We start from the raw sequence: 72,089 nt of genomic DNA on the forward strand, positions 1-72,089 counted from the left end.
ATAAGTTTAAATTTGAAATTCAAAATTTAAAATTCAAAATTTAAAAATTTTGAAATTTAAAATTTGAAATTTGAAATTTGTTAGAAGTTTCAAATTTGAAATTCAAAATTTGAAATTTGGTTGAAATCTCAAATTTGAAATTTGAAATTTAAAATTCAAAATTTGAAATTTGAAATTCAAAATTCAAAATTTAAAATTCAAAGATTGAAAATTCAAAATTTAAAATTTGGTTGAAATCTCAAATTTGAAATTTAAAATTTGAAATTTGAAATTTGAAATTCAAAATTTAAATTTTGAAATTGGTATATTTAGATATACTTGATCCAAGTAGCAAGTAATCTAATTGGGTTGGTTGCCATGGCCGTCCGGTCATAGGAGAAAAGTAGGGTTTAAAGGCCCTCTCTTCCCATTCGATGGGGTCTCCTATGGCGGTAGGGGTGCCGATGCAATTATATCCCATGCCGATGAAGCAGCGAAAGGACTTAATTATAAAATTTATCATGAATGTGTTAGATTAGATCTAAAAAAAAATTTATGATTTATTTTGAGTTATTTTCTGTTATGAAATGAGCAATAGGATTGCTGTTTATGAATTGTGCTGACCCATTTGTGAAATGAGTCAACACATTTGGTGAACAAAAAATAAAATCTTTCAAAATTTGAAAATTATTTTCGAAATGCCAAACCCTGACCCATCAGCCCAAGTACTTAATTAAAAAATTAAGTGTTGTCTAGTAGGTCTAGAATTGTGAATTAAGACCTAAGACAATTGCATAAACTTGTGGGTCAATGGGTTAGATGAATTAGGTCCATAATTGGGTTAGACCTAAGGTTAGCTTAAAAAATGGACTAAATGGAGTAATTGGTCAAATCTAATCAAAAGTTGAATTAGATTAGGTCAAGGATACTCTAGACTCAACTTCAATAGTTGTAGTTGAATGGGTCCATGTCTTTAACTAGACATATTGGACTTAATTCATGGCTACGCGGTGGAGCCCTATTTACTAAGTTGATCAAAATTAAAACTAATGAACCGGTTGGTGTCTAAGGTAAGTTCGGCAGTTTTGACCAGTGGTTCTTAAGCGGGAGCTACTCGCATTGATTCGATCATTGACGAGTTAATGGCAAATCCCCACCACTGATCTCACTTACCTGGCCAATCTGGTAAGTTTGATTTTGATTAGATCACTTGGTGATTAGAGCTCACCCATGTCATTAGGTAAATCAGTGTGACTGATTTAGGTGCTCCTAATGCCAGCTTTAATTAAATCTTTTTTTTAATCTGACTTGGTGAAGTCAGTGGGAGGATTGAAATTGGCTGGATGATATCTTCTCTACTATTCTTTAATAAAATCCTCAAAATTATTAGGTCCCTAAAATGATTAAGTTATAATGATAACTAAGTCATAGCCTCCCATTAAGTGAGTGATAATGAGTCCATTAGTTCAATGATCATTGGAGGCCCAAAGGCCTGGTGCTCATTGGCTAATGAAATTATTATTCATAAATGATAATTTGATTGAGTCTTTCTGATGGTGGTTAGGTTGGTCGGCCAAAGTCGGGCCTGATCATTTATTGGTCCGATTCACTAAATTAAGTCATGTTAATGGTTGGACCTAACCAGATCTTTTCAGTGAAGGCCAAAGCCTACTGATTAGGTTCTGGGGCAAAATCAATTACTAGAAGTTGTTTAGAGAAACAACTGGTTAAGAACCTACCCATAGATACACATGGGTTGACCAACCAAAGTTGGGCTCGTGTGTAGTCTGTGTGGATTCTAGTACCCATTAAAGAATTAAAGTAATTCTTCGAATTGGAGGATGAGGCTACTAGTTCGTAAAAATATTGAAAAAAACTTTAGACTAAAGTCTAAGTCTTTAGTATTAATTTATGTACTAATAGAGGTCTCATTTTCCTTTATGCAGCTATGGCCACTACCCTGTCGCTCCGGTCATTATTAGATAATGACAAGCTCATGGGACCCAATTTCGATAGCTGGTATCGAAAATTGAAAATCGTCCTTGAGCATGAGCGGATCCTTTATGTAGTAACGGATCCAGCATCTGAGGAGCCAGCTCCGAACGCTAGTAAGACGATCCGAGACACTTACTTGAAGTGGCTCAATGACCGCACCACCGTTCGATGTATTATGCTGCCAGCAATGAATGACGAGTTCAGCTGAAGGTTTGAGAATGCCCAGCCACAGGAGATGCTTCAAATATTGAATGACTCCTTTGGCACGCCTGACGACGTTGAAAGGCACAAAACTAGTTGTGCTATTTTCAATGCTCGGATGAGGGATGGGGCCTCAGTCACTGATCATGTACTGTACATGATCGAGATGATTGAGTGCCTAAGCAAATTGGGCTTTCCTCTGCACGAGCAGCTCGGTAAGGATGCGATTCTTAATTCCTTGTCCAAGTCCTTCCTCCCATTCCTTACTCATTTTTGAATGACAAAGCCTGCAGTAAACTACCACGGATTGTTGGGGTTGCTGCAGAACTTTGAGAAGGATCACCAACTCCATAAGGAGTCGGTGAATATAGTGGGAGGGTCTTCTTCTCGTCGTTAACCCTTTGGGAAGGGGAAGAAGAACAAGAAGAAGAAAAATAAGAAGGTGCAATCTTATGCTGGGACAGTAGCACAGGGTTAGACCAAGAAGTGCAAGCACGACCAGAGCCAGGTGGTGTGCTTCTTTTGCAAGAAGCAGGGGCATTGGAAGAGGAACTGTCCTCAATACATTGCCTCCCTGGACCCGAACAGGCTAAAGAAGAAGCAAGGTAATTATATGATAACTCCTTGCAACTTTTTGATTTGTGATACTACTGCCTGGGTATTGGATATCGGAAGCCCTTATCATATTTGTAATTTGATGCAGGATCTGCAGGTCAGTAGGAGATTTGATGAAGGCGAGAGGTTCCTGAACGTTGGAGATGGAAGCAAAGTTCCAGTTCTAGCTTTAGGAATCATGAGTCTTGTAATCAATTCTCGTAATGTAATTCTGAGTAAATGTCACTATTGTCCAAATTTTTTATTAAATATTATTTCTGTAGGCCTTTTGGTCATGTACGGTTATGATTTTTTAATAAAAGAAAATATTTGTAATATCATTTTGAATGGTGTTACAATATTTGTTGGATAATTAAATAATGGAATTTACTTACTATCACAGCCTGTTAATGTGGTTCAAAACTTCGGTAAACGCTCTAGAATAGATAATGTGTCAGAAGTCTACCTTTGGCACTGTAGGCTAGGTCATATCAATAAGAACAGGATAAACAGGTTGGCTCAAGAAGGAATTCTTGAAGTTAGTGATTGTGAATCACTTCCAACCTGTGAGTCCTGTCTTCTTGGGAAGATGACCAAGTCACCTTTTACTGAAAAAGGTGAGCGAGCCAGTGAACTCTTAGGTCTGGTACATTCTGATGTATGCGGACCCATGAGCTCAAGTGCAAGAGGTGGATTTTTCTACTTCATAACCTTCACAGACGACCTATCTAGGTATGGGTATTTAATGAAGCATAAGTCGGAATCATTTGAAATGTTCAAACTATTCCGAAATGAGGTAGAAAAATAAACTGGGAAGTGTATTAAAATTCTTCGATCTGATCGAGGAGGTGAATACCTTTTCAATGAGTTTCTGACGTATCTAGAAGAGAATAGGATTCTCTCTCAGTGGACTCCTCCTGGAACACCACAGCATAATGGTGTGTCTGAAAGGAGGAATCGGACCCTGTTAGACATGGTTCGATCCATGATGGGGTTTGCTGGTCTGCCGATCTTTCTCTGGGGATATGCGCTCGAATCGACTTGTTACCTTCTAAATAGAGTTCCGAGTATGTCTGTAGCCAAAACGCCATATGAGATATGGATAGGACGTAAGCCAGTACTCTCGCACCTTAGGGTTTGAGGGTGTCCGACTTATGTTAAACGTTTAATTACAGACAAGTTTGGACCTAGGTCTGACAAGTGTAATTTTATTGGGTACCCAAAAGAGACCAAAGGGTATTATTTCTACCTTGCTGATGAGCAAAAGGTGTTTGTCAGCCTTAAGACAATCTTTTTAGAAAAGGAGTTCCTTAGTGAAGGAACTGTTGCCTCTAAAGTCGAACTTGACAAAGTTCGACAGGTGAAAAAACTGACACATGTTACTGAACCTGAACCGGATTTGATTAGATCAGATCTGGAGCCCATTGATTATGCACCCTTAAGGCGGTCTGGTAGAGTACCACATCAACCGGACAGAGACTATGGTTTCTTGATCCGGGATGGTGATCCTGTCGAACTTGATGAAAATGATGAGGATCCGATCACCTACATGGATGCAATGCAGAGACCTGACTCTGAGAAATTGCTAGAGGCCATGAAATCCGAAATGGAGTCCATGAAGGTCAACGATGTGTGGACATTGGTTGACCCACCCGAAGGAGTAAAACCCATAGGGTGTAAATGGGTCTTCAAAAGGAAGAGGGGCGCAGACGGAAAGGTAGAGACCTATAAAGCCCATTTGGTTGCCAAGGGATATCGTCAACATTATGGTATAGACTATGACGAGATGTTTTCTCCTGTGGCAATGCTCAAATCCATTCGGATTATGCTTGCGATAGCTGCCCATCTGGACTATGAAATCTGGTAGATGGATGTGAAGACAGCTTTCCTAAACGGAGAGCTGGACGAAGAGGTGTATATGATACAACCTGAAGGGTTCACATCCACAGATGAGTCTAAGGTGTGCAAGCTACAGAGGTCCATTTATGGACTTAAGCAGGCATCTCGGAGTTGGAATATACGTTTTGATAGGACGATCAAAACGTATGGCTTCGTTAAGAACGGAGAAGAGCCCTACATTTATAAGTGGGCTAATGGTCCAGTAGTAGTATTTTTTGTATTGTATGTGGATGACATTCTCTTAATCGGGAATGATGTCCCTGCATTACAGGGAATAAAGATTTGGCTATCGTCACAATTCTCCATAAAGGATCTGGGAGAAGCTTCCTACATCCTAGGGATGAGGATCTATAGGGATAGATCTAAAAAGTTGCTTGGCTTATCCCAGTCCACGTACATTGATACTATGCTGAAAAGGTTCAGCATGAAAAATTCTAAGAAAGGCTATCTACCGATAGGCCATGGAATTTCTCTCTCAAAGAGGGATTGTCCGACAACACCTCAAGAGAGAGAGCGTATGGGTAGGATTTCATATGCTTCGGCAGTGGGATCTATCATGTACGCCATAACATGTACACGACTAGATGTGGCATACTCACTAGGGGTAGTGAGTAGATACTAATCTGATCCAGGAGAGAATCACTGGAAGGTTGTTAAAACCATCCTGAAGTATTTAAGAAATACTAAGGACCAGTGGCTTATATATGGTGATTCGGACTTGAGACTTATAGGGTTTACAGACTCTAGTTTCCAATCTGATCGCGATGATAGCAAGAGTGTGTCAGGATTTATTTTTACCCTTAATGGTGGGGCTGTCTGCTGGAAGAGTTCCAAGCAGCATACTGTGGCTGATTCAGTATGCGAGGTGGAGTATATTGCTGCATTAGATGCTGCCAAAGAAGCGGTGTGGCTGAAGAAATTCATCACCGAGCTCGGAGTAGCACCCTCCCTTGTTGGTCCAGTTCTGCTTTACTGCGACAGCTTTGGAGCCATTGCTCAGGCGATGGAACCAAAGGCACACCAGCGGACGAAGCATATTCTGCGCCGCTACCATCTCATCTGGGAGATCGTGGATCGAGGTGACGTCGACCTTCAGAAGATCGACGGGAAGGAGAACCTGACTGACCCATTCACTAAAGCCATTGCGGTGAAGGAGTTCAACGACTACAAGTCGAAGATGGGTATTAGATACTGCACCGATAGGCTTTAGGCCAAGTGGGAGATTATTGAGAATAGTGTTCCAAAGTCAATCGTCAGCCTGTTGATGGTTGTGCTCCTTTTATATTAGTACATGAATTATAAATAAATAAAAGTTATTTTGGTATTTTTTCATCACAAATGTTTCATCTTCTAATGAACTCCTATGTTGTGGTGAAGTCCTTAGGACCATTTAGACTCGACAAAGGAGGATTTGTCGCTTAGTCCTTAAACATGTTCGCGACCAAATGATACGTTGTTACCAAGGACGACAACGTTTATCGAGTATAGGTCGTTGTGTGCCATATGGGTTGGTTGTCCTCATAACCAAAGAGTGTGGAGACACTGGTATGGCATACAGGTGAGATGTAATGGTACATCTGCACTGAACGTGACCAACTCCGGAGCTATTTCTGCTGTCAAGATTTGCTCCGATGGGATATGGGTATAAATGTCCCTCCAACCTGAGACCGCCACGGTGACTTGCAAGCAACTCACTGCACTTAGGCACTGGACTACCTGAATTTCTAATTCAGTGACGGAAGGCTGTTGGGTGTAGTCAAGTACTTGACTTGTCGGTGCGTGTGTCAAGATGGGATTGACCACTCCAGTTTAGGAGCTGTGTACAGCCGTGTTTCAATTTAGCAAAACCTTGGCCAGGGTAGTCCTAGTGAGGAGTCACAGGACTAATTGAGTTGAACACGATTCGGATGATATCATCAGGGTTGACAGTTTAATCCTGAGTCATCCTAAACACAGGGGTCAAAAGGGATGAATTATACGGTAACCATATTCACGTAGGTTCTGAATATTGCGATTGCGATTATTCGACCTATCCGATCATCGGGTATCATTGCTAGATGGTCACTTCGATTAGTACAGGAATTGGTTCCTGTGCTATCGGCTTAGGTTCGAACCTGTGGGGTCACACACATTAGAGGTTCCTTTCTGATTTGATGGCTGATTATGAGTCTTATCTGTCTGAGACTCTATGATTGAGAATTAGGATTCTCTGATCATGAGTTCCACACATTTTGGGTACCGGGGTCAAAATTTTGAATTTCAAATTTTGAATTTGAAATTTGAATTCTTTGATCAGGGTTTCATATCGATGGTCTCTGATGCCTGATTGCCCATCGGATTTGGACTCAATATTTATGAGAGGTTTAATTAGTGATTTGATCGCTAATTAACTCAATTTGATTGAGTAATTATTTTTGGATCAAGTCCAATTGAATTGGATTCAGTTTGGATTGACCCGATTAGGTTAAATGTTGACCTAATCGCTAAGGTGGTTTAGTCCCTGATTTGATCAGGAGTTAGGCTTAGTTAATTCTTGATTTAATTAGAATTTTATTGAGCCTAATTAAGCCTAATTATGTTGGGTTTAATCTATTCTAATTGTGCTTAACCTATTTAGATTAGGTTGGCTCAATTTGAATCAAACCACCTTGTTTTAAATTCCCTGCGACACCCAACTTCCTTGCACCCATTTGAATTCACGAGAAGAAACTTCTCGTGAAAGTTTTCTCACGCAAAACCCTTCCCCACGCCCTCATTTGTGCGCCATATGGATGGATAAAATAATTAGTTAGCCATTCAAATTCAAAGCATGTTTGAATTTAAATGGATAACTTATCAGTTGCCCCTTCATCCTTATCCATTTTGTGCGCCACATTACTTACACGAGAAAAGGTTTCTCGTAAAACATTTTCCACGCACAAAGAGCCACGCCCCTTCTCTTCTCACGCCCAAAAGGATAGGGATAAGTTGATTTTTGTTTGAATTCAAATTTGATTTGAATTCAAATGTGTAACATCTTGTCTTTATCCTCTCACGCGGATAAGACACGTTCGACGTTGTTTTAAAAATGGAAGAAAGGTGGGGCGTGTGCAGAAAAATTAAGAGAAAGAAAGTGGGGCGTGAGGAAGGCTTGTGTGTAAGGTGAAGGTCCAAAACCTTCTGAGAGAAAAAGAAAGAAAAGAGAGAACATTGGGCGTAGGGTTTTTGGTGTGTACCCTAGGGTTTCTACCTAGGGATCGAGAAGTGAGATTGGTGTGCCACGAGTGTCGTGAGTCCACCAAATTTCAGAGAGAGATCCATCAGCCTCTCAAGCAACTGTGCAGATGATCCGGAGCATCCTAGAAGTCGGCACACATCGATCGAAGGAGTTCGATCAACATCTGCCATCAAAAGGGTGAAATCACGAACTAGCATTCGTGAGGAGCTGATCAGACGGGAGTTCGTGTGGACGATCCGCAGAGGTCAGACATTTGTGTGGCTGCGACGTGACGATCAGAGCCCTCCGACGGTGATCAGATTGCGGTGATCGATTACCCGCAAAAGATGATGTGTTCTAAACACAGTACTGTAAAAGGTTTACTGATTCAAATTTGAATTTCAAATTTAAATGCATGCTGTTGTATCATATTTAGATCCTAGTGTAGGGTTAATTAGTATTAATTAATAAGATTAATTAATAATTCTGCTGTAAAATAGTAATTTTGAAAAAGTTTTAAAATTATTATTTTGCCTCTGCACAAAATTTTCGCTACAATATCACCTCAGAATCGATGTCGGACATGTCTGCAGCAGACTAGATAAAAAGATCTACATTTTTCTGTAAAAGATTAATTAATCGACATTTGGTTATCTCATCTAGTCGCGAGCCAATTTTCATCATCTGGCTCAAATTCTCCTTCCTCAGCGGGACATCTAAAAGGTCCTTCCTAGCATCCAAGCCTATCGAAAGCTCGAGCTGGATTTCTATCGGAGCCGGTTGATTCTCTACTTCTTAGTTTGGCGACAAAGCATTCACGAGCCATGACTTGGTTGCCTCGAATCTGCCCCACTTCGTGCTTGGTTGGAAACTTCATCACCAGACGGTAGCTTAAGACGACAGCTTTCAAAGTCCATAGGCTAGGACGGTCGAGGATGGTGTTGTAAGTCGAGGGAACTTTCTGATCCAGATGACCCCCCAGTAATCGTATGAATTTTTCCTCAGATGGATAGTTTTTTTTCTACCATTTGCCCTCCGACCTGCTGCCGCTCCTGCTGCGCTGGGGCTTACTGCGCTTGAGGCAAAGAGAGAGGCTGCTGAGGCAAAGGAGGTGGCTACTGAACTCTCAGAGCTCGACGTTAAGGGGCCACTCTCCAAATAAAATGATTTAGCCACTCCTATCTGACAAGCCTCTCGATCTTGTCACGAAGCTGGTGGCAGTCTTCAATATCGTGATCATGGTCACGATGGTAAAAGTAGTATTTATTTGGATCTCGATGACGTTCCAGCTTTGTTCTCATCAGCCGAGGCTCAGATAACTTAGGCCTCACTTATAACAACACATCTCTCCGAAGAACATTCAAGGGCATGTAGTTATTATACTGTCCAAGAGGTGATGGTTACCAAATCCTTCTCGGATGATTACGGGATCGATGATTTTGACCCCGATTATTCCACCTCGGGGGCAAAGACCGAGAGTGCTAGTGTCTTTTCTCCTCTCACCTTGGATGACGCTCCTTACTGGATCCCACTACGGCTGAACTGACATAAGTATCATCGGCAAAGGCCTCTTCTATGTGGACATACTTCTCCGCACGGACAAGCACATTAGAGATATCCCAAGGATAAGTCTTAACTAATAATTTTTTCAAGTCGTTCTTCAGCAGATCGCTCATCATTGTGGCCATTACGATCGACTGGTCTAAGTTTTGGACCTCCAGAGTCACCACGTGGAATCTGTTCATAAAAGAGTGGATTGATTTATTCTCTTTTTACTTGATGGTATGGACGTAATCAGATCATTTCTAAGATCGTCGACTGCTGATGAAATGATCGATGAAAGACCGACATAAGTCCTCAAAGGAATAGATAGACACCGACCTCAAACTCGAATACCATTGCTGAGCGGTCCCCTTAAGGGTTGGAGAGAATGCTTGATAAAGGATTGCATCCGATGCTCCCTGAAGGAGTATGGTTGCCTTGAATGTCTCCACATGATCGACATGGTTGGTGGTCCCATCATAGACCTCCAGCTGAGGCAGTTTGAAGTGCAGAGGGGAGTGGTTCCTGCACAATCCTCAAGACGAAAGGTGGCTGGCTATTATACCCTTCATAGGATAGCACTGAGGAGCTATTATTATTGAGAGCCTTTTCTATTTTCTGGCCCAACTGCTGGTCGAGCTCTTGAAACTGCCTTTCAAAATCAACTTCATGGACGATACCAGCCTCAGAGTGCAGAGGATATTGATGTTCGAGGGTTGAGTCGTGGCTCGACTATGGGCTTGGAGATCATCGTCTAGCCGGCTGCTAGGCCCTAAGGCGATTTTGATGAGTCAACTTCCTCTTCGGACTTCAAAGAGATACCTGTGGCTCTGGTTGAGGTGATGGCTGTGGAGCCGCAGTCAAGATAGGATTCTATGGGGGCACCACTGCAAAAGGCACAGACGGCACCACCGAGGGAACTGTATGACGTACCATTGTATTAACTGTAGGGACAGTCTGGGCAGGCTGTGGTACCGTTTAAAAAGATGAGAGAAAAATCTGGATAGCTTGGATCGTGATCGTCAGATGTTGAATTTGCTGGAAGAGCTGACCGAATTGATCCGCCGTGACTGACGTCAGCTGTGTTAGATGTGTGCCCTAGATGTCAGATCGGCTGACACATTCCTGTACAGAACTAAGGGCAAATTTATAATTTTGACTATAAATGAATAAAAGGGTTATTCTTCTATCACATTGTGTACATTGTGTCTGTGATACATCCTTTGAGTTAGTGGGAATGTAAATTCATATTTTCAAGAGTTGAAAATTTAAGGCATGAATTTACATAACTAACTCATAAACTGCTCCTGACCATAGGATCATCATGAGGATGGTGATTGATCCGAAAAGTTAGTGTACGATCGCTTTCTTAAGATAGATGAGTCTTGAGTCTGTGGTGTAGAGATACCGGAGTGAGAATACAGATATTCATTGAGAATGAGAGTACTGAGCATGACCACCTCAAGCAGTCATAAGGAAGTCTACCTTCTCGTCGATGACTAGCTCGATGCTGCAGTTGTGTGTCTAGTTCTTTGACCTGAGGTGCATCAACGGTTCACATTGAGTATGTTATAGTTTGACTACACCATAACTCGATCTTCTAGCCATTTAGAATCCTGAGGTGTATGTTGGCTATAGCATATCCATTGTAGGAACTAGATCGCACCAAGATGGGATCTATCAACCTCGGTAGATGAGAGGAGTAGTCCTATGATGATCGAAAGATCGAGTCCTTAAGCCCATGGCCATGGTAGAGTGAAATAATGGAAAAAAATTTTTCATTGAGTTTCACATCGGACTCGGATTGATCGATTGATTCATATGACTGATGTTGGATTTGACGAGTTCATCTTAACCCTAATTCATTCGGGACTCATGATAGAGGAACTCAATCACACAGGTAGCTGCACCAAGAGGTTCGTTTTCAGTTCTGATGGGTTGCCACCATATACTGCAAGGTATCACTGGTGGATTTTGGGAGCAATTAGAATGATTTTGATGATCGATCATTCTAATTGTCTGAATCAGAAGAGTTCTGGTCTATCGAAAGGAGTTTCGATGATGTCGATGATGAGATCACGACATGTCTCATTACCATACAGAATTGAACCTAATTGGGTCACACAAATAAGGATTAGGGTCTGGATGTCATCAATTGGGCTACCCCAATTGATTTGGATAAGATCTAATTAGGTTCAAGAAAATCGTGCTAGCACTCGATTGAGCCTAACTTTCTCCTCGTATAATCTTTTCTATCTCTACTGAGCTAAATATGATCTGGCTCATCCAAAGAACCTTGAAAATATTTCTCTCAGTCTAATTGAAGCTTGTCCAGCTCAGAAAAGATTTGTCTTAATTCATGAGATGAATTTAAGACAACACCTGCTAATTTCTAGCACCTGCCAATTTCATTTTTGGACATCTGTCAAAAGTTGACATATGAGTCTTAAACTGAAGAGGATTCATTAGAGAATTTTTGTGGAGTGTCCACATGTCCAAACCACTTCAAATTGGGTGCCATCATCAGATTATGGCGTGAGCTCAATTGGATTTAAGTGGGTGCCCCAAATGGATAAGAACCAAAGAGTCCTGATAAACTTGGACTCTTTGGCGCCACCTTATTTGTGCTTATCCAATATTGGCGCCAACATAGGAGAGAGTATAGAGATTTTTATCTGATGTGATCAGATGACATCACTCTACCAATCAGAATTTTTTCAAAATTTATTGAAATTTTTTGATTGGTCGAATGATGTGGCACTGCGCAGCATACAGGATCTATATAAACCCTGCTGCACCTAGGGTTTCGAGATAGAACTTGTTTTATGCAAAAAACCCATTAGCTGCCGCCCCCTCCCCTCTTCTCCACATCCTCCCTGCTCTTCTTTAGGGATGGCAATGGGTAGGGTTTGGGTCGGGTAGTATACTACCCATCCCCAAATCCGAACTTAATACCCTATACCCAAACCCGACCCGATATCCAATCGGATAAGAAAAGAGATACCCATCCCCATACCCAACGGGTTCGGAGATATCCGTGGGTAACCCATTTTCCCATACCCAATCCATACCCGCCCCATATCCAACCCATACCCATCCATTCTATACCAAAAAAAAGTAAAATAATTTTATGCATATTATCAATCAAAAATAGAATTACCAATTATATATATATACATACATACATACGCACATACACACTTCTAACACACACACATACATACATGCATACATATATGCATGCATACATATACATGCATACATATATATAATTATATATATATATAGAGAGAGAGAGAGAAAGAGAGAGAGATCATATATATGTGTGTGTGTATGTGTGTGTGTGTGTGTATATATATATATATATATATGTATGTATGTATATGTATATGTATATATATATTCGGATATGTATATATATATATATATATTCGGATATGGGTTCAGATATTACCCATATCCATAGGTTCGGGTCGGGTTCGGGTAGAAAATAGCACTACCCATACCCTACCCATACCCGTACTATAGTTTTCGGGTTTTACCCAAACCCAGTCAAACCCTATTTTTTGGATTTGACCGGATTCGGGTAGGGTGTATACCCATCGGGTCGGATTAATTTTGCCATCCCTACTCTCCTTTCTCCCCTCTTCACATCCAAGAAGTTAGACGTTCATCTGGTAAAGGTACAAGGCGTGGTGACGTCTGAAACAGAAGGCTGTAGGACATCTTCGACAGGCTGTTGCTCCAACTTCAGAAGGAGTTCTGAAGTACTTCCAAATCAGATATTGATCTAATTTTTGGAGCGTAGAATCGCGAGGAGAAGACATTCCAGATCCTACCTGAGTGGATATTGGTAGAGGCCAAGCGCTTGCGTGGCTACATCAGAACCTCAGGCAGTGCTGCGATCATCTACAGGATAATTAGATTACCCTTGAGGTATGTCTATATTGCTCATACTTTTAGATTTAATTTTAAATTTTAAATATCAGATAATAAAATTAGATCTAATAGACATTAGATCTGAAATAGCGTAGAATAAAAATTTTTAATTTATTCCGCCCCAGATTTGATGAAATCTGGAAGATCCTACACAGAAAAAAGACAGTTTTTCCTTCAAGCTGGGCCGGTTGAACCAATGGAGGAACGACCGGTTGAACCGACAGAGGAATTTTCGATGCCAGTGGTTGAACTTGATTGTCAGCTTGGCTGGCCGCTTGTCGGAAAGCCATGATGTTGGAAAGCCGGGAAGATATTCATCTTGGAGCCATGAATGCGAAAGTAGGCTCTTCCTCTATCTGTTGCTGCTTAAATTGGACGAGGTCGAAAGACGAACACCTAGATACCTCATGCGGTGTTTTTGACACTGGAGTGATCTACAAAATAAGTTCCAAATCAGAGGTTGTGGCTTCGATGAGGATTCTCCGACGCTCAAGTCAGAAAAGCATAGAATAAAAGAGCAGTAACGGATTCTATGAGATGGATTTGATTAGACTTACCTGGATCTTCGAAGCTCTGATTGTTTATATAGAAAGATGTCGGACAACTGGATTGTTAGCTGTGAAATTGCACGATCCTGAGATCGTCGGACCGTTGGACATGCCAAACTGGGCGAGATAATTCAACCCTTAACCGCTCCAACAAGAATAAGGGCGACGGTTATGCCAAATCTTATTTATTCGGGATAGACAGCTATCGCACACGTTGAAGAGGTAAGTCGGTTGAGGAGCTCATACACAGATCATACCTCAGGGATGCTTCAGCTCAGCATGGAGATGGACTCCTCAGCTTATACAACGGTCAGCGATCGTGTTGATGACCCTAGGACTTGAAATATCTTGTGATATAGCGCTGATCTGAGGTGCTCGCAGTAACCACCGTAACAACTATCAATATATCGGATATGAAATCTAATTCGATGTACCGAATGTTGGTAAATCCTCCATACTAATATGGTACTAGTATGGTAGGTATGCATCGGTACCGTTCGATATGATAAATTTTGATTCAGGTCTTCAGATCTAATCAAATCAAATTGATTTCCTCAATTGACAATGATTGTTATGTAATTTAGGATATTTTTCTACAGTAACACAATCGTTAAATTAATGATTACTATATTAATCTCAATTTTCATCTTCAGTCATACAAGGTGTATATTCTTAGATTGAGTAACGATGGTATAGTATGTATCTTTTGAGCAAAAGAATGATTCACCTTCTTTCGTGCGACACATAAGGGAGGCAAATCCATCTTCCACATTGAAATATTTGGAGAAAAAAAAAATGGTCATGGTATTGTTTATGACTCAATTGTAGTTATGCAAATTAACGTAGGAAAGAGACAACGTCTAAGAAGAGTAATAGGATCTATAAGCAGGTAAAATAAAGGCCAGTTCACGCTAACTTGTGAACCAATCTGACTATTTTACCCATATCAATTGCTAAGCATTCAAGATTTATATGTTTGATATCGAAGAGAATCTCATTCATGATAACAATATCTTTGGAATGATAACATTAGGTAATTAAAACGGAAAATTGATCAAAAAGGTTCTTGAATATGCTGGACAAGCTTGAATAAACCAATACCTGCATCATGAAAAAACTGGTATACAGGATCGAAGAATTGCTTCATTCTTGGGACCTGTATGAAAGGAGCATACAGATTAAGTAGTTTATGTGTTCCATTTGGTTCATTACCACTTGATTGATGCTAATTCATTTATATCATTTGCTGTTGGCTGGTTTCTGACAATTTTGCATGAAAATATAGCTTGAGACCTTTGGCTCACTTCAGCACTTGAATGAATAATGTAAATGCTCGCAAGAAATCTAATGCCCTTTACGGTCAAGTATCTGCTTGATTGAGTGGTATGAACCAAAGCACGAGCAAACAATTCCCACCATGATAATTGAAATGCACACAAAAACCTGATACAAAAGGTAGGAAAAACTTAATAGCACCTTTGAATTATAGTGCTTGCAGCCAGCCACAGAATGAATGATCAACTGAAATCTAAAACTACTAGTTCTAGAATGGATAAACTTAACTATTCTTCGACTGTTTAAACTTAAAAACAGAAAGACTGGTTAACTGGAACACAAATCTTAAAAAACTTAGTTTGGTCGAAACCCTCATTTGAGTTAGAGTATTGGAATTGCAACTCCAATTTTATTCATTATACGACATCAAGTTCAAATTTCAAATCAGAACTCATTAGTCTTTAATTTTAAGTTAGCCATCACTCAAGAAATTACTAGTAAATCAAACATTCAGTTAGCACATGGAAAAATGTAACATTTTATAATTCAAATAAAACAAACTTGAAATATCACTTTCTATACCTAAATATTGAAAAATTTACCAGCAGAAGCAGTTTAACCTTTGGACCCTTCTCCTGCTTTGTCTTGTACACAGAGCTGCAAATGAACTGAGCTGCTCATAAGCAGCGTGGGCTTAGCTCACTAATTACTTGTTGAGCTCAGATCAGCTAAGAAACCAGCTGAGCTCAAACATTTTTTCCTTTTTTGAGTTCAACTCCATAAATGAGCTGAACCAGAATACCAGCTTGGCTCAAAAACAATGGAAAAACTCGGCTTGACTAAAACTTGTCTCAGAGCCTAGCCGAGTTGAGCCTGAGTACTTTATGTGAAGCTTAGCTCGAACTTAAGCAGATGTTCTGATATACCAAGCCAAGGAGAGTCGAGCAGCCGGATACTCGGCTCGGCTCGGCTTGCTTGCACCTCTGCTTGTACAAAAGAATTGTTTCTATAAGCTCAGTAGTTTTTTTGCAATTTATATTTCCATGAACTTCACTGATGCCCCACCTGTTTGACCTGTTGTTGTGGGTTTTTTATGGTAATTACTGATAGTCAGATGATACGTCAGCTTTCAAGCTGCATATCAATGTACTGGCCATTCATGATAAATGTTTGATATGCATGGTTTATGAAAAAAGCTGTGATTCTATGTATGGTAAACAAATATCAAAAATTGTGTCAAAGTCATCTATTTAGAAGCATATATATATATAGTGAAGTAAAATTTTCTTTTAATTATTTTCGCATATATAATTTTGGACTTTCATCTGAATACTAACTGTAACTTTTAAGTTACCATTTAGTTTTCATTCTTCCACGTATCTGCAACACCTTCTTGCAATAAACACGAGGATTATGAAATATGGTCTTCCTGTAGATTGGTGAGCCAACAGATAATCTAACTCGGTTAAATTACATGAATTTCATTTCAGCTACTTTTCTAGACCATGTAATCTATTTCAATTTTTAAGGCTTATGTTACCTCAATCAAGAACCAGCACCTACTTGGTAAGAGCTGCAGTGAGTCTTCTCCAAGTCCAAAGGTATAACAGGTGAAATCTCTGCATTTATTTTTTTAAAGATGGCTTAGAGTTCCCCTTGTTAGCTCCTACAGTGAAGTGTGAAACTCTGTTAGAGATGCCCATAGTTGCAGGATCACTGATGAGAGTTGTAGAAGTTTTCGTACTTCCAGAAAAACAAGATGTGACTTCTTATCTTCTGTAGTAACTGCTCTTTTTAGGAATGTGACAATACTGCATTATCCTGTGTCAAGGATTGACATAGCATTCCTGGCACAAGATTGCTTCAAGTGGGGAAGAATGATTTTTCAGAAGCACGTAATGACAAGATACCTAAACAGGAATAATCACACAGCAATTCTCTCTTGTTTTTTCAAAAAAAATATCACAATGAGATAGAGCATGCTTGTTATGACTCAATATGTCTGACAAAAGAGAGAGACAGTGGCAACGATTAAGAGTTTTAAGATGATTTTTATAATGATGCTTTAGATTATGTTAATGACATAAAATATATGAACTCTCTTACCTGTATAAAATTTACCGATCTGCGTTGGATACTGAGATAGCATGCACAAGGTAAAATAAGAGCCTGTTATGGCAGCCACGGTGTGTCGTAAATATTCTAGCAGATTCTGATAATGAGATAATTTAAAGCACAATAAGCCTACCTAATGAAAAACTTACCACTAACATTGTGAAAACAGATCCAAGCAATGCCATTACAAATCCTGCAATTCAAAGAAAGAAGCAATTATGCTTCCTAGTGAAAGAATTATAACATACTATCATGTGTAACAGCTAGAGGACAGGACCAATTTAGGATACTTAAGGGCATTTAGTTTGAAATTCAAAGTAAATAGGATTTGGAAAGTGTTATATTGATAGAGAATGTAGCTCTAAATAAAATTGAAATTGTGAAAAGTGAACAAAACCTTGATGTGACAAGGTTTGTTGGCTATTGTCATAGTTATGTTCAGATATCTAAGGGAAGTTCACAAACCCAAGGATAAAATATGTAAACACCATATACAAGTGCATTACAGAAATGGAAGAGTTTGCTTGAGGAATTTCTCACCAAAAAATGGAACCAACAGTGCCACAAACAATGTTGAGAAAACCAGAACCATTCTGATCAACACTGCAACCAAATGAGATTGTTCAGTCGAAGGCAAAAGCTCCTCTAGACTCAGTGCAACTGGAGTCATGGTTAATGCATACTTCGAGAGAGGATTTACAACCTACAGAACAAAAACAAACCAACAACATGTTATTGGAAAGTAATTTGTGAAGACCAATTAGTCCCTCAATCAATTTTAAATGTGCCAAATTTTATAAGTTGAGTGGGGTCAGTTCAGGACGGTTATATATTCAGAATAACCCAGCATTGCATCCTATTCTTCATGTACTAAATTTTATTCTGTGTTGCTCATACCGTAGTCCAAACAGCAATTTTAGAGGACAGATATTGTTGAGGCATATTTAGCGTAAACTGAGACTTAATAGACTCGCCAAACATCAGAAAACCTGCCACTGCTACCCCAGCATACAGAATGGTGCACAGGATAAAACTGCACCAAGAAAGAGACAACAGAGCAATCATGAGAGAATCTCTTGAATCAGATGATTACGCACGTAAGTAAAATGTTGACCGAGGATTATAGAGGAATGTTTTGACAAGATCGAAACACTGGAGTTGTGTATTATCATCATCTCAAACAAGTGAATCAGAAAAGTGTGAAAAAATAGATGCAAAAGGTTAAGATTTTTCAGAAGTATACAACTTGGTTATATGGTAATCAATTGTTGGCTAAAAACGTCACTACTGATTACAGCTCCTAATATAGGCATGCTCTTTTAACATCTAGTGTTAGGGATCCACGATAAAACCTCCATCAAAAGAATGTATGCAATGCAGACTGTTTCATTAGCATGAACTAATGCAAAAAAGCCCTATGCACGGACTATTTAGCAAGGAAAAGGAAAAAGATTCAGCAATCAAATTTAGTTTTGTAGTTTAAACCTTTTTTTTTGTTTTTATCAAGAAGTGCTGATGTTTCAAGTTGGATGCCTCACTTACACGCAATTGCTTCTCCATTTGGTAATCTGTAGCTTTTAGATAGATAATGTAGATGGAAAATCTTACACTTAGCAATGAATTCCAATAAGAGACCAAATTATGAGAATATAATGCGCCGAATATGCCACATATGAAATAAAAACCTCTGTTGCATTCCTTTTCTATTCTTTTGCAGATTTTCTCCTCTTCTTTTAGTAAGAGTATAATGATTACCTCTCATCTTTGTTCCCCTAACAGATTTCCTGGCACAAATGTTCACCTAGGCTATCATCAACTGTTTCCTATTGTTGTGTACAAATGGACATGGAAATTTTTATTTATATGTGACCTGCATCTAAGTAGCATAATTTCGGTCATTTCCAGTGCTTGGAATCCTATTGTTGTATGTCCAAACAAGTTTGAGTCGATCAAACTACTAGTGGAATTGTTCTTTGTATCAGTAATCTTTTAAGCAAGGACTTGGAGATAATTCACTTTGTTCATTGAAGAATCAACCATTTTATTCTAAATTATCAGAATATGACCTCCCATGCTTCAGAATGGCAAACTTGCCCTTATCATGTATATAGTAAATTCTTGGCACCCAGTTCAAGATCCGTGCCATATTAAGATGCAAGAAACAATGTTTAGTTGTTGATTTGGGTAGATATTTGTTTCGTTCACTCTTAGATGGTAACATGGTGGCATCCACTAGAAATCTAGAGCTTTCAGAGAAAATTTGAAATGATAAATAATATTCGTTACTTGTTACCAGAAAATCAGAACTGCTGGGAATTGTGCCTGTATCTTCATAGAAGAATATATGTTTGGAAAAACAGAATGCCCTGAATAGCAGAAGCCATATAACCCTACTGCTACTGGAAGGTTCGCAAGATCCAGTGCAGTCCCAGCTGGATGGAACCCAACTCGATCTACCACACCCACCCAAAGCAAACAGATCACAGCCAGTATAGTTGCAATCACACCACCAGCTGAAACATTTACATACGAATGCTTATGAATCAAACAGGTTGCTAAGGATCTGATAAAGACTCGGAAAGTTTCATGGATTCACAATGACCATCACCTGAGAGGTACGAAAGCAAACTAAGTTTTCTGAGCCACACTGTTGGAAGAACCATGATGGCTGTTGTTACAGCAAAGAGCTGCTGAGAACTCAAATCAACCCCCATGAAATTTACGTGGGCATCTGGAAACAATGATGATAAGCTATTACCCACTAGAATTATGTACTCGACACAACTTGCCTGCATAGAAGAATAGGCAATACTGATTACTTTTACACTGAAAAGAGTGTGCCTAGGTGACAGGAAATGAGTAGAATGATCTAATATTTCTAAAAGAACATATTCTTACATAAAGCTCTAGGTAAAGGACTATCTGCATCAAACAAGTAAAATCATTAGAAAAAGCACACAAGTTTCTGTGATGGTGGTAGAAATTTCCAATCTTATAATTCTAAACGCATCTAATGGTTCAATGGTCAGGAAACATACCGATATCCATAAACGACCAGTCATTCCAAATGCTGCCTGTCCAATGTCAGGATATGTCTGGAGTTCTGGGGAGCTATCTAAGCATCTCTTCAGCAAAACCCCGGTGTAGCATGAGATGGCACCCAATCCAAACAGCACCAGCATGCCCAACCATCCACCTTCTTTGATTGCATAAGGGGTTGTAAGGATTCCAACTCCACACAGGACATTAATTCCTATCGAACAAACACATTTTCAACCAAATGAACATATTGCACAAAATGGAGCACAAAGTTATCCATGCACTTGCATTGATAAACAAAATTCTCGTAGGTTTTAGGTTGGTGGTCCTTGCGAGTGGATTTACTTATTTAGTGTTTCAGACTAGGTGCCATGTGTTAATAATCAAATAGAATCACTCACATGAAAATTAAGTACATATATGGGTAAAATAGGGAAGTTGTACAAGAAAAGGCAACCATGTCTTCTTCTAGTTCATATTACAGTATTCACCAAATTTTTTGCCACCTATATCTGATTCTCAATTCTCATATGGATCAAAGCATGTTCCATATTTCCATCGGATCCTTTGGAGAAATTTATTATTTGTCTCAACCTGACTGAAAACTATTAATTGGTACGGAACTTTTGGCCATGACAACCCTGCATAAAAGTGAGATCTTTCTCTGAAACAAGGAAAGTTGATGGGCAAGCTAATGTTACTAGTTACACAGTTCAAGCTCACACCACCGACAAGTGCCCCTCTATAAGTAGCCTTGATTAATGATTCGAGACTAAGAGGGGGAAAAGCAACATTTTCGTTCACGTTTGCTGTTTCTTTTCCTCTTTTCAAGCACTATTCACACTAAATATACGAGCATGCACGTATGCATGCTTGCATACATACGTATTTTTCTACATGGCTGTACATGCAGTGGTGCATTGTGCTAAAGTACGTACCTTGAGGCATATATGCAATCAATTCAACTTATAGAGATGTAGTGCGGAAGTCAAATAAGAGAAAAACCGTAGGATGGTAAAATATAGAGCCAAGACATGGTTAAAGGAGGTCAGAGTTTGTCATATATACCATTGAGGATTGCTTGAGCTGTAGAGCACTGTGGTGAGGGAGGCAAGTCATAGTAGGAGTATCCCCCGAAGGAACCCTTTGATAGAGTGGAAGGAAGGGGAGTATAGGCTGGAGGCCCAGGATGGTCTGAGCCGGGGTGGATGAGGGGCTTGGTGACAGGGGGCACCTCCTCTGGTGCTGATGGGGCCAACATCGAACCCGTGAAGAAAGAGCTGCCCGCACGAACCAAGCTGGACCCCGCCAGGAACGCGACTTTGGGTGACGGAACGCTGGCAAACATATCAATAGATTTCCTGCACCATTCCATTGAACATGTCAAGATGGCCGAGTTGGTCTAAGGCGCCAGTTTCAGGTACTGGTCCGAAAGGGCATGGGTTCGAATCCCATTCTTGACAAATATATTTTTTTATTTTTTTAAATTCTTCATTATTTTATCTTTTTTCATCCTATCTTTTCCGGTCCTTTTATTTTTTTGTTTTCAAATCATTTTTATGGGTTCTATTATTAGTCTATTTTTGACATATAACTTTTTATGTTATTCGTACATATTTTTCTATATCTTTTCAAATTTTTTTTCTCCTTTCTCCCCAAACTTTTATGATTAATTCTATTGTTATAATTTAAAAATATGTTGCATTAAAAATTTTATTAATTGTTAAATTTACCAAAAAAAAAAAAAAAAAAAAGCCTCCACCAACTTGTATAACCTTGGCAAATATTTTTACATTGTCTTCCAAATTCGATCGTTACAATCTGCATGGAAAAATTTTTATTATTGAATTTAAAAATTCTGCTAAATAATTTTCTTATTTGCATCATAATTAGGGTTGCCAGCTTGTATAACATGGTCACTCATTGCTAAAATATGTGTTTGATCAATGTAAGTGCATTTATCAACTTTAGGATAGGTAGAAGCATAACAGCAAGTCCAAAATCAAAACGACAAAAAAAAAAAAAGGAAACAAAAAAAAGGTTGGCCCATCTTTGCAAACGTGAAAACATGGTTTTTCTTTTGTAAAATCTCCTATAATCCACCATCTTTCTCTAGGAAATTCTTCACTTTCTTTTTCTAGCGTACTAAAGGGTTTATTATTATTATTTAGTTCTACAAATTAAAGAATTGAGAAGATATTTTCACTAGCTTTTTTTTTTATGTTTTGATGATGTTGTCACTAGCTTTTTTATATGCTGACCAGTTACCATCTATCAAAGTCTAAATAGCGAGTACTCCTGCATTGATACTCCCTTAGAATAGTCTTCCGATCTCATCCATTTATCTCCCATATATTTTATCAGTTCTCATACAAGAGAAGGTGAAAAAAACCACAGATACCAATCTGCTATATTTTTTCCCTACCATTCCTGAATTTGCCATCTGGTGCTTCTCCTGTGTGGAAAATATCCAATCTTTTCAAATTCTTCCATCCAGTCAACATTTTCTATTCCCCGGGTCCGGTGACGAGAATTTTCCGCATCTATCACCATCCATTGCACTAGGTTGAACGTAAGGTGTATGAGAGAGAGAGAGAGAGAGAGAGAGAGAGAGAGGAAAAGGCGGTAGAGAGAACCTGTAGCTCTGGGGCCAACTGGGCTGATAAGAGCTGGGCCCTCCAGCGTGATGTCGGGAGTAATCGGACGAGTGGGCCGAGGGGGAGGAGGAAGAGGACCGGTGGGAGTCGTCGTGGTGCTGGGCCTCGTTATCCTCGTCGTCCGTCTCGACCTCGAACCTCCGGTAGTCCGGCCCCATCTCGTCGTCCGGCTTCATTCCCCCAACGCGTCTGCTCGATCGCTATCTCTTCCCCACAAAATAAATATTTAACAACAAAATGTTTACCACACGGTCGAACCAGAAGGACAGCAGATGGGTGTCTTGGCTGGCTTTGTTTATTTTTCGTTTTTATCAAAGGTGGTGGAAAAGGAAAGAAGAAATTAAGATAGAGGGAAGGAGGACGTGAAAGGAAAGGCAAGCATGGGACCTGGCCGTCCCGTTCTTGCATGCTAACTTGCTCCAAGGCACCCATGGTTGCGGTTTGGGTGGCGACGACTCCGTGCTCCAGTACACGTGTCGCGGTATTGCTGGTTGTGTTGACCTTGGTCCCACGTTCAAGGCCTGGCTCTACTGGGCCCCAGATCTGGGTGGCGATTTTGTGGGTGTCGTACTGGTGATTTGGTGATGCTCTAATTATGGGTGGAGTGCTACGGTATATGCTGGGATTTTTTTTTTTTTTTTTTTTTTTTGCTTATTTTCAAAACTACCCCCTCCAACTTATTTCCAAAACTACCACCCCCGTTCCCCGCACCCCACCCCTCAACCCCGCCCAAGGTCGGTCCCGTGAGATCCCCCTGGCCCCCAAACCCCAGCCCTCCCCTTCCACCCTCCACCTCCCCCCCTCCTCCCTCCAAAAAAAAAAAAAAAAAATCATTGATTGAGCTTGTGATTTCTGTAATTGTCAATACAGCCGACGATTTCACTTCCGATCATGTCAGCACCAAGGTGGCCATGAAATTGTCAGTTGAACCAGCGATTTCGAGGTTGATAATAGTTTTGAAAATAAGAAATATAAAATATAAAAAAATAATCTCGATATATGCTTCTCCTAATGTGGATTCATCTTACCGTGTTTAGCATCATTAAGATTAATGTTTGTGGCAATGCATCAGGGCTTTTGAGTTACAGTATTAGTTGCGCTATGTGCGAGGAGGGTAGGAGGGAGAGAGAGAAGAAAATAAAGTCTTCATTGTCGTAGTAATAATTTACACTAATATGATAAAAAATTTAGTCTAAAAATGGATTTATCAGGCACTTCCAAACCATTCTTGGTTGTATATATCGCAGGCTATTTAGCCTATTACATCCGAAAAAAGAAAAATTTTTTTATACGACACATGCAGTGAAGAAAAAATATACCGCTCTATCTGATTGGGCTACGTAGCTACTATTTTCTAACACACATTTAATGCCTACAGTTTTACTTTTTTATTTGAAATTTTGAATAACGAAAATATCTTTCCTCCTCTGAAAAAAATTATAACATCTTGTGGCCATATTATGACATCTTACAATCAAATTATGACTTTCTGTATATATGATATCATAATTTTTCTTTTAAAAGTCATAAAGAGAAAAAGATATTTTCGTAATTAAAAATTTATAAAATTTTTAAATGGCAAAAATTTTTCTCCCATCCTTATAATATTCTATGGCTAAATTGTGACTTTCTGTATGCAAAAAGTCATAATTTGACTGTTGGATCTCATAATATGATCACAGGATGTGATAATTTTTTCAATAAAAGAGAGATATTTTTGTCATTCAAAATTTCAAATGAAAAAATAAAACTACAGGCATTAAATGTACATTGAAATACAGTGGCTACGTATTCCAATCAAATAGGATGATATATTTTTTCTATACTACATACAGTGTACAAAGAATTACTCTTGAAAAAATTGTTCAGATTATTTGAGATGATGTTATCTATAAGAAGCCACTTTAGGGGTTGTATAATTAATGAAAGAATATCTGTTAAGATATTCTGTAATATTAAGAATCATGTAGATTTTATTCCAAAGATTATGCATATCATATTCTGTGATATCCAGAATCATACTGATTATATTTCGGAGATCATACCGATATTATGCCAATCTTTGATATCTCGTTCTTTTTGTATTCTCTTATGTACATAGTCATAATTCTAACCTAAATTCATTGTATCCCTTCCCTATATACTGTACTTTACTATATTACTATGAAATCATTGAAATCAAATATAATTACATTATTCATTCGTGAATTCTAACTATTACCATGACTCATTAGAGCCTGGGAATGTTAGTTAGGGTTGAACATTGGACAAATTTTGTCTCACCCAAATTTTCAAATGGGTCAAAAATGGAATCAAATTTGTCCCCATTCAAGTTATCAGAGTACAGTTCTATTTTGGACCAAAATATTTTAGGTTAGATTGAGTTACAATCTTGGATAAGAATTTGTTGAATGATTGATTTTTCTTAATTCTAATTATGTAAATCATTTTGAAGATTAGCCGATTAAATTTTAAGGATTGAATTTGACAGGTTAACTTTGCTCTACAGGGATTCAGTTCAGCAAAAATAAATTAGATTAGGATCGAATAGAAAACCAAAAATGAATCATGGCTATGGATAGATGGTCTTGACCCAATACCAGGTCCAGTCATTTGCGATACGGGTCAAGATTTTGTATGTTGTTGTCCTTACTTGACTTGGCCTAGCTTGATCCATTATCACCCCTGGTTATACGAGACTAGAGTGTCAAATATGTAAATTGAGGAACTAGAACAAAAATATTTGGTGAATCCAAATATGAGACAGATTCTCATGAACAACTAATACATTATCAACTATTTCATATGCATGATAATCAAATCTGAACCGTTCATCAACAATTAATATATTGTCAACTATTTCATCAGCAATCAATACATTATCCCAAGACAAAGTGTGAGCCATATAAACCATCGATGTCTTCTTGTCCTTTTTTTTTTTTTTTTTCTGATTTTCCTGGAACTAGAAATAGGTATGCATATTGTATAGTCATGTTGCTTTGTACCATCCATCCATCCTTCCAAGTTTGATGGCATTACCTTTGCAACAAGCGGAGAAGTGGTGCAATGGATGAAAAATAGGTGATAACCGTGTTTTTTCATTACAACCAAAATATGGATTACTTATGCTTCTTCGCTGCATCAACAGGTTGTAGGGACCCATGATTTTCTCATTGGTTTGATTTATTTTCCTCATGGTGATGCATTTAATTGTAAGTTCTGAAAATTATAAGTTTTCCTCATGGTGATGCATTTAATTTTCCTCATGATTTGCTATTCAAATTGAAAATCCAAATGTTGAACATGATCTACACTTTAATTTTTTTTAAGAAATAAAATTTAAGTTTTTGTTGGTCTTTAATTGATGCATTTGATCTATACCAAACTGAACAGTATCAATTATACTAGTATAATAAAAACACACAATACAATGTATAAATTAAAAACTATTTTATGAATTATGGTCTATACATCTTAAAATATGATATATTTAAATTCTTTAAATTTTGATGATCAAATCATAATAAAACATAGAATATGTTATTAAAATTATTCATATTGACACCTATATGATGATCTGATCAGAGACTACCAAAATATATGAATTCAGTTTCTATATATCTTTTAATTGCAGATCATATTCACTGATTTATATCTTAAATTTGTATATTCTATCATAAATTTTGAATCATCAACTTCTTTTCCAAAAGAGTTAACATAAAGCGCATAGTCCAACCCTTTCTATAGATGAATAAATAAAGCAAGAATTTTGCTATGACACTGAATAATAATAAAATATTATAAAAATATTTAAAATATTATATATTATCATTTTTATATATTTTATTATTTTTTTAAAAAATAATATTTTATTATTTTTTTAAAAAATAATATTTTATTTTTTTTCTCTACTCGTGGTTTCTCCGCACCAACTACCCCCTCTCCCACTCCCCACTCGACCCTCTGCCCATGACTCCTCCCCCACCCCATTAGGACCCGTGGCTTCTCCATGGTCCCCCCCAAGTCTCTAGGCACGGCCTGCGACATCTCCTTTACGTGCTCCCCCCATCCCTCTTCTTTATCCTGCAGCATCCTATGGTTTTTCCATGGTTCCCCTGTAACCCCGCTGCATCTCCTCAACCTTTGGTGACCTACGAAGAAGATGTTTAGAAAAAAATAATTTATGATATAAAATAATTTTAATTTTTGAAATATTTACTACACGAATCATGCATATTGATATTGCAATCGATTAAAATCTGAATGATCAAAAATAAATAAATAATAAAAAAATTAAAATATTTACTGCACCACGGTTCCATTTGGAGGTGGATCCGTGTAAACTAAATGTACTTCAAAACTCAGGCTCGATACCATCTCCCGGCCCAATACTAAAACCAAAGCAAACCAACAAACAAAACATAAGTATGGATGAGAAGAATTGTTGAGCAGGTAAAGCATGGGCTGCAGTGAACTCGAAAGCCCTTCCTGCAGTGCAGGGAACAGGAGCTGCAGCAGTGCCAGTTCAGTTCGCCTCCGCTGTCACCATTCCCAAAATCCAGGCCTCAGATGATGGTGTTGTTGGCTCGTCCCATTCATGCATTGGATAATTTTTTCAGAAAGCATGTGTCACACCTCCAATCTCATATTTGGATTGGATGCATAATAACCATAAACTTTCTAGAACCATCCCTAAAAAATATGTAAAGTTTGTAAAATTTTTTATCATCTCAACATCCCATAAAAATTATCGGTCTCAATTCATAATAAATAATTCTATATTAATAATTATCAATTTTATATAATTTATAAAATTCGGTCATCCAACTATCGTTGACGGTGCTCTATCTAATTAATCCATTCAAATCACGATTCTAATTTTAGCTAAATACAAACATCCTAGAACTCTGAAAAAAAAGAAGAGAAAGATGGATGGTAAGCTTTACAGTCCAGTAAGAATCCCCACACACTCGTGTTAATATAATTATATGATTGAAAAAAATATATGAATAGCATCAAAAGAAAACATAAGGCATAAAATCTCATATCGAGTATCTAGTATAACTCAATATCGGTATATACGAAAAATATATATTATATGCTATTGAATATCTATCTTTTCAAAAGTATATATATATATATATATATATATATATATATATATATATATATATATATATATATATATATATATATATATATATATATATATATATATAAAATTAAGTAAAGCCTCTTTTACTTAATTATGGTTTCATATCTTATCATCCATGTCTTATTAACTTGATTTAGATCAATTAGTAGTTGTCTTTAGGATTTCGAACTAATTATGGTCACACTTTAGTCCGTGACTAGCAAATCAAAAACCATGCTTCAGTCCGTGATAGCAATCCATAATAATCTCACTTCAATTTGTAGTGGCAAACCAAAATAATTATGTGCTAACAATTCTTTGCTAATTGGTTTAACTCAATTGTCAAATATCAGTTAAATGGGATTTGGATTCTGCATACACTCTTAGTTGATTTTTAGTCAACAAGAAGTCTGTCTTTTCTAGTCTGTTTGGGACCGCAAGCTGAGTCCATCAAGCTTGATTGACGTAAAAGATGAATATATGGTATATGATGAGAAAAAAAAAGAAAAAAAAGAAATAATTGGTTTACATCAAGAATTGATAAAAAAGAAAAAAAGAGAGCGTCATGGAGTCATGCCATCTTAGTCAATATCTTCACAACTCATCCATAAAAATCCCGAACTAGTATAAATGCTAAGATGAACTGTGACAACATGCACCACCGAACATGTTGTGGACCACCATGATAAAGCGATCTCATCGGGTTCCATCCAACCCGCAGGTTAGAGTGTCGCCGACCTTCGGATCGACATCTCCTTGACAACAGGAACAAAGTCCCCCAACCAATACTAATTTAAGCTTTTGCCGATCTGCAGATCAGTATCTCACCGACCATAAAAGGCAAGGTTCCATGATCTGCCTTGAGGCGGATCTGAATAGGACAACACTTTGGCCGCAGGCCAATCTCATGAGTGCACCAATCAAATTGGGTCACATGAGCAACAGTTGGGATCTCCCAATAAACTCTCAGAATGTGGCAACGTCAGCCGCCTATGACTAACAACCTGGTTAGTGGGCAGACTCCCTATCCCAACAACCTATGGGTTTATACATAACAAACTCCAACACCTCCTCTATATAAAGATAATAAAAAGACCCCAAAAGAGATAACAAACATGATGCCACATTAAGTTAGCTTTCTTTCTTTCACTGTGCTCAAAGCTCCGACTGAATTAAGCATCGTAGGGTCCCCCATCGGAGCACCTCCTCTGACGTATGTAGACTTCTTTTGTAGGTCTCCCGTGACGCCCCGATGTTCCAACCAACATCTCTCTTCCACCACATCAGCTTGTCCTGGAGCCTTACATAATAGTTTGGCACTAGAAGGAGAGCCAGCAACCCAATTAGAGAGAGAGAGTTGTAGGACGTGGCAACTGCTCCATCGTATCTCGCCAACCATCCATCCAATGAAGTCAAGGGGGAGTTGCCCAACCATCCGATTTTCTCAAGCTCGTAAGTTTGGTGCATCCGCTCATGACGGTTAATGATTTGACACCTTGGCCCATTGGGCCCTTGTGTGGGTCTGCATTGTCCGGTGTACGCAATGAACAGTGGGGCAGTGATAATCTACTCATAGTCAACATTGTGGGTGTGCTCACAAGCCTTAGCAGTGGTAGGAGAGCAGAAGACCATGATGAAAATCAGAAGAGGTGAGAAGGGCAACCGAAAGATGTTACAATAGTGTAGTTGCCTTATCAACGATGGTAGCAGACTGGAGACACTGATGAAACCTCCATTCTCCAAATTTGGACATTGAGAACTTGAAGACTCCACATTGGTAAGTTGAGAGTTAGTTGATTATATTGATATAAAAGAATTGAGTTTCTATATAGATTTTTATAAAAGCAATCAAGTAGGGAGCCCGATTATAATCGATCATATCCGACTATAAGTGAATGTCTTTGAAATGATTCGATGATAGGCTTCAGTTGGCAAATTGAAAGCGCGATCCAAAAATCAATTCGGCGTTGGCTTCGGAAAACCTCATTGGGACAAGCTTTGACCCCTTTTGGCCATGCAGTGCTCCTTGTCCACAGACAAGTTGAGCGAAGGCCGTGGACGTCGGTGAAGGGGACAACCCTTGGGAGATCCCTTCTAGCCATGCTGCGCTACTTATCCACAGATAAGTAGAGTGAGGGTTGAGGACATCAGTGAATGGGATAGCCCTCCGGGGACCCCTTCTAACCATATGGCGCTCTTTATCCATGGATAAGTAGAGCGAAAATCGAAAATATTAGTGAAAGGGATAGCCCTCCGGGGATTCCTTCTGACCACATTACGCTCCTTATCCATGGATAAGTTGAGCGAAGATTGAGGACGTCAGTGAAGGGGATAGCCCTTCGGGGACCCCTTCCGATCGTGCTGTGCTTTTTATCCATAGATAAGTCGAGCAAAGATCGAAGATGTCGACGAAGGAGACAGTCTTCTTCGCCGACGTCCTCTGGAGACACCTTCCAACCACAGGGTGCTCCTTGTCCATGGACGAGTCAAATAGAAACCGAGGGCGTCACTAAGAAGATGACCCCTCAGGATCATGCCTGACCATTTAATGCTCTGATAGATCGAGCAAAGCCCATAAATAAGCTATCTCGGATTGATCTTGGACAATGCTTCCAAACAATCTTCTGCAAACTCCTCCATCAAAATCATGTTACAAAGAACATCAACAATCATGCGAGGCTCAAAAAGAAAAAAGTATTTTATTTACAAAGACATCTTTGCTTGCACAAAGGTGACAACAACAAAATAAAAAAAAAAACTACAAGATTGGAGCTCCGATGCCATCCTCAGACCGATCAACCCTCGACAAAATCTACAGCAACCCTATGCCTGGGGACCTTCCCCTTAATGGCTATCGAATCGTAGAAATGGATATCGGTGATGACATAGCCGGCACTCTTTCAATGATCCATCCACCTCCAGGATATTCCACTAAGGATGGCCAAAAGATAACCTCATCAAGGAAGGAGGAGTGGCTCCTTAGAAAGGTCTAAGACCTTTTTGTAGAACACAATGCCAAAGCAGCCTCCAATGACCACCACTCTGACTCCCTCACTGGAGTGACAGATTTTTCCAATACCCCCTAGCCAAACCAAACAGCTTGCCAACGTGCTCCTCTGAAGCACTCAGTGACTGATCGAGCGATGGTGGAGGTTCCACCACTCGAAGGAAGGTGCCAGCAATCTCTTGAGGACAGATAAGATGGCACCACCATAATATTGAAAATATTGGGTCAACACCAATCTCAAATGGCAGAAAGGCTCCATTTATAGAGGAGCCAAACTTGGGTACCTTCAATTATCTCTCACTGACTACATGGCAGGTATCACCATAGGAGTGGTCTTGAGGACCATGCCTTCTAGTGGTCAAACTCCCAACCACCCACCCCAGCAGACTATCATTATTGGAAAGTATGAATATTAAATACTCCGCATCCTCAAAATCCTAAGGGACATGAACCTTCGGTGAATGGCCCTCCAAGCTATCTCCAATCCATCCAAGACCTCAGACATCATAACTAGCAAATCATCGATGATAACAAAGACTATGGGATATTCAGACATCAAACTGAACCTCAATGATTGGATCGATGGATCAATTTCTTAGAGATATCTTAGCTTAGACTAAGACCTCCAAATGATAGTCGGTGAGGCACTGACTGTTAGCCCCAAGAATTGATTTTGATGGATAACAAAATATTTGAGTATATATTTAGACTAATGAATTCCGTAAGATCATATTTCACGAAAAATTATAGAGTATCAAGAATAGAATTTTTAAAGATGCAATTGAGAATAAATAAAAAGAATTTGAAAGTTTTTGCAGTGTGATACACATCTAAAATAAGGTTGGAGAAGGATATCCAAAGATTGGACTCACAAAAAGTTCAAAGGAGAGCACCTCGAGTCAACTCAAGGTGGTTCTGAGTCGACTTAAGCTGAAACGGCATGCAAAAATAGGACTGGCATACAAAAGTTTCAGTTGGCATGCTCTTAAGTTGACTCAAGTGAATAGTAACAAAAAAATTTCAGTCGAACGGAGGAATTGAGTCGACTCGAGTTGTTCGAGTCAAAATCTCAAAGTGCGAACAGAGAGCTATATTTTCGGAACAAAAATTTGAAAGAGACTCACAGGTTGGTTGAGTCGACTCGAGGCACAGTTGAGTTGACTCAAAGCTAAAGTCAAGTCAACTCAAGCTCAATTTGAGTCGACTCGAGTTCCAACAGTTAGTTCTGTAGAATTTTCAGAACTATGCAATCCACTTTCCAACGGTCATATTCAGTCTTCCAACGGTCTGAAATATCTCTCCAGCCTACCAAGCATTGGAAAATACTTACAAAACTCATGGGAGACAAGACTTATCATATCAATCATTGAGAGGAAGCAAAAAATCAAGAACAAAATATTCAAAAGCTTTGAAAAGAGAGCACTCACTTTCCAACCACTTGAAACATCAAATCAAGAGATTTCTTTCAGCAAGAAGATAAGCTCATCTGCTCAAAAGTTTTCATAAAAGAAAATTCAAGAGCTTCATCGATATGTTTGCTTATTAAAGAAGCTTTTTATTTTCAATTATTGTTCTACTTTTGTCTTTGTTGTAACTAACTTCAATAGGATTTTGGAGCTAAGGGATAGGCCCATCCAAGCCAAAAATCGAATTGTAAGCCAAAAGTTAGCTTGGAGTTGGTTGTGGTTGGTAATCTGGTGTAAAACTAACTAAATTTTGGATAGTGAGTCCAAAAAATAATCCAACTGTAATCTTGGACAGATTATAGTAAATTTTTTAAGTGTGCTTAGGGAATGGATGTAGGTGCAAGGGGCGCTGAACCACTATAAATTTTGATGTTTATAATTGTTGTTGATTCTCTAACTTTTCATTACTCTTACATTTCTACTTGGTTGTATTTGAATTCAGCACTCACCAATACATCACTACTTTGCAAAACAACATATTACTTGTTTAAAATTTTGAAAAATCCAATTCACCCTCCCCCCTCTTGGATTGTCTTATTGGACAACAAGTGGTATCAGAGCCTGGTACTCACTTATATTTGATTTAACAATCAAAAATTAAGATCAAATGGCAACCCAAATGAGTGCGTCTTTTGTCAAAGGGCAATCGACCAATTATCCACCTTTGTTCAATGGAAAAAACTATATTTATTGAAAAGACGCATGCACATTGACATTCAAACACTTGATTATCAACTTTAAAGAATTATAATCAAAGGTCCACACACTCCTACAATCGAAGTAGATGGTAATGATATTTTCAAACTCGAAGAGGATTGGGATGAGCATGACATGAGAATGATAGAATTAAATACTAAAGCCATGAATGTTCTATATTGTGCATTAGATCCTAATGAGTTTAACAGAATTCTACATGTGCATCAGCTAAGAAGATTGGGATAGATTAGAAATCACCCACGAGGGTACCAATCAAGTAAAAGAGTCCAAAATAAATATGCTTGTGCATAAATATGAATTATTTAAAATGGAAGCAAATGAATCTATTTCTGAAATGTTTACTAAATCCATTGATATTATCAATGGTTTGAAAAGCCTAAGAAAATTTTATTCTAATAGTGAGCTTGTTTGTAAAATTCTTAGATCACTTTCGAAGGCTTGGGAACCGAAGGTCACTACCATTCAAGAAATCAAGGACCTTAACAAGCTACCATTGGAAGTACTTCTTGGGTCTTTAATGACTCATGAGCTAACCATGAGGCAAAATATAGAGGAAGAAACTAAAATGAAGAAGACCATTGTTGCTCCTTGAATTGATTTTGATGACTACAAAGCATTTGAGGGGGTTTCTAATAATTTTGGCTTGAAAAAAGACTTATTGCATTTCAGGGGCAAAATCATAATTTTATCAAGACCTAATTCGGAAGCCTCAAGAGCAAGAACAAAAGATGAGCAATCTATTGAAAAAAAATTTAATATTTTTGAAAGTGTATTTTATAAGAAAATCAGATTTCTATTTTTGAGTCGACCCCATGAGTCGACTCATGGCTAAAAAGGCTGAACGGCACGTGAAAATTTTGACTGGCACACTGTGAGTCGACCCCATGGGTCGACTCCTTGGCATGAGTCGATCCTATGAGTCGACCTCTGCTGCTTTGCAGGCCAAAATTACAGAACAGTCATTTTTTGCTCTTTTTCACAGAGGTCGACCCCATGAGTCGACCCATGAGCATGAGTCGACCCTATGAGTCGACTCCTATGATGGAAAATTTCTGCAACGGTTAGTTTTTAATCTGTTTCAATTGTATTTAATGCTCATTTAATGTGCTCTAACGGCTCTATTTCAGTCCAGATTACTCTCCACCATTATTTGAAGTTATATAAAAGGATTTAAAGGAGGGAATCCAAAAAGAAGAGAGAGATTTTGAAAAAGAATCTTCAAGCATTCATTTCAACCCTAAGCAAAAGCCCACCAAAAGAGTTCAAGAAGCTTTTAATTTAAGTTCACCAACTCCTCAAGTGCTCATTCAAGTCTCCAACCACCTTGAGAAAATCTGAAAGAGCTTCCTTATAATTGTGTAAAGTGTATTTAAAGCTTTATTCGCTCATTAAAGGAGCTTCATCTGTATTTCTGTGCAATTAACTGTAATACTCTTTTTTTGAGTTATTGTTTTTATTTTGGAAGGGTTCCAAAATGTGGGAAGGTTGATCCGAACCTTGAATCGGATTGTATTGGGTTGGCTTGTACCCGAAAAAAAATGTTTTAGCTTGGGATAGCTAGAGTCGGAGGTTTCGATGAGTGTATTCAGGTTGAATACAGTTTAGTGGATTAGAATTTCCAAGTAGAAACTTGGAGAGTGGATGTAGATGTAAGGTTGGCACCAAACCACTATAAATCTTCTTGTTTGTGTTATGCTTAATTGCTATCCTTTTAAACTTCTTTATTCTCTTGCGTTCTTGCATCCAACTATTACCCTTGCATAAATTACACTCTCCATACTTATCTTACTTTTGTTAAATAATCTTCATAGTTGTAAATTAAGTTTAAATTTTTAAAAACCCAATTCACCCCTCCTCTTGAGTTGCATAGCTGGGCAACAAGTGGTATCAGAGCTCGGTGCTCTAGCCCTACTTTGATTTAACCATCAAAGAGCTAAAGATCTATGACAACTCAAGTTGGTACTTCTCTAGCCGAAGGGCAGTCCACTAACCGACCTTCACTTTTTAATGGATCAAACTATACCTATTGGAAAGCTCGGATGAAAATCTTCATTCAAGCATTTGACTATGATATGTGGAGTATCATAGTAAACAGACCTCACACACCCACTAAATTAATTGATGGTGTGGAATCAACCAAACCCGAAAAAGAATGGGATGAGGTTGATAAAAAAATAGCTCAACTAAATGCTAAAGCCATGAATATTTTGTATTATACTCTAGATGCTAATGAATTCAATCGTATTTCAACATGCATGTCTGCTAAAAAAATATGGGATAGATTAGAAGTAACTCATGAAGGAACTAATCAAGTGAAAGAATCCAAAATTAATATGCTCGTGCATAAATATGAACTTTTTAAAATGGAGCATGATGAATCTATAACTGAAATATTTACTCATTTTACTGATATTATAAATGATCTGAAAAGTCTTGGTAAGTCTTATTCTAACGGTGATCTCGTAAGAAAGATTCTTAGGTCCTTACCAAGAACTTGGGAAGCCAAAGTGATCACTATCCAAGAAGCCAAGGATCGGAACATCCTACCCTTGGAAGAGCTTCTAGGATCACTGATGACACATGAACTAAGCATGAAACAACATCAAGAAGAAGAAGTCAAAAAGAAAAGGACAATCATCTTCAAATCTACGGCTCAACTTGATGAAGAAACTGATGATACAAAAAATGAAGAGCAGGATGAAAAAATGGCTCTCATTACTAGAAGGTTTAAGAAGTTTTTGAGGAAAAGGAAATAAGGAATGAGAAAGAAGCCACCCACAAAAGGAGAACATAGAAAAGAAAAGGATAAAGACCAACCCCTTATTTTCTACGAATGCAAGAAATCGGGATACTTTAAGTCTGAATGCCCACAACTGAAGAAGGATCTCAAGAAGTACAAGAAGAAGGCCATGATGGCTACTTGGAGTGAAAATGATGAGTCAAGTTCCGAAGAAGAAGACTCAAATGAACAAGCCAACTTGTGCCTTATGGCATATGAAAATGAGGTAAATTCTCCAACTCCTATTGACTTTACCTTTGAAGAACTTCATGAAGCTTTTTATGATTTAATTGATGAACTAAAGAAGCTAGGGGTAAAGAACAAAGAGTTAAAATCAAAGAATCAATCTTTACTAAAACAAAATGAGAGCATTTCAAATGAAAAATCTATCATGTTTCAAGAAAATCTGAACTTAAAGAATGAAATTGCCAAGCTAAAATCAATAGTTGAAAAATTCACCTTAAGTTCTAATAAACTTAATATGATTCTTGAAAATCAAAAGGTCATTTATGATAAGGTTGGTCTTGGTTACAACCCCTTAAAGAAATAAAAGTTTCTAAAAAATATCTATGTAAACTCTTCAAACAACAAATTCTCAAACATTACTTGCTTCAAATATGGTAGAATAGGTCACAAGTCATACACTTGTCTCTCTAACAAATCCATAAATTTTAATGCAAAAAAAATATGGGTTCCAAAAGGAACCATTGTGACTAACCAAAAAGGACTCAAGAAAGATTGGGTACCTAAAGTAAAAATTTGACTTTTGCTTACAGGTGTGTCTAGCATCTCAAGAAGCAAATCGAAAATGATATCTTGATAGCAGATGCTCGAGACACATGACTGGTGATGAATCTCAATTCATCACACTTGATACTAAAAATGGAGGGATGGTCACCTTTGGAGACAATGGCAAAGGAAAGATCATCGGTATAGGTAACATTGGTATCACTCCCTTCAAGTATATTGAAAATATTTTATTAGTAGATGGTTTAAAACATAATTTATTAAGCATCAGTCAATTTTGTGATAAAGGATACAAAGTTATTTTTGAATCTTCTGTTTGTATTATAACTAGTCCTATTAATGAAGGCATTAAATTTGTTGGGCATAGATATGGTAATATTTATATGGTAGATCTGAATGATCTATCCAAAATAAACATGCAATGCCTAGTATCCTTGAATGCCAAGATTAATGAGACTAGTTGGCTTTGGCATCGTAGACTTGCACATATTAGCATGCATTCACTTTCAAAACTCATTAAGAAAGAATTGGTTATTGGTCTACCCAAATTGAACTTTGAAAATGATAGAATTTGTGATGCATGCCAACTAAGTAAACAAACAAGAGTTTCATTCAAATCTAAAAATATTGTTTCAACTTCTAGACCATTAGAACTATTACACATGGATTTATTTGGACCCACTAGAACTACTAGTCTAGGAGGAAAATGATATGGTTTTGTAATTATTGATGATTTCTCTCATTTTACATGGGTTTTCTTTTTGGCACACAAGGATGAAACTTTTCAAGTTTTCTCTAAATTTTATCGAAAAGTCACAAATGAGAAAGATTTTTCAATTCAAAATATTCGAAGTGATTATGGAATCAAATTTAAAAATCAAAATTTTGAAAAGTTTTGTGATGAAAAGAAAATTGGCCACAACTTTTCGGCACCTAGGACACCCCAACAAAATGGGGTAGTAGAAAGAAAAAATAGAATCTTTGAAGAAATGGCCCGTACCATGTTATGTGAAAGCAACCTTTCAAGATACTTTTGGGCGGAAGCAATTAACACGGTATGTTACATATTAAATCATGCATTAATTAGACAAATTTTAAAGAAAATTTTCTATGAGCTTTGGAAAGGAGGAAAATCAAACATTGCATATTTTCATGTTTTTGATTGCTGGTGTTTTGTGTTAAACAATGGTAAAGAAAGATTAAGAAAATTTGATGCAAAATTCGATGAAGCGATCTTTCTTGGTTACTCCTCTTCTAGTAAAGCCTTTAGAGTTTTTAACAAAAGAACCTTAGTAGTAGAGGAGTCAATACATGTTGTCTTTGATGAAACTAACGATCTTCTTTCAAGGAAGAATGAAGATTTTGATGATGCAGATCCTCGTATAGAAGGGATAAAGGAGATCACTCTAAAAGATTCAACAATTCAAGATGATGAAGAACATGAAGACAAACAGGATGAGAAAAGTGAAGAACAACAAGAACAACCTCAAGGTTCAAATAATCTACCCAAGGAATGGAGGTATGATCACAATCATCCCAAAGAACTAATCATTGGTGATCCTACACATGGTGTAAGAACTCATTCTTCACTTAAAGATGTATTCAATCATTTTGCTTTTGTCTCTCATCTTGAACCTAAAACTATAGACGAAGCTGAAAAAGATTATAATTGGATTAATACAATGCAAGAAGAACTTAATCAATTTGAAAGAAATAATGTATGGACCTTAGTATCAAGACCTAAAAATTATTCAATAATTGGTACAAAATAGATATATAGGAATAAATTGGATGAACATGAAAATGTAATAAAAAATAAAGTAAGATTGGTTGCAAAAGGTTATAATCAAGAAGAAGGAATTAATTTTGATGAGACTTTTGCACCTGTTGCTAGATTAGAGGCAATTAGACTTCTACTTGCATATGCTTGCTTTATAAAATTTAAATTATTTCAAATAGATGTAAAAAATACTTTTTTAAATAGATATATTGCTGAAGAAGTTTATGTAGAACAACCCTCAGATTTTGAAAATTATGCTTTTTCTAATCATGTTTTTAAATTAAATAAAGCTCTATATGGTTTGAAACAAGCACCCAGGGCTTGGTATGAAAGGCTAAGCAAATTTTTACTTAATAATGATTTTTCAAGAGGAAATATAGACACAACTCTTTTCATTAAAAGAAATCAAGATGATATATTAGTTATACAAATATATATTGACGACATTATCTTTGGATCTACTAATGAAATTCTTTGTCAAGATTTTACAAAGCTCATGCAGGGGGAGTTCGAGATGAGCATGATGGGAGAACTTACATTCTTCCTCGGACTCCAAATCAAATAAATAAAGAAAGAAATCTCCATCACCCAAAGCAAGTACATAAGAGAATTACTCAAAAGATTTGGAATGGAGAACTCTAAAGCAATTGGCACACCCATGAGCCCATCATATAAACTTGATAAGAACGAAGAAGGTAAAAGTGTAGACTTAAAATTTTATAGAGGCATGATTGGTTCTCTATTATATTTAACTGCTAGTAGACCTGATATTATGTTTAGTGTTTGCCTTTGTGCTCGCTTTCAATCAAATCCAAAAGAATTACACTTGAATGTAGTTAAAAGAATCCTTAGATATTTAAATGGTACATGATTTATGTCACAAATTGACATAAAAAGTATCAATTAATATCTAAATTATCTAACTTTATTAAGAAATTGATACTTGTTATTATATTTTGCAGAAGAAGAGATCATCAATAGAAAGAATAAGGAAAGAGGATTCCAACGGTGCAAATTTTATACAAAACGGAGTTAAATTGACCCAGAAATTGAAGAATGAAGAAAGAAGACTCAATTGGGTCAAACCCGAGTCAAATCAGATCAAAATTGATCAAAAATCAACTAATTTGGTGATCTGGTTAGCCGCCTGATCCACAACAACAGACGCATGGACCATGGACCCATCAGCGCACCATAAACCCCCCTAACAACCCTCTAAAACCTCTTAGTCCCACATCTAAAGTTTTGAAAACCTTATAACCTCCAAATGCCTATAAAAAGCCCCCAAAGGCCCTTGTTTTAAGTATTCTTCCTTCCGATCAAGCTTGTAACCCTAGATAGTGGGGTTTTTAGCTCTCTTCTCAAGCCTCGAGCTTTGAAGTTTTTGTAATAAATTTTTTTATATAAAATCTTATTTTTATGCAATTTCATCTCTTTACATTATGCAATTTATTTTTCTTGCAATTAGGATAGTTTAATTTATGCAATTTAATTTTATGCAATTAGGTTAGTTTAAATTATGCAGTTTAAATTTATGCAATTAGGATAGTTTAATTTATAAAATTAGGGTAGTTTACTTTTCTGCATTTAAATTTTGCAAGTAGATTTAGATCATGTCTAGCTAAGCATTCCTTCTAGGGTTTGCGATGAAGCTAGATCATGAGTAGAGATTTTACATAGGGTTCTTTCTTTTTCTTAGGATTTTTTTTTCTTCCTCTTTTGCCAAAAATTTTTGATGAACTACAGTTGGGTCAGAGTCCCTTCATAGTTCATGCTTGATTCAGTGCATAGGAGGAGAAAATCCTAAGGGATCCTAGTTACTACTCCCCTGTAAAGAATCTTGATGGGTTATCGTTGAGCCTTAGTCCCTTCATAATCTATGCTTGGAAAAGATAAGAGGAGTAGTTGTTAGGATCAATAAGAAAAATTCTAGGTAGAATTTCCTAATCTAGATCTAGTGGATTCAAAAACCCTAGATCCTTAGTCTTATTGTCTTTAGCAAACAACTTTCGACTTTCGATTTTTGTTAAAGCTCGCTTGAGCATAGATTTGAAAATCATTTTTAAACCAAGTCTCTATGGGATCGATCCATACTCGCTGGTCGTGCTACTCTGCACACCGTGCGCTTGCGGTTTTATTTACAAATTTTAAGATTTGCACATCAAGTTTTTGGCACCGTTGTCGGGGATTTGGCGTTTTAAATTATTTTCAAATATTTGTTCTTCGTGCTTTATAACTCTCTTTCTTTTTTCTTTAGATTTTTATATTTAGTTGGTGATTGCTGGAAAACTCAGGTACGCTTCTAATTTTTCTTTTATTATTTTTAGTTAATTACTTTTCCTTTAGACCTAATCATTTGAATTTACTTAATCACAAAAAAATAATAATAAAATAAAACAAAACAAAAGACATTTCATAATCGTGAAGTAAAATATCAAAATTAAAAAAAAAAATTTCTAAATTAAAATCTTTTACATTCTTGGTCATCTTGTTTATTTGTATTTGTATTTTCATAATTAATCTAAGGGCATCAACCCATTAAAAAGATAAGGTGGGGATTTCATTACCCTTCCTTAGCCCAAAAACCATCTCCATCATATTGCATTACCTAGACCTTTAATCTTAAAATCAATTAGACGTCAACCTTAAGGAATTCGAGCTCAATAGGACAAGGAACCCTAAGAGTTCTACCAAGTTTGAGTTGTTTGATTAGTTGGTGTCTAGGCAAGTCCCTGAGGGTGGTTTGTTAAATTGGTTCAGTTGCTGGCCTGGCCAACTCGTTTGGTGTCTAGAAAGGCAACGATGAGTGAACCTCCCACCTCTTATACTTACCTGGCTAACTAGTTGATCAATCTCCACTTGGAAGACTTGAAGGGTCATCTTGGAACAAGTTAGGAGCTGTCTAGATTTAGGTTAACCCTAGGATAGATTGAGTTTAATTTATTATTTCACTTGTTTGAAAAAAAAAAAATGTATAAACATCGAGAACCGTACACCTCGTGTGTGGAGAAGAGTGTCGGGTCGTCTAGTTAGAATTGAGTCAATTCCTGTTGTTCCAATGGCTGAACCAATCCAACCCATGACCCTTAAGGATTTGTGTTATCCAGTTGGCTCCATCCAACCATCTTGTATCAGGTTGCCACAACCCACAGCTAACAATTTTGAAATCAAACCTCAAATCATAAATATGCTTCCAAAATTCACAGGATTAGAGGATGCTTATATATTTATTAGAGAATTTGAGGAGGTATGTACAACCATGAAACTGTAATTAACAGAGGATGAGGTCAAACTTAGATTAATCAACTTTGCCCTTAAGGACAATGCTAAGAAGTGGCTTTATAGTCTGCCAAACTATTCTGTCACTACCTGGGAGGGCTTTGTGAGAACATTTTTAAAAAAGTATTTTTCCCATCATAAAACAGGTAGAATTAGGAAGGAAATAAATCAATTTTACCAACTAGCTGGTGAATCATTTTGGAAGTACTTTGATCGTTTCAAGAATCTTTTGACCCAATGCCCACACCATGGAATAGAAACTTGGAGACTATGCCAGATCATCTATGAGGGGTTAGATTCAAACTCAAGAACCATGCTAGAGTCCATGTGCCAAGGCCAATTTATGGACAAAGAAACTACTGAAGCTTGGCAATTCTTAGAAGACCTAGCCGAGAAAAAATTACAGTGGGAAACAACTAGGGAACCTGATAAAGCTACACCTTCAAGAGGAGGAATGCATCAAATTCAACCAACCCTAGCATCAGAGGCCAAGATTGCAACCTTAACACGTAGATTGGAAGCCTTAGAATTACAGAGACCAGCCAATGTAAATCAAATATCTGCACCCATGTGTAAAGGGTGCAATGCACCAAACCATGTCTTAGAAGAATGTTCCTACTCGAATGAGTGTGCACAGGTGAATGCCACCTATCAAGGACCATTGAACAATCCTTATGCACCCACATATAACCCAGGTTGGAGGAATCACCCGAATTTCTCATGGTCCCAGAATCCTAATGTAGGTAATCCAAATTTCAATCAGCAAAATCTAAGGTCCAACCCAGTGATGAACAACCCGCCAGGCTTCCATGATAATGACAAGAAAATTATCTCTTTAGAGAAAAGCCTAGAAGCCATGATGAAAACACATACCAGCTTTATGCAAACCACGGGTCAACTCATAAATAATAACACCCAAGCTATAGCCCGTCTGGAAATGCAAGTAAGTCAGCTGGCTTCGACCATTAGTGAACGAGAACATGGTAGGTTACCTAGCCAACCTGAGCCAAATCCTAGGAACCAAAATGGTCCACGACCCCAACAAGGAAACCAAGTTAATGGTGTAAATGCCATTCATACCTTAAGATCAAAAAAATAAATAGACAATAAGGTAGTTGCACTTGATGATATAGATGACTCATCTACCGAGTCACCTTCTAAAACTACTACCTTTCAACCTCAAGTACCAGAAACTGAAAATTCACCTAGTCCAGTACTTAAAAGTCCTAGAGCTCCTTTTCCAAACAGACTGAAATCCAATAAATCTGAACATTTAGACAAAATTTTAGAGGTATTTAAACAAGTCCAAGTTAATATTCCTCTTTTAGATATAATCCATCAGGTTCCAACTTATGCCAAATTTTTAAAAGATCTTTGCACTAGGAAAAGGACCACTAATGTACCAAAGAAAGCATTTTTGGCTGCAAGTGTCAGTTCATACCTATTTAGCCATGTGCCAATTAAATATAAGGACCCTGGAGCTCCAACAATTTCTTGTGTTATTAGAGAAACCAATATAAAAAAGGCCTTGCTAGATCTAGGAGCTAGTGTGAATATCCTTCCATATTCGGTGTATGAACAATTAGGATTAGAAAAACTTCAACCTACTGAGATCACATTACAGTTAGCCGATAGATCTTTCAGGATCCCTAAGGGAATGGTCGAGGATGTTCTGATAAAGGTTGAAAATTTTATTTTCCCTGTAGATTTTATTGTTTTAGAGACTGAGCCAGTTGCGAATCCTAAAGGACATATACCTGTCATTTTAGGAAGACCATTCTTAGCTACGGCCAATGCTGAAATCAATTGTCGAAATGGTCTAATGAAGTTATCCTTTGGGAATATGACCATTGAGCTTAATGTTTTTAACTTAGAACAGGAATCCTCTTCTCATGCTGATGTCAATGTAATCCAAGATGGTATTTATGAATCCATTGACATTAGTGATGATAAAGTCGACCTAGAGTCTAACCCCTGGTTAATCCATGAGTCTGAGGATGTCAATGAAATACTTAAAGAAAATCAGATTAATCAGGAATTGACACTTCCTACTGAACCAATCATTGAGATGGTGAACTCATCACCTAAACCATCGATAGAGGAAGCACCCATTTTAGAACTGAAGCCCCTCCCAGAACATCTCAAGTATGCATATCTAGGACCCAAAGAAACTTTGCCTGTAATTATTGCATCAGACCTAGATCCCAAGCAAGAGGAGGAGTTATTGTCAGTTCTAAAAGCAAATCAAGAGGCAATAGGTTGGACCATAGCAGATATCAAAGGAATAAGCCCTTCTATAGTTCAACATAGAATATACTTAGAGGAAGAGGCTAAACCAACAAGAGAAGCCCAAAGAAGGCTTAATCCAGTTATGAAGGATGTAGTTAAAAAGGAGATTCTAAAACTCCTAGATAGTGGAATAATTTATCCTATTTCTGATAGCTCTTGGGTAAGCCCAGTTCAAGTAGTACCCAAGAAATCTGGGGTAACAGTGGTCCAAAATGATGCAAACGAACTTATCCCAACTAGGACCCAAACGGGATGGAGGGTCTGTATAGACTATAGAAAGTTGAATGCTGCGACAAGGAAAGATCACTTTCCTTTGCCATTTATTGATCAAATGTTGGAAAGACTAGCCGGACAAGAGTTTTACTATTTTCTTGATGGATACTCCGGTTACAACCAGATCCCCATAGCCGCTGAAGATCAAGAAAAGACTACATTCACCTGTCCATTTGGTACTTTTGCCTATAGACGAATGCCCTTTGGACTATGTAATGCACCGGCAACCTTCCAGAGATGCATGATCAGCATGTTTTCAGATATGATAGAATGATTTCTAAAAATTTTTATGGATGACTTTTCTATTTTTGGCCTAACCTTCTCCGAGTGTCTGAATCACCTGCAATTAGTTCTAGAACGATGTAAGGAGAAGCACTTAGTTCTCAACTGAGAAAAATGTCAGTTTATGGTCAAACAGGGAATAGTTCTTGGCCATATCATTTCTAAAAAGGGGATTCAAGTGGACAAGACCAAAATAGATCTAATTGCAAGTCTTCCACCACCTAAATCTGTGAAAGAAATACGTTCATTTTTAGGTCATGCTGGATTCTATAGAAGGTTTATTGCCAACTTTAGCAAAGTAGCACGTCCACTGACTAATCTTTTGGCAAAGGATACCAAATTTGAATTTACTCATGAGTGCTTGGAATCCTTTGAATTTCTAAAAAATATACTTGTATCAGCTCCAATCATTCATCCTCCCGTCTGGTCTGAACCATTTGAATTAATGTGTGATGCGTCCGATCATGTTGTGGGTGCAATCTTAGGTCAACGAATAAATAAGCTGCCTAGAGTGATATACTATGCAAGTAAAACCTTAAATGATGCGCAGCTTAACTACACCACAACTGAGAAGGAGTTCCTTGCCGTTGTCTTTGCTTTAGAGAAATTTAGATCTTATTTGGTTGGGACCCACACCATTGTTTACACCGATCACTCAGCCATTAGACATCTCCTAGCAAAGAAGGATGCCAAGGCATGCTTAATCAGATAGATTTTGCTCCTTCAAGAATTTGACCTAGAAATTAGGGACAAGAAAGGCACTGAGAACGTTGTAGCAGATCATTTGTCCCGAATTCCAGTTGCACCATCTAGTGAACCACCCATCAATGAATCTTTCCCAGATGAGCAACTCATGTCTGTGTCTACTGAACCTTGGTTTGCTGATATTGTAAATTATTTAGCCATAGGCAAGATACCTTCTCATTGGACTAAGCAGAATAAATATAAATTCTTTGCCCAAGTGAAGTATTTCATTTGGGATGATCCTTATCTTTTTAAACAATGTCCTGATCAAATTATTAGAAGGTGTATCCCAGATAACGAAGTCATGAATATTTTATCTTTTTGTCATGATCAAGCATGTGGGGGTCACTTCACGTCTAAGAAAACTGCTGCTAAGGTTCTCCAATGTGGTTTTTATTGGCCCAATTTGTTTAAGGATGCTCATGAATATTGTAAAAGTTGTGCTCAATGTCAGAAAATGGGCCGAATCACCAAGCGACACATGATGCCACTCAACCCAATCTTGATAGTTGAAGTTTTTGATGTTTGGGGGATCGATTTCATGGGACCATTTCCAAATTTCTTTGGAAATGAATACATTCTAGTAGCAGTTGATTATGTTTCAAAATGGGTAGAAGCAATTGCATGTAGAACACCCGATAGCAAAATGGTCATTAAGTTTCTTAAAGAAAATATTCTATCCCGTTTCGGTATTCCTAGGGCAATCATTAGTGATCGGAGAACCCATTTTTGTAACCGACCTTTTACAACATTGATGAAAAAGTATAATGTCACCCACAAATTGGCCACACCATATCATCCTCAAACTAGTGGGCAAGTTGAAGTGTCAAACCGACAAATCAAACAGATCCTGAAAAAAATTGTTAGTGCCAATAGAAAGGATTGGTCTTTGAAATTAATTGATGCACTTTGGGCATACCGAACCGCTTTCAAGATCAATTTAGGAATGTCTCCTTATAGGATTGTGTTTGGTAAACCATGTCACTTGCCTATTGAGATAGAACACAAAGCCATGTGGGCCATCAAACAACTAAATACAAATTTGAACGACGTTGGAAACCATAGGAAGCTTCAATTGAATGAATTAGAAGAACTTAGAAATGAAGCCTATGAAAATGCAAGGATATACAAGGAACGAACCAAAGTATTTCATGATCAATCAATTATAAGAAAAACTTTCAATATCGGACAAAAGGTGCTCTTATATAACTCTAGATTACATCTGTTTCCAGGAAAGCTTAGGTCTAGATGGACAGGACTATTTTTAGTAAAGGAAGTTTTTTCACACGGAGCTGTTGAGATTGAAAACCCAAGTAATGGTGTTATCTTTAAAGTTAATGGTCAACGATTAAAACCATTCTTGGAATTACCTGTCAAGACTGTTGAAGATGCCATGGTTCTTTATGAACCAACTTATTCTGATTAAGTTGCTTCGAGGTTTGGTCTGGCTGAAGACATAAAACTTAGCACTTCTGGGAGGCAACCCAGCTTATTTAATTTCTAATGCTTTATTTGTTTTCAGTTTGCTTAGGACAAATAAATTAGATAAACTCCATTGGGGACAATGTCGGTCAAGTTGGGGGGAGAGCTTGAACAAAATCAGGTGTTATCATTTCCTTTTCCTTCCACTATGAGTTAATTCTTGCATTTAATATATTAATTTTTTTTTAAAATCTTATTTTTATGTAAAAAAAAAAAAATAGTGTGAAAGCTACCTTAGTTCTTTGTTTAATCTGGGGTGTATAGAAAATTAATCGAACTAAGTTATGAAAAATGATACAATTGGCCTGTACAAGTTAATACTGAAATACTAAGTTAGTTATCACTCACACAAGTGCTATAAAACTTTAAGTGTACTCTAAGAAAGCTTCTAAGTAGACTGACTACCGATTCTAATTTGAAGCTCATTACTTAGTAATACTAGAAAACTTCTTGAATTTCGATCTTAAAGGAAGGATCTTTTTGAAATATGATCTTATTTTGATACATTGCTAAGGGACTAGCAATGATTAAGTTGGGGGGTGTGATTTATGTCACAAATTGACATAAAAAGTATCAATTAATTCTAAATTATCTAACTTTATTAAGAAATTGATACTTGTTATTATATTTTGCAGAAGAAGAGATCATCAATAGAAAGAACAAGGAAAGAGGATTACAACGGTGCAAATTTTATGCAAAACGGAGTTAAATTGACCCAGAAATTGAAGAATGAAGAATGAAGACTCAATTGGGTCAAACCCGAGTCAAATCAGATCAAAATTGGTCAAAAATCAACTAATTTGATGATCTGGTTAGCCGCCTGGTCCACAGCAACAGGCGCATAGACCATGGACCCATCGACGTACCATAAACTCCCCTAACAATTCTCTAAAACCTCTTAGTCCCACATCTAAAGTTTTGAAAACCTTATAACCCCCAAATGCCTATAAAAAGCCCCCAAAGGCCCTTGTTTTAAGTATTCTTCCTTCCGATCAAGCTTGTAACCCTAGATAGTGGGGTTTTTAGCTCTCTTCTCAAGCCTTGAGCTTTGAAGTTTTTGTAATAAATTTTTTTATATAAAATCTTATTTTTATGCAATTTCATCTCTTTACATTATGCAATTTATTTTTCTTGCAATTAGGATAGTTTAATTTATGCAATTTAATTTTATGCAATTAGGTTAGTTTAAATTATGCAGTTTAAATTTATACAATTAGGATAGTTTAATTTATGAAATTAGGGTAGTTTATTTTTCTACATTTAAATTTTGCAAGTAGATTTAGATCATGTCTAGCTAAGCATCCCTTCTAGGGTTTGCGATGAAGCTAGATCATGAGTAGGGATTTTACATAGGGTTCTTTCTTTTTCTTAGGGTTTTTTTTTCTTCCTCTTTTGCCAAGAATTTTTGATGAACTACAGTTGGGTCAGAGTCCCTTCATAGTTCATGCTTGATTCAGTGCATAGGAGGAGAAAATCCTAAGGGATCCTAGTTACTACTCTCCTGTAAAAAATCTTGATGGGTTATCGTTGGGCCTTAGTCCCTTCATAATCTATGCTTGGGAAAGACAAGAGGAGTAGTCGTTAGGATCAATAAAAAAAATTCTAGGTAGAATTCCCTAATCTAGATCTAGTGGATTCAAAAACCCTAGATCCTTAGTCTTATTGTCTTTAGCAAACAACTTTCGACTTTCGATTTTTGTTAAAGCTCACTTGAGCATAGATTTGAAAATTATTTTTAAACCAAATCTCTGTAGGATCGACCCGTACTCGCTGGTCGTGCTACTCTGCACACCGTGCGCTTGCGATTTTATTTACAAATTTTAAGATTTGCACATCAGTACACAAACTCTAAGATTATGGTATTCTAAGGACTCATTAATTGACTTAATAGGATATTCAGATACCGACTTTGCTGGATATAGATTAGATAGAAAAAGTACTAGTGAAACTTGTCAATTTCTTGGAGTTAATCTAATCTCTTGGTTTAGCAAGAAACAAAATTCGGTAGCACTGTCTACGGTCGAGGCCGAATACATTACAGCCAGAAGTTATTGTGCTCAAATCTTGTAGATTAAGCAACAACTCGAAGATTTTGGTATCAAACTAAATGAAACTCCCATAAGATGTGATAACACTAGTGCTATAAATCTTACTAAAAATCCAATTCAACATTCTAGGTCAAAATATATTGAAATCAGGCATCATTTCATAAGAGAACATGTCCAAAATAAAGACATAATTCTTGACTTTGTTTGTACTAAAAAATAATTGGCTGACATTTTTACCAAGGCCTTAAGTGAAGATAGATTTTGTGAAATTATGAGAGAACTAGGAATCCTTGATCCATCTGCTTAAGTGTCTCTCTAATTTTAATGTATCACCACCAAACATCCTTTAGCTTAATTCTCATCTTTTCTTTTGAGCTCAAATGTCTAAAATTATCATTCTCATAATCAATTTTTAGGTAAACATCCTTCTCCTAATGTTTCAATTTTTTTGAAATTATTTCATCATTTTTCTAAATTTCTCTATGCCATGAGTCGACTCCCAGGATCGATCCTAGGATAAACTTGTAATAATGACTAAATCCTTCGGGCACTCTCTTTTTTGTTGAAAATCTCTCCTTGAGCCGACCCAACTCTCCACCTTCTTCCTTCCACCAAACCAAAAGTCTACCTCTCTTCTTCCTCAAATCCAAGTTTTCTCTCAAGATCATTCTCCCACCATCTCTCACCCTCTAAATCGCCCTCTTGGAACCAAGTTCCTCCCTTTCTCCTTTCTCATTTGGAGCGATTCGAGCTTACCCTAGACTCTACCCGTCTTCTCCAAATCGGGATATCTCTTCTCCAAAATCCTTATCTTTCCACTAAAAACCCTTCATCTCTCCCTCACATTTGCTCTCCTAAGTTCCTTGCTAGCTCTGCCTGTGCAAATGGCTCCTAAGATGAAGCTTTCACAGAGGAAAAAATTAATTCGTGGGTTGGAGGAAAATGTGCGCCGAAAGATACTAGCAACCGAGACCACTTCTGCTTCAAACCCTGCTCCTGCTTCAGCTCCAGCTACAACCCGGTCACCAATCAGCCCTAGTAAGGTTCCCCTTTCTGATAGGAAGGTAGAGCCCGACAAAAATATTGATTTCAGATTTTTTGAAAAGGAAGGGTTCACTATCGGATCAAAAATTAAGGACCAAAGTTAGAAATTCTACTGCTCCCTAAAAGAAAATACTAATGTGGATCTTGTTAGAGAATTTTACCTGAATTTGGGATACAGCAATGAAACAGTAAAATCCACAGTGAAAGGTGTAGACATTAACCTAGATCTTGTGCTTTTGGGGAAAATACTTCATTTACCTTGTGAGGGGTACACAAATATGGAACTCTCAGTTAAAGAGGAAGGAATAAATGTTATCCTAGGGAGATCCTTCTCTGGAAGCCTGAACAAATTAGAGGCAAAGATTCTTTTCATTGAGATGAGACTGCTGCACCACATGGTAACTAAGTTATTTTTTCCTAGAAGTGGTAGACATGATCTTCTTTCGGGTCGGGACATCTATATTATGTATCATGTGATTACTCAAACCCCCCTGAACCTCCCGGCATTAATGTTTGAGGCTATGAGAGAGACCTTGAATAGGTCCAAGGCACACTTGCCTTTTGGTATCGCTTTCACTTTAGCATTTAGGAGGTTTGGAGTTAGCTTTGAGGGGGAGGCAGTAGCTAGGCTATCTCACTCCGACACTATCAACCGCCATACTTTGCACCGCATGGAATTTTTCAAAATTGATGGTGGTTGGACAAAAGGTGTGAAAGAGAGACCTGAGGACATAGTAGAGGAGGAAGGACCATCCTCACCCCTCCGTGATCACAGAGCAGCTTCACCAAATATTCAGTTTATTTCTGATCACGAGGCTGGCCCGTCAGAGTCTGCGAGGAGACATACTTCAGATCCACAGTCGGACAGTAGTGTACATCCTTCAGAGATCAGATTGGCTGATGATCAGATAGAGATGATATCTCAGCGTGTAGCTTCCATACTATCTCGTCAGTTGGGTACTTCAGCTTTTGCACAGGGATCAACATCTCAGGATGTATCTGATCAGATGCTGATCCCTTACATCTCTACTATTTTTCAGATGATTTCTGATCAGTCAGTACGCATTGAGCAGCTTGAGGGTTATATGTTGAGACTGATTGGTAGAGTACTTGACTTGCAGGGGCAAGTGTTAGCTCTAGCCCATCCACAGCCGCACGAGGATATCACTGAGGTCTCAGACCTATCTGCGGAGGCAGCCAGACTGCGAGGAGTCTTAGAGAGTGGTTTTGACTTTCTGAGGAGAGAAATCAGGGGCTCTAGTGAACATGCTTCCACTCAGTTCAGTGCCCTGCTACAATCTATTTCGAGAGCTCTGAATCTTCTGGACACCATCAGACTCTCACTCGTAGCTCAGTCCTTTGCTTCTCAGTCTTCAGGATCTTCTCACTCCTCCACTCGTGCTGGCACCTCTACTCGTGGCAGAGGCAGATGCGGTCGAGGTCGAGCTCGTGGACATGATCCTTCATCTCCTCACCCCATCTCTAATTCATCAGACTCCGATCCATCCAGCCATGATATCTATTAGATCTAGTGTAGTCTGTCCTTTCTTTAGTTTTTATCTAGGATCTATCTTGTGGGCCATGTAATGTAATGTTAACTGATTGACTCTTAGATAGTTTCTATCCATGTCTTTTGTACTCTAAGTTAACACTTATGTATTGAAACATCTATGTATTCAGTCACCTTTTTGGATATATATATACTTTGACTTTCAATGAATATCTCTGAATGTGATCAAATTGAATTACTTTTAATTATGAGATTTGTGCTGTGAAATACTTGAATAGCAATATCTTTTAAATGAGAAAATTGGTATATCTTTTACATTTGCTATATTGAGAGGGAGTAAAATAATAAGCAATAAAGAAACAAGCAATCAAAGAAAGAAGCTAAAGAAGTAAAATTGATCCCATCAAAAAGAATGAATAGAGAAAATATATCCTTTAAAAAGGGAAGCAGAGAATCTCAATTGATGCTGTCAAAAAGGGAGAGTAGAATTGAAATCAAGATTGAGCAATAAGAGCAATAAAGATTGAGCAATAAGCAAAAATCCAAAAATCGAGATTAAGCAATAAGAGCAATAAAGATTGAACAATAAGCAAAAATCCAAAAATCGAGATTGAGCAATAAGAGCAATAAAGATTTAACAATAAGCAATAAATCAAGATTGAGAAATAAGCAATAAAGAATGAGCAATAAGTAAATTGTTAAGCAAATGGACACATGTGTCATATGCCAAAGAATCAAAATCAGCCTTTTCTTTCCAAGCGAATACACTTATAAGCAAATTTTAAATTTATAGCAAATTCTAAATTTATCTTTAAATTACTTTTGATGCATTTCATTCTAATACTTGGCTATAATATTTAAGTGATGCATCTTCATAAATTTAAAATTCATGTTCAATGCTTCATATATGCTTTAGCTCAAATATTTTGTCATCATTAACAAGGAGGAGATTGTTGCTCTTGAATTGATTTTGATGACTACAAAGCATTTGAGGAGGTTTCTAATGATTTTGGCTTGAAAAAAGACTTATTGCATTTCAGGAGCAAAATCATAATTTTATCAAGACCTGATTTGGAAGCCTCAAGAGCAAGAACAAAAGATGAGCAATCTATTGGAGAAAATTTTAACATTTTTGAAAGTATATTTTATAAAAAAATCAGGTTTCTATTTTTGAGTCGATCCCATGAGTCGACTCATGGCTAAAAAGGCTGAACAGCATGCGAAAATTTTGGCTGGCACACTCTGTGAGTCGACCCCATGGGTCGACCCCTTAGCATGAGTCGACCTCTGCTGCTTTGCAGGTCAAAATTACAGAACAGTCATTTTCTGCTCTTTTCTACAGAGGTCGACCCCATGAGTCGACCCATGAGCATGAGTCAACCCTATGAGTCGACTCCTGTGATAAAAATTTTTCGCAACGGTTAGTTTTTAACCCATTTCAATTGCATTTAATGCTCATTTAATGTGCTCTAACGGCTCTATTTCAGCTCAGATTACTCTCCATCATTATTTGAAGTTATATAAAGGGACTTAAAGGAGGGAATCCAAAAAGAAGAGAGAGATTTTGAAAAAGGATCTTCAAGCATTCATTTCAACCCTAAACAAGAGCCCACCAAAAGAGTTCAAGAAGCTTTTAATTCAAGTTCACCAACTCCTCAAATACTCATTCAAGTCTCTAACCATCTTGAGAAAATCTGAAAGAGCTTCCTTCTAATTATGTAAAGTGTATTTAAAGCTTTATTTGCTCATTAAAGGAGCTTCATCTGTATTTCTGTGTAATTAACTGTAATATTTTTTTTTTGAGTTATTATTTTTATTTTGGAAGGATTCCAAAATGTGGGAAGGTTGATCCGAACCTTGAATCGAATTGTATTGGGTTGGTTTGTAATCGAGAAATAAGTGTTCTAGCTTGGGATAGCTAGAGTCAGAGGTTCTGACAAGTGTATTCAGGTTGAATATAGTTTAGTAGATTGAAATTCTTAAGTAGGAGCTTGGAGAGTGGATGTAGGTGCAAGGTTGGCACCGAACCACTATAAATCTTCTTGTTTGTGTTGTGCTTAATTGCTCTCCTTTTAAACTTCTTTATTCTCTTGCATTCTTGCATCCAACTATTACCCTTGCATAAATTACACTCTCCATACTAATCTTATTTTTGTTAAATAATCTTCATAGTTATAAATTAAGTTTAAATTTTTAAAAACTCAATTTACCCCCCCTCTTGGGTTGCATAGCTGGGCAACAACCATCACTCTCTAGACTACTACTTCTAAGGATGATGAAAGTGAAGAATTCGATGAAGAAGAGAAAGAAGAGACTTGGCCTTGATTGTAAGAAAGTTCAAGAGGTTCATGAGGAAGAAGAAGCAAGAGTTTAAGAAGAAGACCTTCAAAAGTGAGCCAAGTAAGGAAAAGGAGAAGGAGCTGCCTATTTGTTTTGAGTGCAAGAAATCCAGTCATTTTAAAATGGACTGCCCTCTCCTCAAGAAATCATCCAAAAAGTTCAAGAAGAAGATGATGATGGCTACTTAGAGTGATAGTGAGGACTCAAGTTCTGAAGAAGAAACTCAAGAGGTGGCAAACCTTTGTTTGATGGCTCATCAAGAAGAGATAAATGCTGAAAACACCCTAGACTTTATATTTGATGAATTACAAGATATTTTTTTTAAACTTATAACTAAATATAGAAAAGTAACTTTGAAAAATAAAGAATTGAAAAAGCTAAATCTTGAACTTAACCATGAAAAGAAATTTTTTTTTGAAAGACTTAATACACTAATTTGTAAAAATCAAAAATTGAGTGATGAACTAAAGAAGATCAAACCATTTATAGAGAAATTTTTCTACAGCTCTGAAAAACTATATCTATTATTAAATGAATAAAGAGCTATCTTTAACAAAGTTGGATTAAGATCTAAACCCCAAAAGAAGCAAAAATTACTAAGAAATCTATTTGTTAAAACTTCAACATATCCTACTTCAAATGTTTTGTGCTATTGTTGTGGAAAGATTGATCATAAATCTTATGCATGTGATTTTAAAAAATTAACTAAAAAAATGATTAAAATAGTTTGGATTTCAAAAGGAACCATGAGTACTAATCCTAAAGGACCCAAGATGACTTGGGTATCTAAAAATTCTACTTGATTTTCTTATGTAGGAGTGTCTTACAGTCTGAGAGGAGAAATGGCTTTGATATCTTGATAGTGATTGTTCGAGGCACATGATGGGCAACAAATATCAATTTATCACTTTTGAACCTAAAGATGGAGGATTGATTACATTTGGAGATAATGAAAAAAGATATATCATTGGTGTCGATAACATTCATATCACTCTCTTCATCTCTATTCAAAATATACTATTAGTTGATGGATTGAAATATAATTTACTTAGCATTAGCTAAATTTGTGATAAAAGATTTGAAGTAACTTTTAAGTCTTTATGATACATAGTATCTGGTCCCAATGATAATGATATTATATTCATTGGATATAGACATGACAATGTCTACATGGTGGCTTTAGATGATCTACATATGAAGAATGGTTAATGTCTTGTAGCAATGAAAGCCAAAGTTAGTGAGACTAGTTGATTATGGTATCGTAGATTAGGTTATGCTAGCATGAATTTATTTTCAAAACTTACTAAGAAAGATCTTGTTAAAGACTTACCAAAATTAAATTTTGAAAAGAATTAGATTTGTGATACTTGTCAACTTGAAAAATAAATTAAAAATTTTTTTAAACCAAAAGACATGATTTTAATATCTAGACCTCTAGAATTGCTTTACATAGATTTATTTGGACCCACTAGGACCACAAGCTTAGGAGGTAAGAAATATGTGTTTGTAATTGTAGATGATTTTTTAAAATTTACTTGAATAATATTTTTAGTACAAAAAGATGAAGTATTTAAAACTTTTACCAAATTTTATTAAAAAGTTACAAATGAAAAAAATACTTCTATTGTATGGATTCGTAGTGATCATAGCATCGAATTCGAAAATCAGTATTTTAAAAATTTTTATAATGATAAAAAAATTGATCATAATTTTTTTGCACCTAGAACACCTCAACAAAATGAAGTGGTAGAAAGAAAAAATCACACATTACAAGAAATGGCATGCACTATGTTATGTGAAGATAATTTATCTAGATATTTTTGGATGAAAACTATTAATACTGCATATTATATTTTAAATCATATATTAATTAGACCTATTCTAAAGAAAACACCATATGAACCTTGGAAGGAAAGAAAACAAAATATAAACTACTTTCATATTTTTGGTTGTAAATATTTTATACTAAATAATGAAAAAGATAATTTTAAAAAAATTGATGTCAAGTCGGATGAGGGTATCTTCTTAGGATACTCCATATCAAACAAAGCATATAAAGTCTTCAACAAAAAAAAATTCATTGTTGAAGAATTTATCCATGTAGTATTTGATGAATGTAATGACAAATCTTCTAGAAAGGAAGATGTTTTAGATGAGGACGTAGGATTCTCAATAACAAGATGGATAGCCTCACACTAAAAGATAATTCTTCTCAAAATAATGAAGAAGATCCAAGAAAAGAGAATGAAGAAAAAAAAGGATGAAGAGCCCACTCCAAGTCTAAGAGAAGAACTATCAAAAGAATGAAGGTATGCACATGGACATCCTAAAGATTTCATTATCGGTAATCTATCACAAGAGATAAGAACTCGATCTTATCTTAAAAAAACTAATAATTATTTAGCTTTTGTATTATAAATTGAACATAAAACAATAGAAAAAGCTGAATATGACCCTTGTTGGATAAATGCTATGCAAGAAAAATTAAATCAATTTGAAAGAAATAAAATTTGGATACTAGTTGATCGACCCAATGACCACCCTAAAATTGGAACTAAGTGGATGTATAAAAATAAATTAGATGAACATGGTACCATTATCAGAAACAAAGCTAGGTTAGTGGCCAAAGGATACAATCAAGAGGAAGGCATTGATTTTGGTGAAATCTTTGCCCCAGTAGCTAGATTAGAAGTAATTAGGCTACCACTTGCATTTGCATATTTTATAAACTTCAAATTATATCAAATAGATGTTAAATGTATATTTCTTAATGGTTATATAGCTGAGGAAGTGTATGTTAAACAACCATCCAATTTTAAAAATCATGCATTTTCAAACCATATCTTTAAACTACATAAAGCTTTATATGGACTAAAACAAGCCCCACATGCATGGTATGAAAGGTTGAGTAAATTTTTGTAAGATAATGAATTCACTAAGGAGAATGTTGATAAAATATTATTCTTAAAAAGAAAAGATGATAATCTATTGGTAGTACAAATCTATCTAGATGATATTATCTTTGGTGCTACTAATGAATCTCTTTGTCAAAAATTTATCAAGCTTATGCAGGGTGAGTTCGAGATGAGCATGATGAGAGATCTGAACTTCTTTCTCGAACTCCAAATCAAGCAAAGTGAAGAAGAAATCTCCATCAACTAAACAAAATACACAGAAAAAATACTCAAAAAGTTTGGAATGGAGACTTCAAGACCAATTGGCACACTAATGAGTCTCTCCTATAAGCTTGACAAAGATAAAAAGGGTAAGAAAGTAGATAATAAATTATATAGAGATATGATAAGCTCTCTACTCTATCTTACTATAAGTAGGTTAGATATTATATGTAGTATTTACATGTGTGCTAGGTATTAATCGGATCCTAAAGAATCTTATTTACATGCTGTTAAAAAAAATTTTAGATACTTGTTTGGCACACTTAATGTAGGTTTATGGTATGATAGATTATCACCTTTTGAGTTAATTAGATATTTTGATACTAATTTTGCTGGGTGTAAACTGGATAAAAAAAGTACAAGTGGCACATGCTAATTTTTTGAAGTTAATTTGATTTCATGATTTAGCAATAAACAAAACTCAGTAGCATTATCTATGACCAAGATCGAATATATTGCTGTGGAGAGTTGTTGTGCTCAAATTATATGAATCAAACAATAACTTATAGATTTTGACATTAAACTTAATAAAATTTTAATAAGATGTGATAACACAAGTATAATCAATTTAACTAAAAATCTAATTCAACACTCAAGATCGAAACACATTAAAATAAGACATCATTTTATAAGAGATCATATTCAAAATGAAGATGTAATGCTTGAATTCATATCCACAGATAAACAATTAGCTGATATATTCATGAAACCCCTTAGTAAAAAAAAATTTAGCATCATTAGAAGAGATCTAGGGATTTGTAATCAATTAGAATAAATCTTATCTTCATAATCCCAAATCAAGTTGAATCAACCTTAAAATGATCAATTTTGTGTGCATAACTATTAATTGATCCCATTAGGATTCCCCAATGCCTTTTATGTACTAAATTTCACTGAAACTGTAAAAAATTTCAGACTGATGCTCGAGTCGACTCGAACATATTCAAGTTGACTCATTTGTCGGGGCCACAGATGTTTAAATGAGCCTGTGACTCCTCATGATGCCCTAAAACCATCTAAAAATCCTTTGTGAGGATCCCCCTTTCTCTAAAACCCTGTCTAACAGTCTTTCCTTCAATCCTTGTCCTCCATCTCCCGATCGATCCTTAATTTGTGGCCAGTTTAAGCAAGATGGTGCAGACAAGGTACATTGGGCGAAGAATCCTTTCGAGTCGAAGCATTGAACAACGAGAATGAAGGAAGAAAGCTTGGCTGGATCAATCAATGTCTCAAGTGGTCGAGTCATCCTGACCTACAGTGGAGCCCAAAAAAAATGAGCTGGATGAGGTTAAGGGTCAAGGTATGGAGTCTTCCCTCCTCTATGGCTCTCTTCTTCAGGGAGAATAGCCATTAGGGCCATTGCAATGGGCAGAAGAATAGATTTTCCCTTCTTTGAGAGATATAACTTTTTAATAGGTCCATGGCTTGAGAGAATAGGGTGGAGGAATTTTTGTTGTATAAATATCCCCATGTACCCTAGGTTGGTAAGAGAATTTTATACAAAAATTTAAGAAAGGGAGCAGATGATGTATCTACAATTGTGAAGGATATACATTTTAAGGTTTCAAAAGAAATCCTAGCTCATGTGTTTGACCTACCTAGAGATGAGATTGTACCTAAAAGAATGTCTGACAAAAGGACCGCACTGAGAGTAATTATTGATAGAGAGGATATAGTTGGAGACATTTTAGCCCCCACCCTCTTAGTAGAAATGAGGATATTGCATCATATCATAGGAGGGATCTTCATTCCTAAATTGGGAAGGCATGACTTTGTATCGGAGAGAGAGCTAAATGTGATGTATCATGTTGTTCAAGGTATCCCTCTAAATTTGCTTGGGATTATGATGCATCAGATCAAAGAGGCAGCAGCCAAGAATAAGATTTGTTTACCTTATGGGATGGCATTGACTAGATTATTTGAAATAGCAAAAGTTTCTCTAGAAAATGAGGGTTTTAAGATGCAGTCTCACTTTAATGTTTATGATGCCAAGGCTTTGACTCGAATGCACTGTCATGTGGAAGTTGGGAGATGGGTGAAGAATGTATCTAGATAAGAAAGAAGAGAACCTAGAGTAAAGGAGTTAGGAGAGCCATCTACTCCTATTGCCCTTAGAGCTCTATCTGATTTTTCTTCCCCATCTAGGGTTGCCCCAAATTCTGCTTCACCAGCCACACCACAATTCACACCCCCAATAGGCCCTGTTCCTCAGCTAGTAGGTATTGATTCTGCATCCCTGGAGAGGATGGCTGATCTGATTTTAGCTAGACTCAGTGAAGGAGGAATTATCGTATAGTTCTTAAATATGTTTGCGATCGAATGATACGTCATTACAGATGATGATGTTTATCGAATGGAGGTCATTGTGTACTATATGGGTTGGTTGTCCTCTTAACCAAGGAGTGTGGTGACACTGGTATGGCATACAGATGAGATGTAGAAGTACATCGTCACTGAATAAGTGACTCACCTGCTGAGCATTCTACTGTCAAGAGCTGCTCATAAAGCGTATGGACATAAGTATCCCTCAGACCTAAGATCACTATAGTGACTTGCAAGCAACTCACTGTACTTTAGTATCAGATTATCTATATTTTTAATGTAGGAACAAAGGCTACTGGGTACAGTCAAGTACTTATGAAGTCTATGTGTGGATCAAGATGGAATTGACCCCTTCATATTATAGGAGTTGATATATCATTGTATTTCAAATTAGTAAAATTTTGATCAAGATAATCCATATGATGGATTTGAAAGATTAAAATACAATGTGGATGACTTTATCAGGGTTGACAGTTAATCTTAGATCATCCTAGAGCAATCAGGATCAAAAAGATGAATTATGCGGTAACCATCTGCATAGGTTCTGAAATATTTTTTTGTAATTATTTGACCTATCTAGACGTTGAAAACCATTACTAGATGGTATCTTTGATTAGTGCAGGAAACAGTTCCTAGCTACCAACTTAGTGTTTGAACCTATGGAGTCATGTACAAAAGTCAGATGATGAAGGAAAGTATTAGCCTATGTCTATATGTCCAATTTAGAAGTACTTGACTTGATTGAATATATAGACTAACTTGATTAAGAATTAAGTTATGGGTCAAATGGGATTAAACAGTTGACTATGTCTAACTAGCACTAGATATGAGATTCAGATTCAATTCTGGAGATGAATAATTTTTTGATCTATGATCCAAAGAGCCTATGAGAGATTGGATTTAAGTACTAATTAATTTTAGATTAGATCTGATTTAATTAGACTTAATTGGATTCAAAAATTTTAAGTTAGACTTGATCCTAAATCCTAAACAGTTTAGGATTGATAGTCTTTTCAAAATTATTTTGAATCAATTTTGAATTGGATTCGAATTGATTTATTTTTGGATTAAATCCTTAGAGTCCACTTTTATTGGGACTCTCTCACCTCCACGGCCGACCAACACCTGATAGGGTGTTGATTGTTGCCGCCCCACATGGGGTGTGGGCGTGGGTGCATGTAGGCACTAAAATTAAGCACCAATCCTTTCTTAACTAGGAGTACTTTTTTGATAAGTTATGGATTAATTCAAAGCCTATTTGAATTAAGAATTCTAATCTTATAGGTCATGGAAAATCATCTATAAATAGGAAGGATCTCTGCCTATAAAACATAACAATTAGCTTGTGTGACAGAGAGAAAGAGAGAGAGAGAGGTGTGAGAAAGTGGGCGTCCCACCCTTGGCATGTCCCCTCTCTTGCCACCCCCTTCCTCCTTGCTATGGGCCTCTTTTGGGCATCCTTTTTACTGGTGTGAGGTGTCACACCAGAGGCTCTCTTTTCTCCCTTAGTGATCTTGCGAAGGTACTTCAATCCGAGACTTTATCCCGCTTTTCTGCATAGCTTGGCGTGCAGGCAAAGTAAAGGGCTTGCAGATTCGAGCCTGCAGATTCAGGCCTGCGCGAGGATTTAAGTCTAGATTTTAGAGATTTGATCCCTATTCCACTACATATTAGGTAAAAATTCAATCTTTAATTAGTAAAATTTGTAGAAAATTTTAGATGCAATCCTGATTATCTGCAAGAAAAGATTTTCCTTCCCTTTAATTAGTATCAGAGTCAGGCTTTGATACATGGATGCATAACTAATTTTTTTGAATTATTTATATATTATATGTAATTAAAATTTTATATTAAATATTAAATCTGATTTAGATCTATTTAAATAAAATTTATGATCTAATTTTGATTGGATTATAAGAAGTTTATCAATAGTTGGTTAAGGTTTGTTATAAATTTATTATAATAGAATTTTATTGTTACTGAATTTTATTAAAATAACAATCTGATTTAAAATTTATTTAAAATTAATTTTAATATAATTTTAATATTATTATTTTGCTTATGAAGTTAGACTTATTCTAGATCTGAATTAAATTTATTTTTATAGATATTTAGATCTGATTTCTAACAAAATTTTGCTCTATATCAAAATAAATTTAACCAAAAAATTAATCATTATGCGTTCATATATGCATCTAATTAATTTAGCTATATGATATCAAATTTAAAATTGATATTTTATAATCAATATAAGATATATTTCAGATCTAATATAGTATATATGATGCATCAAATCTGATTAGATTAGATGAAGAACATGATTGATAAGATCAAAGATATGTTCATGACATAAATTATTTTGTCAAAATTATATGTTGATATAATTGTATATGAAATAAGATTTCAGATCTTAGTAGTCTAGTACTCAGATTGATGAGATCATCAAACCATCCGGTCATACGAGATCGAAGAGATTAATCTCTCTCTCTTATCCATTCGATGGGTTCTCTTATAACGTATAGGGATGTCATTGTGATCTGATTTTATAAAGAAAAAAAATAAAAAAATTTTATAAATGAGATCATCAAACCATCCAGTCATACGAGATCGAAGGGATTAATCTCTCTCTCTTACCCATTCGATGGGTTCTCTTATAATGTATAGGGATGTCATTGTGATCTGATTTTATGAAGAAAAAAATAAAAATTTTTTATGAATTATTTTAATCATAAATATATTTAGATTAGATCTAAAATGATTTATGATTCATTATAATAAGATAAATTTAAATATAAAATTATTTTAGAATCTAAATAGCATGTTATATTAGATGTAATAAGTATTGATCTAAAAATTATCATGATGTATGTGATGTATGTATGAAGTTTAGATCATGCCTATGTATGTTTAATTATTAAATATATTATAAAAATTTATTTTTATAATTTAAAATATATGATATGCTTCACTTGAAATCTTGATAGAATAGTTCTACAAATTGAAACATACGTTTCACACACTTAATTTTGAATTAAGTTTAAATAATCTAAATTTAAGAATTGAAGGTTATTAAGATACCACATAAATCGATGGGCTATGAGTTAGCATGAATCAGGTCCTTCTATTAGGTTAGACATAGAGTTAGAAACAAATATGGACCAAGTAGAGAAATTAGTTAAATCTAATCACGAGTTGAATTAGATTAGGTTAGAATTTCTCTAAATCAACCTCAATAGTTGAAGTTTGATCAAGTCTATATTTTTTATCTCAATAAATGGACCATGATCATGGCTTCGTGGTTGAGTCTGAATCTTCTGGTGGACCAAATCGAAACTAATTAATCAGTTGGTGTCTAAGGTAAGTCTAGCAATTTTGATCAAATGGCTATTAATTGGGAGTTACTCATCTAGATGGCGTCTATGGTGAGTTAATGGGATATCCCTCTCACTGATCTCACTTATCTGGCCAATATGATAGATTATATTTTGGTTAGATCACTAGTTGATTGGAGCTAATCCATGCCATCAAGATAAATCAGTATGACTGATTTAAGTATCTTTAGACCAGCTTGTATCTAATCCTCTACATGACTTGATGAAGTCAGTTGAAAGATTTACGACTTACAGGTCAACTTCTTCTCTTATTCTCAAGTCAATAAAATTAAATTCTCTAAATTATTAGGTTCTTAAAATGATACAGTTATAGAGATAACTTGTTCATAGCCTCCTATTAAGGTGCGTGATAATGAGTCCAATGTTAGGCATTGGAGGCATCACACATCTGGTGTCTATTGGATATTGAAATTATCATTCATCATATGACCATCTTATTGTACCTTCAAATCAATGCTCAGTTTGGCTGAGTCACACTCGAGTCTGAATATTCATTTGTTGAATACACTTGGTGTTGTCATATTAATAGTTAGACCTAATCAGGATTTTTAGTGAAGGTGCTACACGCCTGTTGAAGGGATGCCTGGGGCAAAACCAATTTGCTAAAAATTATTTAGAGAAATAATTAGTTATAAACCTACCCATGGATGCACTGGGTTGGCCGAGCTACACTCGAATCCGAATGCAGTCTGTGTGGATTCTAGTGTCCGCTAAAGAATTGATGTAATTCCTTGAGTTGGAGGTAAAAGCTATTAATTCGTATAAAATAGTAGAAGAACTTTTAGACTAAAATCCATATCTTTGAGATTAAAAGTAATTCATATACTAATAGATTTTTATTTTTTCTTTCAGCTATGGCCAACACACTATCCCTCTATTTGCTGTTGGACAGCAACAAGCTCATCGAATCCAACTTCGATAGCTGGTATTAAAAATTGAAGATCATCTTGGAGCACTAAAAAATTCTGTATGTGCTTATAGATGAGGCATCTGAAGAACTTACTGCTAACACTTCTCGTACTGCGAGAGATACTTATTTGAAGTGACTTAATGACCATACGACTGTGCGTTGCATGATGAGGGCAGCGATGAATGACGAACTTAGCTGTAAGTTCAAAGATGTCAAGCCAGAGTAGATCATTTAAATATTGAATGAATCCTTCGACACCCCTGAGGATGCGGAGAGACATAAAATCTCCTACACAGTGTTCAATGTCTGTATGTAAGAGGAGGCTTCAGTCACCGATCATGTATCGTACATGATTGAGCAGATTGAACATCTAAGCAAACTTGACTTTCTGTTGTATGCACAGTTAGGTAAGAATACTATCCTTAATTTGCTATTGAAATCCTACCTACCCTTTCTGAGTCATTATAGAATGACAAAGTCTGCAGTAAACTACTATGATTTGCTAGGGTTACTACAGACTTTTGAAAAGGACCACCAACTCCAGAAAGAGCCCATGCATGTTGTGGGAGGTTCATCAATAGGTTGTCGATCTTCTAAGAGAGAAAAAAAAAGGTGCAGAAAAATTATGCTGTCGATCCAAAGCAGAGCAAAATATCAAAAGTCGACAAGAATCAGGCGAATGCTTCTTTTGCAAGAAGTTGGATCATTGAAAAAGAAATTATTCTGCTTATATAGCTATCCTTAACTCAAATAGGCCTAAGAATAAGAGAAAGAAGCAATCAATTGCTTCACAAGGTACTTGTATGATAACTCCTTATAATTTCTCTATTTGTGATACTACTATCTGGGTATTGAATATCGAAAGTTTGATTAATATATGTAATTCATTGCAGGAACTACAGGTTAGTAGAAAGTTTAAAAAAGATGAGCAATTCTGAATGTTGGAGATGGAAGTCTTGTTCCAGTTCTGACTTTGAAAATTTTGGAGCTTGCTTTCAAGTCCAGTAGTGTCATGTTAGATGATTGTTATTATTATCCTTCCTTTTTGATGAATGTCATTTCTGTAAGCCTTTTGATCAAACTTAATTTTAAGTTTATAATAAAGGATAATTTTTGTGATATCATTATGAATGATACTGCAATTATGCAAGAACAATTAAGACATAGCATATACATAGTATCACAGCCTGTTGGTGTAAGGTACACATTCAATAAATATCCTAAAATAGATAATGTCAGTGAATTCTACCTTTGGCATTGTAGGCTTAATCATATGAACAAGAATAGGATTGATAGGTTAATCAAAGAGCATGTCCTTGAAATAGATAATTATGAATCATTATCAACCTGTGATCCTATCTACTTGGTAAGATGACTAAATCACCTTTTAAAGAAAAAGATGAAAGAGCCAATGATGTCTTAGGTCTGATACATAGTTATGTATGTAGACCTATGAACATAGGTATCAGAGGAGGATACTACTATTTCATTACGTTTACAGATGATCTCTTGATGTATGGTTATGTCTATATTATAAAACATAAATCAGAATCATTTGAAATCCTCAAATGATTTCGTAGTGAAGTAGAAAAACTGACTGGAAAGAGTATTAAGACTTTTTGGTCAGACCGAGGAGGTGAATATCTCATCAGTAACTTTCGGACATATCTAGAAGAGAATGGGATTCTCTCATTGTGGATCTCCCTGGAACACCACAACATAATGGGATGTCTGAAAGGAGAAATCAAATATTGTTAGACATGATCCGATCCATGATGGGCTTTGTGAGTCTGTCGATCTTCTTTTGGAGATATGCTCTAGAAACTACCGGCTATATTCTGAATAAGATGTCGAGTAAGTCTATCAATAAAACTCCATATGAGATATAAATTGGGCATAAGTTGATGCTCTCACACCTTAGAGTCTGGAGGTGTCCAGCTTATATCAAGTATTTAAAGATAGATAAGCTTGAATCTAAGTCTGATAAATGCTTGCTCGTAAGATATCCAAAAAAATTAAAGGATACTATTTCTATCTCACTGAAGAACAAAAGGTGTTTGTCAGCAACAGGATAGTCTTTTTAAAAAAAGAGTTACTTAGAGAAGGAACTAATGTCAGTAAAAATGAACTTGATGAAGTTTATAAGGTGGAAAGACCGACACATATAGAATCAGATTTGATTAGAGAATCAAATCCTGAGCTAGTTGAGGCACCATTGAGAAGATCCGATAGAGTATTGTATCAACCGAACAGATACTATAGTTCCTTGATCTGAGTCAACGATCCCATTGAACTAGATGAGAATGATGAAGATCCGATCACCTATATAGAAGCATGCAAAGATCCAACTCTTAGAAATGGCTTAAGGCCATGAAGTCTGAGATGGAGTCCATGGAGATCAATGGTATATAGACACTAGTTGATCCATCCAAAGAAATAAAATCCATTGGATGCAAGTAGATTTTCAAAAAAAAGAGCAGACGAAAAGATAGAGACCTATAAAGTCTGTCTAGTTGCCAAGTGTTATCATCAGTATTATGGTATTGACTATGACGAGATATTCTCTTCTATGGTAATGCTCAAGTCCATCCAGATTATGCTTGCTATAGCTGTACATTTAGATTATGAGATCTGAAAAATAGATATCAACACAGCCTTCCTTAATGGGGAGCTGGAAGAAGAGGTGTATGTGATACAGCCTGAAGGGTTCACATCCACTGACAAGTCTAAGGTATGCAAGCTTAATAGATCCATTTATGGACTTAAGCAGGCATCTAGGAGTTGGAACATGTATTTTGATAAGGTGATCAAAACGTATGACTTCGTTAGGAATGGAGAAAAATCTTGCATCTACAAATGGACTAATGATTATGTGATCATTTTTCTTATACTGTATGTGGATGATATACTATTAATAAGAAATAACATTCCAGCTTTGCAGAGTATGAAGCTGTGGTTATCATCACAATTTTTCATGAAGGATTTGGGAGAAGCATCCTATATCCTAGGGATGAAGATCTATAGAGATAGATCTAAAAGATTATTTGGATTGTCCCAATCTACGTACATCGATCCCATATTGAAATAGTTCAATATGAAAAATTTTAAAAAAGATTATTTTTTGATAGGTCATGAAATTACTCTCTTCAAGAAAGATTGTCCAATAATCCCTCAAAAGAGAGAGCATATAAGTAAAATACCATATGCTTCGGCAGTGGGATCTATCATGTACGCCATGACATATACGAAATCGGATGTGGCCTATTCATTAGGGATAATGAATAGGTACCAGTCTGATCTGGATAAAAATTATTGGAAGGTTGTGAAGACAACCTTTAAGTTTTTGAGAAATACTAAAGACTAATGACTTATTTATGGAGACACTGATCTGAAACTTATAGGATATACTAATTCTAATTTTCAGTCAGATAGTGATGATAGTAGAAGCGTGACGGGCTACGTGTTTATCTTAAATGGAGGAACAATTTGCTGGAAAAGTTTCAAGCAATATACTATGGTAGATTCTGTTTGTGAAGTAAAATATATTGCTGCATCCGATGCTGCAAAGAAGGTGGCGTACTTGTGAAAATTCATCACCGAGCTTGGAGTTACACCTTCTCTTGATAGCCCTGTCCTGCTGTACTATGATAATACTGGAGTCATAGCTCAGGCAAAATAATCAAAGTCACACCAGCGCACCAAGCATATTCTGCACCGCTATCATCTGGTACAAAAAATTATGGACCGAGATGATGTCAAACTTTAGAAGATCGATGGAAAGAAGAACCTAGCCAACTCCTTTATTAAAGCTCTTGGGATCAAAGAATTTGATGATCACAAATGGAAGATGTGTATAATATACTATCCCGATTGACTTTAGTCCAAGTGAGAGTTGTTGAAAAATATATCATAAAATCAATCATATGGATGATTGTATTTTTTTTAATATAAATTATTGATTAATAAATAAAAATTATTTTGATATTATTCATCACAGAATTGTATCTTTCTTGTAGAACTCTTGTGTTGTGATGAAATCATTAGAACTATATAAGTAATCGATAAAGAAGGATTCATTATATAGTTCTTAAACATGTTTGCAATCGAATGATACACGTTACAGGATGATGACGTTTATCGAGTGGAGGTCATTATGTGTCATATGGGTTGGTTATCCTCTTAACCAAGGAGTGTGATGATATTGATATAGCATATAGGTGAGATGTAGGAGTACATCATTACTAAATAAGTGACTCACCTACTGAGCATTCTGCTGTCAAGAGCTACTCTTGAAGCATATGGACATAAGTGTCTCTCAGATCTGAGATCACCATAGTGACTTACAAGCAACTCACTGTACTTTGATGCCAGACTATCTGTATTTCTAATATAAGAATGGAAGGCTACTAGCTACAGTCAAATATTTGCGAAGTCTGTGTGTAGATCAAGATGAGATTAATTTTTCCAGATTATAGGAGCTGATGTATCACTATATTTTAATTTAGTAAAATCTTAATTAGGATAATCCATGTGATGGATTTGAAAGGTTAAAATATAATATGAATGACTTTATCAGGATTAATAGTTAACCCTAGATCATCTTAGAGCATTCAAGATCAAAAGGATGAATTATAAGGTAACCATATGCATAGATTTTGAAATATTTTTTTGTGATTATTCAATCTATCCGGATGTCGAAAATCATTACTAGATGATATCTTCGATTAAAACAGAAAATGATTCCTATGCTACCAGCTTAGTATTTGAGCCTATGGAATCATACATAAAAGTCAGACGATATAAAAAAGTATTGGTATATATTTATATGTCCAATTTGAAAGTACTTGACTTGATTGAACATATAGATTAACTTGATTAAGAATTAAGTTATGGGTCAAATAGAATTAAACAGTTGATTATGTCTAGCTAACACTGGACATGAGGTTCAGGTTCAATTTCAGAGATGAACAATTCTTTGATCTATGATCCAAGGAGACTATAAGAGATTAGATTTAAGTACTAATTAATTTTAGATTAGATCTGATTTAATTAGACTTAAATGGGTTCAAAAATTTCAAGTTAGACTTGATCCTAAATCTTAAACAGTTTAGTATTGACAGTCTTTTCAAAATTATTTCGAATCAGCTTCGAATTGAATTTGAATTGATCCATTTTTAGATTAGATCCTTAGAGTCTATTTTTACTAGGACTCTCTCACCTCTATGGCTGACCAACACCTGATAGGGTGTTGGTTGTTGCCACCCCACATGGGGTGTGGACATGGATGCATGTAGGTGCCAAGTAAGACACCAATCCTTTCTCAACTAGGTGTCCTTCTTTGATAAGTTATGGATTAATTCAAAGTCTGTTTGAATTAGAAATCCTAATCTTATTAGTCATGAAGAATCATCTATAAATAGGGAGGGTCTCTACCTATGAAACATAACAATCAGATTGTGTGAAAGAGAAAGAGAGAGAGAGGCATGAGATAGTGGGTGTCCTACCCTTGATGTGTCTCCTCTCTTGTCGCCCCCTTTCTCCTTGCCGTGGGCCTCCTTTGAACATCTCCTTTGCTGGTGTAAGGCATCACACCAGAGGCTCTCTTCTCTCTCTTGGTGGCTTTGTGAAGGTGCTTCAGTCTGAGGCTTCATCCTGCTTTCTTGTGTAGCTTGGCATACGCACGAAGTAGAGAGCCTGCAGATTCATACCTATGCTAGGATTTGAGTCTAGATTTCGAGGATTTAATCTCTATTCCACTATATATTAGGTAAATATTTAATCTTTAATTAGTAAAATATATAAAAAATTTTAGATGCAATCCTGGTTATCTGCAAGAAAAGATTTTTCTTTCCTTCACTCACTACCTTAGAGCAGAGAGAGTTGAGGCCCGATGCACCAGCTGATCATTCTGAGTTAGCCTCTGAGATTGGTAAATTGAGTGGGAGAGTGGAGTCTGGAGGCACAAAGGTGATGGATGCTATTAGGGGACATAGTCAGTGCCAACAGTGGGGGCTTATGTCACTACTCGGAGCCTTAGTAGGAAGAGAGAGAGACTTGCTCTTGGTGCAGTACCAGTAGCAATAGCAGTAGATGCATCTGTCCGAGCAGCAGCAGTAGCAGATGCAACCGCCAGAGTCTCCATGTCTTGTCCTCCACCTACTCAGCCTCAGCAGCCTATTTAGCCTCAGCCTCAGCAGCCTACACAGCCCCGACCTCCTGCTCAGTCCACCCAGCTGGCTACTAGTCAAACTAGACCATCATTTTGGATCTATACTCATGGTGGTGTGGGGTTCCCTCCTTCTCAGATGGTTGGTCCATCGAGTAGGATCTTCCCAAACCTCTTCTTCTGAGACCCTAGAGATTCCTTTTGATGAGTAGTACCATAGGAGATATCTGCTTGGCTATTTGATGTATTAGGCTTTATGTATTCTCTCTTTGTTTGGACTTATGATTGTATTAGCTTTCATCTGGAATCTGGACTCATCTTTGTATTAGCTCTTATTTAGACAACTCATGTCATTATATGTTAGTGTGTTATAACCTTTATTGGTCTAGCACGTTCATTTTGTGAATGTAATGCAAAACTATTACTTATCCTTATATGATCTTGTGTCCTAATTATCTATACATTGTCTTTTTGATTGATGAAAAAAAGAGGAGTAGAGATATGTATGTGAGCATTGAGTATAAATACATGTGCATATATGTGTTTTGTGCCATATGTGATATGTGGCGTATGAGTGTGATTTGGCCTTGAAATATAAGCATTGGCATTATGTGATGAAATATGTGATATATGCCATATTTGCCTTATGAGCTTTAATATGTGCCTTGCGTATGTGTGTTGTGTAATTCAATGGAACATTTCATTTTTCAACATGACTAAAGGGTATATGTTGTAAACATTGCAAAATTGATGAGCTTGAAGGATGAATTAACCCCTTGAGTGAGCACATGTGGTCAATTGATCTTCATATGTCTAAGTGTGCTTGAAAATTTGTGATTGAAGAAATATACTAAAAACATAAGCAAATACTAAGAGGGAGCAAAGTATAAAGCTATGAAAAGCTTACACTATTAAATTAAGCATATTTCTTGAAACTAATATTGATATGTGCAAGTTATATGCCAATTGCTCATATACTCAAAGTTTAGTCATCATCAAAAAAGAAAAGATTGTTAGTCTTAGAAATTAATTTTGATGGATAGCAAAATATTTGAATATATATTTGGACTAATGAATTCTTTGAGATCATGTTTCAGAAAAAATTATAAAGTATCAAGAATAAAATTTTTAAAGATGCAATTGAGAACAAATAAAAAGAATTTAGAAGCTTTTGTAGTGTGATACACATCTGAAACAAGGTTGGAGAAGGATATCCAAAGATTGGACTCACAAAAAGTTCAAAGGAGAGCTCCTCGTGTCGACTCAAGATGATTTCGAGTCGACTCAAGCTGAAACGGCATGCAAAAATAGGACTGGCACATAGGAGTTTCAACCGGCATGCTCTCAAGTCGACTCAAGTTGGGTGCGAGTCGACTCATAGTAACAAAAAAGTTTTGATCAAGCAGAGGAGTCGAGTCGACTCGAGTTGCTCGAGTCAAAATCTTAGGGTGCGAATAGAGAGCTGTATTTTTAGGACAAAAGTTCGAAGGAGACTCATAGGCTGGTTGAGTTGACTCGAGGCATAACTGAGTTGACTCAAAGCTCAAGTTGAGTCGACTCAAGCTCAATTCAAGTCGACCCGAGTTTCAATGGCTAGTTCTGTAGAATTTTCAGAACTATGCAATCCACTTTTCAACGATCATATTCAGTCTTCCAATAGTCTGAAATATCTCTCCAACTTACAAAATATTGAAAAACACCTACAAAACTCATGAGAGATAAGACTTACATATCAATCATTGAGAGGAAGCAAAAGGTCAAGAGCAAAAAGTTTAAAAGCATTGAAAAGAGAGCACTCACTTTCCAACCATTTGAAATATCAAATCAAGAGATTCCTTCCAGTAAGAAGGCAAGCTCATCTGCTCGAAAGCTTCTATAAAAAAAGGTTCAAGAGCTTTATCGATATTTTTGCTTATTAAAGGAGCATTTTGTTTTCAATTATTGATCTACTTTTGTCTCTATTGTAACCGGCTTCAATAGGATTTTGAAGCTAGGAGATAGGTCCATCCAAGCCAAAAATTGGATTGTAAGCTAAGGATTGGCTTGGGGTTGGTTGTGGTTGGTAATCCGATGTAAAACCAACTGAATTTTTGATAGTGAGCCCGAAAAGCTATTCGACTATAATCTTAGATAGATTATAGTAGAATTCTTAAGTAGATCTTTGGAGAGTAGACGTAGGCACAAGGGGCACCGAACCACTATAAATTTTGGTGTTTGTGATTG

At 36.5% G+C, this 72,089-nt stretch overlaps 1 protein-coding gene and 2 non-coding genes across 3 annotated transcripts; 1 reads left to right on the forward strand and 2 right to left on the reverse strand.

Annotated features, from left to right (window-relative positions):
* Positions 1 to 14,932: 14,932 nt before the first annotated feature.
* Positions 14,933 to 23,329, reverse strand: LOC105033469 (amino acid transporter AVT1C). Its single transcript, XM_010908297.4, has 11 exons — positions 22,959 to 23,329; positions 21,391 to 21,683; positions 20,322 to 20,536; positions 20,182 to 20,205; positions 19,892 to 20,072; positions 19,577 to 19,796; positions 18,181 to 18,316; positions 17,824 to 17,986; positions 17,433 to 17,476; positions 17,275 to 17,337; positions 14,933 to 15,336 (listed from the first exon to the last, which is right to left on the reverse strand). The coding sequence occupies exons 1-11, from the start codon at positions 23,153 to 23,155 to the stop codon at positions 15,238 to 15,240; spliced, it is 1,635 nt and encodes a 544-aa protein (XP_010906599.2). The 5' UTR covers positions 23,156 to 23,329; the 3' UTR covers positions 14,933 to 15,237.
* On the forward strand, positions 21,705 to 21,785 carry TRNAL-CAG (transfer RNA leucine (anticodon CAG)). Its single transcript has one exon. It is a non-coding gene; the product is annotated as a tRNA-Leu (tRNA).
* Positions 23,330 to 42,036: 18,707 nt separating the features above from the next.
* Positions 42,037 to 42,143, reverse strand: LOC140852283 (small nucleolar RNA R71). The gene has a single exon (XR_012135185.1). It is a non-coding gene; the product is annotated as a small nucleolar RNA R71 (small nucleolar RNA).
* Positions 42,144 to 72,089: the final 29,946 nt, after the last annotated feature.

This window comes from Elaeis guineensis, chromosome 10 (genome assembly GCF_000442705.2).
Source record: "Elaeis guineensis isolate ETL-2024a chromosome 10, EG11, whole genome shotgun sequence".
In the NCBI taxonomy this organism is placed as follows: domain Eukaryota; kingdom Viridiplantae; phylum Streptophyta; class Magnoliopsida; order Arecales; family Arecaceae; genus Elaeis; species Elaeis guineensis.

Excerpts from the sequence above, each read along its gene's own strand:
- LOC105033469 (XM_010908297.4), bottom strand. The coding sequence starts at position 23,155 with ATGAAGCCGGACGACGAGATGGGGCCGGACTACCGGAGGTTCGAGGTC. Across the intron at positions 19,797-19,891 it reads TTTGCTTTCGTACCTCTCAG|CTGGTGGTGTGATTGCAACT; the intron begins GTGATGGTCATT and ends TAAATGTTTCAG. Across the intron at positions 17,987-18,180 it reads AAATTGCTGTTTGGACTACG|GTTGTAAATCCTCTCTCGAA; the intron begins GTATGAGCAACA and ends TTTGTTCTGTAG.